The sequence below is a fragment of the Rhododendron vialii genome, chromosome 4a, assembly GCF_030253575.1.
Source record: "Rhododendron vialii isolate Sample 1 chromosome 4a, ASM3025357v1".
In the NCBI taxonomy this organism is placed as follows: domain Eukaryota; kingdom Viridiplantae; phylum Streptophyta; class Magnoliopsida; order Ericales; family Ericaceae; genus Rhododendron; species Rhododendron vialii.
The window spans coordinates 11,882,323-11,954,411 of record NC_080560.1 but is presented as its reverse complement, the minus strand read 5'-3'; the positions used below and the strand labels follow the sequence as shown (position 1 = coordinate 11,954,411).

The 72,089-nt window shown below is 40.0% G+C and overlaps 3 protein-coding genes, 1 long non-coding RNA gene and 1 pseudogene across 8 annotated transcripts in view; 2 read left to right on the top strand and 3 right to left on the bottom strand.

The window, feature by feature from the left end:
- Positions 1-8,950, bottom strand: part of LOC131321774 (wall-associated receptor kinase 2-like) — an 18,503-nt gene extending 9,553 nt beyond the window's left edge. The window contains exons 1-2 of the mRNA XM_058352721.1: positions 8,234-8,950; positions 6,437-6,728 (exon numbers count right to left, since the gene is read on the bottom strand). Coding sequence (XP_058208704.1) covers positions 6,437-6,728; positions 8,234-8,887 — 946 coding nt within the window. The 5' untranslated portion in view covers positions 8,888-8,950. The remainder of the gene's footprint in view (positions 1-6,436; positions 6,729-8,233) is intronic.
- Positions 8,951-28,619: 19,669 nt separating this feature from the next.
- On the bottom strand, positions 28,620-46,353 carry LOC131323677 (wall-associated receptor kinase 1-like; annotated as a pseudogene).
- Positions 46,084-52,798, bottom strand: LOC131321777 (wall-associated receptor kinase 2-like). Its single transcript, XM_058352725.1, has 2 exons — positions 52,111-52,798; positions 46,084-46,362 (listed from the first exon to the last, which is right to left on the bottom strand). The coding sequence occupies exons 1-2, from the start codon at positions 52,756-52,758 to the stop codon at positions 46,357-46,359; spliced, it is 654 nt and encodes a 217-aa protein (XP_058208708.1). The 5' UTR covers positions 52,759-52,798; the 3' UTR covers positions 46,084-46,356.
- LOC131321778 (uncharacterized) lies at positions 46,698-50,343 on the top strand. 5 transcript variants are annotated; one of them, XR_009198625.1, is made up of 5 exons: positions 46,698-47,342; positions 47,495-47,627; positions 48,497-48,600; positions 49,210-49,946; positions 50,093-50,343. It is a non-coding gene; the product is annotated as an uncharacterized LOC131321778 (long non-coding RNA). The 5 variants fall into 5 exon arrangements; XR_009198627.1 differs by lacking the exons at positions 46,698-47,342; positions 47,495-47,627 and adding an exon at positions 47,844-48,324; XR_009198628.1 differs by lacking the exons at positions 46,698-47,342; positions 47,495-47,627 and having other exon boundaries at positions 48,402-48,600; positions 49,210-49,315; positions 49,732-49,946.
- Positions 52,799-61,614: 8,816 nt separating the features above from the next.
- Positions 61,615-64,864, top strand: LOC131323676 (uncharacterized). The gene is made up of 5 exons (XM_058355524.1): positions 61,615-61,728; positions 61,774-62,791; positions 62,876-63,437; positions 63,546-64,774; positions 64,860-64,864. Exons 1-5 carry the CDS (start codon positions 61,615-61,617, stop codon positions 64,862-64,864), a joined length of 2,928 nt encoding a protein of 975 aa, XP_058211507.1.
- Positions 64,865-72,089: the final 7,225 nt, after the last annotated feature.

Below are 72,089 nucleotides of genomic sequence, written 5' to 3'. Positions count from 1 at the left end.
ATTTGGCTCGCAACAGTTTTTTTCCAGATTCGTAGGGTCTGATTGCAGGGCTCTTTCGACCCAGTAAACATTGGAATCAGAAAATCTGTTCTTCACAAAAGTCGTAGATAATTGAATTTCGAATCCAACCCAATTTGAATCACTTCAATTGAAGGTCAGATGAAGAAGATATGGCCAAAACACTGAAGGCTGTGCAGTTTACGCGGGAATATGTTAAATCCGAAATTTCTTGCCTAAGCACGGTTGGATTTTGTTTTTCTTGATTAATTCAAACTATCTAAGTCTTCTACACAAGTATAGCCGAAGGATTTCAAGTTTGGAAGGATTCCTTATTGTTTAAGGATTTCAAGTTTGGAAGGATTCCTTGTTGCTCAAGGATTGTATCTTTGACCATAATAGTTGGGATGCATATTTTATTATGTTTCCTAAATTATGTTTATGCATGTTTCTATGATTGTTTGCATATGTGATAGTTTACCATATTGGGACAACATGGTAATATATGGCTTTTGACCTAGATCACGTTTTTTGCAAACTTAAAATTTTTTGATAGCCCTCACAAATTTTTTTTTAAATAACTAAGTGGGAGAGGGAGTTTATTTTTATAAATCCCACGGTCTCCATTACTAGTATGTAGATGATGTAATTAATTTTGTGTGATGGTTTTAGAACCTTCCCCCCCATCGGGCAAAATTAATTATGGCCTCATCGGTACAGACTTCCTTAAAGGATAGATCTATGATGATTGTTGTGTGAATTACTACACCATCTGAGGTAATTGATAACGGAACAATGGGTCATGGGGCTAGGTAATGGTATATACTTAGCTGTAAATAATAGTATCCTCACCATCTGAGTCACTATTATTATTTATAGGACCGAAGTTATATTGGCTATTTAATTTTGCTTGGCACGGTATAGTGTCTAGATAGTAAAATTAAAAGGTTGTGCCTATCTACACGAATGATAAAGAGTAGAGACTTCCCATCGAGGTATGCTCTTCACGGTGTGTAGGGTTGCCAATGTTTTTCTTTTAACATGTGATAGAGGGAACCAATATTAAAATGAAATTCAAAATTTTTATTGCCCTTCATAATTGATTGTTATGTTATTTGATTCTCAGATTCAAAAATGGGCTCTTTCAATCCACTTGTCATTATTCTCAAAGAAAATAAACTTACTGGACCAAACTATGTTGATTGGAAAAGAAACTTGAATATTGTGTTAACTGCTGAGGGCCATAAATATGTGCTATCTACGGCGAGCCCTCCTATACCTGAAGAAAATGCCACAGAACAGGAAGCAAAGCCTTATAAAGATTGGGTTAAGGCTGATGAGATGGCGCGGTGTTATATTTTGGCTTCTATGTCGAATATATTGCAACATCAGCATCAAGCTATGGAAACTGCTTCTGATATGATGCTGAACCTCAAAGAAATGTTTGGGGATCAGAATCGGGCAGTAAGGCTAGTTGCTATGAAAGAATTGGTGAGCATCACCCATGTTGAAGGGACCCCGATTAGGGATCATGTTCTAAAGATGATAGCTCTTCTTAATGAACTAGAGATCTTTGGAGCTGAAATTGATGGGGAAACCCAGATCGATTTCATTCTTAACTCACTGCAGTCTGAGAGTTTTAAGCAGTTTCGCCTGACTTATTCTATGAACAAAATGCATTTATCTTTGGCGGAACTTCTTAAGGAACTCCAAGCAGCTGAGGGTCTTTGGTTGCGAAGAAACCACCATCAGTGCTAGTGGCAGAGAAGGCTTCTACTTCTAAGCCGAAAGGCAAGAAGAAGCAGAATAAGTTTCAGAAAAAGGTTGTGGAGGCAGTTCATGTGCCTCAAGGTGGAGTGAAAAAGCCTACGGGCAAGTGTTTTCACTGCAAGCAGAAAGGACACTGGAAGAAGGAATGTCCAGTTTTTCTCAATAAAGTGAACAAACAAGGTAAATCTTTTTCACTAGTTGTTGAATCATGTTTAGCGGTGTTATCTACCAGTACCTGATGTGTAAATACACGAGCCACTAATCATGTTTGCAATTCATTGCAGGGGTTCCAGGAAACCAGAAGACTCAGTGATGGGGAGATTTATCTACATATGGGAAATGCTACGAGAGTGGCAGCAGTTGCAGTAGAAAATGTTTTTTTTTAAATTTTAGTAGTAATAGGAGTTTAATTTTGAGAGATTGTCTTTATGTTCCTACTGTTAGAAGAAACTTGGTTTCGGTTTCTAAGTTAATAAAGGATGGATATTTGGTATATTTTAGTGACTATGTAGTTATTAAGTTAAATAAACGTTTTATCTGTTCTGGTTCATTGGTGGATGATCTCTACATTATAAATCCTATATTTTCTATAGTGCAACTGCATGAATTGAATAACACTAATAATTTACCATGTAAGAGAAAAGAGCCTTCGTGAACCAAACGTATTTTTGGCACTTACGTTTTGGTCATATTAATCTGAATAGGATTTCTAGACTGGTTAGAGATGGACCTTTAGGTTCATTAGAAGTTAAGGAACTTTCAATCTGTGAATCCTGTTTGGAAGGTAAGATGACCAAAAGGCCTTTTTCAGCAAAATGATATAGAGCCAAAGAGCCGTTGGAATTGGTTCACTCTGATTTGTGTGGGCCTATGAATGTCCAAGCTAGAGGTGATTTTGAGTACTTTGTCACTTTTATTGACAATTACTCAAGGTATGAATACATTTATTTGATGCGCCGTAAGTCCGAATGCTTTGAGAAATTCAGGGAGTATAGGGCGGAAACGGAAAAGCGTTTGGGTAAATGTCTCAAGACACTACGATCTGATCGTGGTGGTGAATACCTCTTGGGAGAGTTTAGGGACTACTTGTCAGCTGAAGGGATTACATCCCAGTTGTCAGCTCCAGGTATGCCACAACAAAATGGTGTAGCAGAGAGAAGGAATAGGACTCTTATGGATATGGTAAGATCAATGATGAGTTATTCAGATTTACCAATTTCTTTTTGGGGACATGCACTAGAAACAGCAGCGTATATTCTTAACTTGGTACCATCTAAGTCAGTACCATCTACACCCACAGAACTATGGACTGGGTGCAAACCTAGTCTCCAGCATGTTCGGGTTTGGGGTAGTCCAGCACATGTGCTGAATGGGAACGCAGATAAATTGGAATCGAGGACAGAAGTTTGCTTGTTTGTGGGGTACCCTATAGGAATGAGAGGTGGACTGTTTTATAGTCCTGCGGATAAGAAGGTCATTGTTAGCACTAATGCCCGGTTCTTAGAAGAGAACTATGTGATAGACCACAAACCCAGAAGTAAAATTGTTCTAGAAGAATTGAGAGGAGAGAAACCGGCACAAACTTCTTTACCACCAATAGTGCAGGAGGAAATGCCACAAGAGATATTTGTAGAGGCACCTATTGACACATCGGTACCTCGTCGTAGTGGAAGGGTTACTGTTCCACCCAGTCAGTATACGTTGTTGGGAGAGTCTTTTGAAATGATCCCTAATGATCAACATGCTGAACCCTGTAACTACAATGAGGCACTTCAAGATAAAGATGTGGAACTTTGGCAAAAGGTTATGAAATCAGAGATGGAGTCTATGTACTCTAATCGGGTCTGGGATCTTGTAGAACCACCTGAAGGGATTAAACCCATTGGATGCAAGTAGATCTATAAGAAGAAAAGATGGGCAGACGGGAAGGTGCATACCTTCAAAGCTACGCTTGTTGCGAAAGGGTATACTCAAAAAGAAGGGATCGATTATGAGGAAACTTTTTCGCCAGTAGCCATGCTTAAGTCCATTCGGATTCTCTTATCCATTGCGACTCATCTCGATTACGAGATTTGGCAAATGGATGTAAAGACCGCGTTCTTTAATGGAAATATGGATGAGTGTATCTATATGGTGCAACCAGATGGATTCATAGCAAAAGGCCAGGAGCACATGTTGTGCAAGCTTAAGAAGTCTATTTATGGGCTTAAGCAGGCATCTAGATCTTGGAACATTCGTTTTGATCAAGCAATCAAGTCTTTTGGTTTTGATCAATGTCCGGATGAGTCATGTGTGTACAAGAAGCGCAACGGACAAGTTGCAGTGTTTCTAGTACTATATGTCGATGATATCCTGCTCATCGGAAACGATGTGGGAGTGTTATCTTCAGTGAAAAGTGTGGTTATCCGGCCAATTCGAAATGAAGGACTTGGGAGAAGCTGGTCACATCCTAGGGATTAAGCTTATACGAGATCGCAAGAATAGGATGTTGGGCTTATCACAAGCTATTTATATCAATGTCATTCTAGCCCGTTTTAGCATGCAAGATTCCAAGAAAGGGTTCCTCCCTTTTAGACATGGAATCAATCTATCCAAGGATCAGTGTCCTAAAACACCTGAAGAGATGGAGAAAATGAAGGCAGTTCCTTATGCCTTGGCAGTAGGAAGCTTTATGTATGCTATGTTGTGTACTAGACCTGATATTTGCTTTGCCGTTGGCATGGTTAACAGAATTCAGTCTAATCTAAGGCAAGAACATTGGACTGCAGTGAAACATATACTCAAGTATCTGAAAAGAACTAGAGATCATATGTTGGTGTTCCAGTCAGATAGTCTGGTACATCATGGGTACACACACTCAGACTTCATGTCAGATAGGAATTCCAGAAAGTCTACCTCAGTGGGAGGTGGAGCCATAAGTTGGAGGAGTATCAAACAATCTTGCATTGCTGATTCTACCATGGAGGCAAAGTATGTGGCAGCTTCTGAAGCAGCCAAGGAGGCTGTTTGGCTTAGAAACTTTTTGTTGGATCTGGAAGTGGTCCCTTCAGTAGAATCAGCCATTACACTCTATTGTGACAATAGCGGTGCAGTTGCTAATTCGAAGGAGCCAAGGACTCACAAGAAGGGCAAACATATTGAGCGTAAGTATCATCTGATTCGAGAGATCGTACAGAGAGGTGATGTTGCTGTGACCAAGATTGCATCAGCGAATAACCTGGCAGATCATTTTACGAAGAGCTTACCAGCTAAGACTTTTGATAGTCACGTAGAGGGAATGAGAGTGACATGCACGGCAGTATGGTTTTAAGTCTTAGTGGGAGTTTGTTAGGAGATTATGTAAAAGTTATGTTTTTATATGATGGATTAATATTTAATTATTAATCAGTTTTATCCATTTTTGATGAGAATCTTTTATGGGCAATATTTGCATGATTTTTTTATATGTTGTGCATGTGTGTCTTTTATTCTACATAGTAGATAATCCAGTGTGTAGAGTACGGCTTACACACAGAAGATTGGATCATCGGTTCTTGTGGAATATAAGTTATGGTTCACAGTCTTAGATGGAATTTGACACACCATCGGTAGGACTGTAGCATAATATTTTAGTAGGTTTTTCTTGACTACAGGGAATGGTATTAATTCCAACTCATTGTGCTAGTATACTTTGTGTATATTGAACGGGACCGTATTGAGGTAATTGTCTTTATACTAACTTTATAAGACAATTGGAATCTCATGGTTATTATGAATGCTTATGCTCTTAATCCAAAGATAATTATTAGAAGTATATATTTAATGTTGTTGACTTTGATTCATTAAAGAGTGAGATCTTTATACGGTCAATAGTCTTGGTGAGTTGGGTAGCAATATTATGTATTTGATAACTATTAATTATTAATGGAATCCACGTCCCGATAGGGATTGATGATACCCCTTGAGTAAACTTATAAGTTTCGATTATGTCAAATCCTGCAGGTGGATATTTGTATCCGACATATCGAATAAGTTAAGCGGATAGTCTCAAGTTAAGATGTTGATTAAGTGGGAGATTGTTAGTAATTTATTTTAATCAACAGGTATCTGTAATCTTAACATGGGGAGATTAATAAGTATTTAATATCATAGAGCTCGTAATATAATTGAGATAAGGACGGGAGTGCAATTATAATTCTGTAGTGGGGTGAATTATAATTAGTGAAATAAGAAATAGAATCCTGGTGGGATTAAGTTTTCTTATTTACACTGGGAGCCCAGACTTATTACTCCTTAGGTCCCTATTGTAGCCCTATATATACACGTTATGCTCTCTAGGTCAGAATCAATGTTTTTTTCTGAAATTCAGTAAATAGAGGCAGGCTTAGAGAGAGCAAACAGATCACGAAAGAGTCCACACTAGGTTCGTGTTCTAGACATGCAGGGAATACGATAGAAGATCATAAGGTACGATCGAGCAGTATTCGTGGTTTATAGCAAGACGTGCTATAACAAGTTCAACCAGCGTTCGTGTCGCAGAGAGTTGAGGTAGAACCCTAATTCCGCTTTATAGGGTTTTACAATTTTTGTTGTCTAATCTGTACGTATCATTATTGAATTTTGGGGATTCGGTTTCCTAACAATAGCATTATCAGTTGGAAAAACAAAAATAGTATAGCCAACAACAAACCTGTGCATCCAGAAGTGAGATAAGGATTGCCCTGATAACCATCTTTGCAACGGCAACGATATCCTCTAGAGCCACTATCCGTATTATCAGTACACGTAGTATTACCTAGCTGCTGGCACAAAGATGCGTTTGAGTTTTGGGCTTCAACACAACTCTGGTTCCCAATCGCAAAATCAACTACTGTGGGTACTCGGTTCGCGAAAGTGGGATCCGAAAAAATTGATAGATTGCGGAAATGAAAGCTATCCCGCGCTCCCACAAACGCATAGCCACATTTGTCGTATGACCAAACCTGTAATAAGCATAAGAACTGAGTTTACACATAAAAGTCTTTCTATCTTTCTTTCAGTAAAATTAGCTATCTATCTAATCCAACAATACGTATACTTCCATTTATCATCTCGTGAATCTTACATGTTCTCTCTAGTTTCATTTGTAATCTCATCGCTTTAAATTCAATCCAAGACTAATTTGAAAATCTAACATGATTGTTACGTTTTGGTCAGTAATTATTTAGTGGTCCTTTGATATGGGGCACTGCCATGATACTCTCCGCATTTATACACAAGTTTGTAGTGTTGCGGAAACAAACGATCGAACCAGAATACAACCACACACACAAACACAGAGACAAAGGATTTACGTGATTCCCTATGAATTAAGTATGTCCACGGGGGGTAGCCGGATTATATTAGGAGGAGGAGGATTACAAATTACTCTACTCACACTCTCACAAACTGATACAAACAGAAAACAAAACCAGATACGTCTCTGATTTCCCACTCTGATACTAATGTTATGGCAGGAGCTCAATTTATAGACAAAACCTTCTCCTGTTCACAAACCATGCCAGAGCTCTAAATCCAAGCCTGGGATTTTCCAAATCTTGTCAATCTTGACTTCAATTACCCACATGGGAGAATCAATTGCATTCAATGCAACCCACGCCAAATCTTCCGAGTAAATGCAAATCGGCATGTGTACAGGATGGAGCCAAAACATGGCGTCAAAAGTCAACATGTAGTTGTACGCAGTGGTGGAGGTAGTATGGGACAAGCGGGGGCAAGGGCACATTGAATTTCTTTCTTTCTTTTTTTTTAAAAATAAAATTCAAAACTTAAAAATGAATATTTTGTATTTTGTCTTGTTAATTGTAGTTCAATAATATACTTTTAATCACTCTAACACATCTTGAATATCATTTAATTCTCAATTTTTCATTTCACATATTAGAACAATGTCATTACACAGGCGAAATGAGATATCTAATGTGAAAATAAGCCGCCACTTACTATTTGGAACTCTATAATATTGCATAATGCCCAAAATTAAAAAATATTGTCTAAACCATGAGCTATGCGTTTTATACGTCAGGAATTATTAACAATGGGAGCAAGGTTGCTAAATATTACGCAGTAAATTGCTCTTAGACTTGATCTGCTAAGACAATTCAAGCAATTCGTTTGTTTTTATATTCTACCTAAGTTACTTTCTTAATAAATATGTTAGTTTTTTAAATTCTTACCACGAACGTTTTTTATAATTCTAACGTTGCTTAGTATGAATTCTTTTGGTTGAAATGTGTTTAAATATATGGTGCCCTCATTTATATAGATTTCAGGCTACCCTCTGGTTGTACGTGGATGAAATTGGAGTAGTGCGTGGCGGTTGGAGTACCCAATAACTTGTGGTAATTACGCCATTTTTTTTTAATGATTTCCTTAATTATTTTTCACGTGTCGGCTGTCAAAAAAAAAGAAAGAAAGAAAGAAAAAGGAAAGAGAGAAAAAAGGATACCTGGGTATGATTCCGAAAGCTAGTAAGGGAAACGTTGTACGTCTTCAGCCCCTTTTGAACATCGGATTGGCAGCAACCAATACCGGGACAATTTCGATCAGTCATGTCCGTATTGTTGGAGCATACGGAGCCACACCCAGCAAAGGAGATCCCTGCAACTTGATCATACCCCCCGATTTGGCCAAAGTCATCGCAGCCGATGACCGTGAACTTATTCGCCGTGTCCGAAAACGTGTATGGCGAAGCCAGCGGCAAATTGGCCCAGGACCCATTAGCCCTGGTCACTTTCCCGGCCTGGTCGTAGCACTTATAAGCGACAAAAGTTCGGACCCAAACTTGGGTTGGGGAGATGGATAGGACCTTGAGGCCGTCCAAGAAGGGCTCTGAATCAGTGCTGCAGTTGATTTTGAAGTTCGAATCCAAGGAGCAGTCAACCCCTATGCCGAACGGGTAAGGGACCCTTATGTTTCCGCATTCGAGTGGGCAACCGGGCTGCTTGGTGACGAAGAAGCTATTGTAGGTTACGTTGGCGATGTTGGCGGTTATGTTTTTTGCTAGTACTACTACTTTGGGTTGTGCTAATAGGAGGAGGAGGAGCAATGAAAAAAACAAGAGGAGTACTACATGGAGACGCATGTTTAAGGATGGACACATATATTAATAGTGTCGGAACTTAGGATGTTAATATGCACTTCCACAATGAAATGCGTTACAAGTGGAAAGCGAGAGAAGGAAATTAAGCTAATATATATAAGAAAAGCCATAATAGGAGGGCGTGGAATACAGCCATTTCGAATTTTCTAAACAAGTATTCAACTTGCAGAAATGGTATATTCAGTACTTACGACATCCCTTTACAACATGGTGACAACACGCTCACGTGGTCAGATCAAAAAAAATAAAAAAATAACGTGGCTTTTTCCCTCCGTCTGTTCGTTTGATAAATTCCGACCTCATACTGGTAAACTTAATTATTTTTTCCGTTTTGTGTGTTTGTTCATTTTTTCTGAATTTTTGTTAGATTCGAGTGATATTTTTTGAATTAATTATCCATTTTGACGAGAGTAGCCTAAAAAGTGCAAAATTATGAAAGCAAAAAAAAGTTCATTGAACGAAAAAAATATCAAACAGTAGTTTTACTTGTCTAAAGTGCCATTTTAATTGAATTTTTTTCAACATTGATCTATGTTTTTATACTTTTCCGATTTATCTCATCGAGATCAATGATTAACACCAAAAATTATGACGAAAAGCTAAACAAAAAATCACAAATAGTAGTAAAAATTACTGAAATAAGTTTCAGACTCATAAGTTTAAAAAAGGGGAAATTATGTTAAACCCCCTTGAACTATCACCCGGTAGCACTTTGCCTCCCTTAACTTTAAATTTCAACACTTAACCTCCTTAAACTATTAATAATTGGAATCTCCTTAACTCTGTTAACAAATTGAATGAAGTTACGGTATTACCTTACCATCTTCCTTCCATTTGCACTAGATTAGAGAGAGAGAGTGTGTGTGTCTGTGTGTACCAGTTCTTCTAATTCCTTTTTTCCATTATCGTTCTTCTATCTCTCTCACTCTCCTTCTCTGTCCTAGTTCATAATCGTCACGTTATCGGCGATGAAGTACAACTTTCATATGCTCCAAATTGAGCCATACTTCACAGATGAAACAAATCCCCCCAGCGATTATACAAGCCACGAAATTCAAATCGCAAAACAAACAAAACACGACGAAAGAAAGAACGATCGAGACGCACCTACATAACAGAAACCACTCCTGGGTTTGCTATTGTAATTGATGACCTCTAACTGAGTCATCGACCTCGAGTGCTGCACTATAGCCTTCCCAATTGAGTTGACCCAGACCTCGAACATGGTGAATCGATCGGAGGAGATCTCAAATGCCAAGGGCTTGTTGATGACGTCCTCGGCGCCCTTGACGGCCAGGCAGTCGCTGACGGGGATGACGTGGCATGGGATGAAGGCGGCGCGGGAGGCAGCGGCGGAAGGGTCATTGAATCAGAAGAGCTTGCCCTGTTTGAGGACACATTTGCGGCGGCACCGGTCTTGATGTAGTCGCCTTGCTTGGTGAGCCAGTCGGAGCGTGCCGAGTTGGACTGGTACTCAACTCCGTTGTAGTCCTCCTGGTTTGGGTGGTAACGCCGGAAGTGCCTGTGGTATTTGCAGAGGGTATGGGTTGTGTATGAAAGGGCTTTTTTCACAAAAGAAAAGAAGAGGGCAATATTGTACTTTGGTTTCCAATTTGACGGCATGTTAAAAGTTTCCATCCCAAGCCCTAACGGATGGCAAACGGAAGGTCTAGATCGAAGTCAAATAATAGTTTAAGGAGGTTAAGTGTTGAAATTTAAAGTTGAGGGGGGCAAAGTGCCACCGGGTGGTAGTTCAAGGGGGTTTATTATAATTTCCCCTTTAAAAAAACGCAAACTCCAAGCCAAAGAGAGTGAGGGGCAACCCACCCAGCCACCATTTCCACCATTGCTGTAACGCCCCGAGCAGACCACTGGCTCAGTACCCTGATTTTGATCCACAGGCCACACCACATGGCCCAAAAGCTTAAGCACACGATTGTAATATTTGGGGTATGAGATTGATTTTGGGTAAAATAGTGGTACCGGATGGTAATTTTATAAATTGTGTTACATTCTATCTAATTCTAATTAACTAATTAGCTATAATTTAGGAGAGAACGTGGGTTTTGGTTAGTTTTTCATACATACCCGTACATAGAAATATAAGCTAGGGTTCTGGGTCTTGGAGGAACGGTAGAGAGAGAGAGAGAGAGAGAGAGAGAGAGAGAGAGAGAGAGAGAGAGAGAGAGAGAGAGAGAGAGAGAGAGAGAGACGCAATCAAGGATTTGGTTCATTGGTGATCAATCGGGTAAGCGATTCTTGTTCCCTTTATTCCTGTTTCTCTTTCCATTCGTTACATGGGTTGGAGTAAAGTTAGACTTTTATTTGGTGATATATAAAAGTGGAGTTACTGAGAGGTTAAATGGGTCCCATTCTTTTGGCACCGATTATTTTCTTTTAATGCCATTGATGTATGGAGGAGTGGAGGTGATTTGTGTGATGTGGGTGTGGGATCAAGTGTCAAGATTTGTGCACGGTGGTGTGCGTGTGTGAGTTTGGTGCCACGAGGTGTATAACTGTGATTTTCCTTGAGGTGTGAGCAAGGGTTGCATATCCTTTGGCAATTGTATTTAATGATTAGTATTGGAAGTTTGGAGGGACGTTGTGCTTTTGGATAGTTTGGGTATGGTTTTACTCAATTGGGAACATGGTTCTCGGAGGAAATTTTGTTGGCTACTGATGAGTTGGTAAATTAGGCTAGCATTGGGTATTTTAATAGTAAATGTTATTTCCTAGTTTACTTAGTTTATATCTGAACTAGTTAGTTATTTTGCATGTTGTATTTTGGTACAGGCTAGTCTCTTTTGTGCGATCGATTGCATTATCCTTGGATTCAGGTGAGTAGTTAAGTATGTTACGTATTTTTGAAAGTTCTCTGTGTCCCTTAAAAGTATTTCCTTCAGAAATTTATATGAATGTTATTTGGAGACTCGAAACTGTTTATAAGATGTTTTATAAATTGGCATGCGATTAGTTTTCTAAGATCAATTGTTAATATTCTTTTTGGTGAGAACTTGGTGGATATTAATGGGAACATTTATTTCGGAAGTCCAGGGAACTTATTCCTTCTCGTGTTGGTGACCCTGGCCATTGGGGAAAAGACCGTGTTAGGCCGGTGACCCTAATGCTCAACGGCTTTCTTTCGCCGGATCGTCTTAGGGAAAAGTACCACGGGCTGCCAACCCTGGTGACTCTAAGTTCGATATTGGATCCAATTTTGATGAGATTTATTTTGGCCATGGTACTGTTTGATTGTGGTTCCCCATTGTTGATGGAGTTATTGATGTGATCACCACTAAGAATGTTCATTGGTTAAAGGCTTTATTGATTAATTTATTATTCTGCTGGACACCTCATATGCCAAATTATGATTTAATGGTAAATTATTTTAATCCCCGCTTTCAACTTTATTTATTATACATACTTGCTATTCACTGAGCTCGTCAGCTGACGGATTTATTCCAACTTCTCTTTCAGGCAAGTTGGGGAGTTAGGCAAGGACTCTGGCGGCACTTCGGGGATTCTTTTGTTTGACCTCCTTAGGGTGTCTCATCTTAGTTTTATTTTTATAAATCGCTTCCGCATTCGAAACAATTGTCCGATAATGAATTCTTTTTATTATTGTTGGATCACTGGATATTATTTGGTTCATGGGATGGTTGTACCCCATGTTTATGATTGAGACATATTTGGCTTTGGATTTGATTAATAACGAAAAGTGATCATTTGATTTTCGGTTACTTAAATTTATTTAGGCTGCGTGTTCCATGGGTTAGCCTCATGGTTCACGGCCGGTCACTTCTCATTTTTGGGGTGTGACAATTGTGGTATCAGAGCCATCCATGTGCACGACCATGTGGGCCTTGGAGTTTGGTTTGATTTGGTTGTTGGTTTGATTTGTATTGGTGATTATAGTGCTCAACCCTTTGCGAGGGCGCGAGGCTATAAAGTTGGGGAGATTGTAACACCCCGTCCCACATCGGAAGTCTACATGGATGATCTTGGGCATATAACAAACCTTGTGGGCTACTACTAGTACCTTGTGCTTAAGCTTTTGGGCCATGTGGTGTAGCCTGTGGATCAAAATCAGGGTACTGAGCCAGTGGTCTGCTCGGGGCGTTACAATTGCTGACCACCACCACTGCCTTTCCCACTCCTGGGCCTCTGGCGACCACCACCACCACCGCACCGACACCTACAATGAGCTTGAACTTCAACCAAGGTCTCTCTCTCTCTAGCTCTCTGCGCCCTAGCTTCTCCATCTAAGGATCCTAAAATTTGGGGACCCGGCCCCAAAAATTAGGGTTTGTGATCCATTACGAAATTGGGAATTTTTTGTGGTCAGTTTGATTGACTAAATAAATTAGATGAGTTGATTGTGTAGTCCAGTGGTCTGTTTGTTTTTACTGGTTTTCTGTTTGGAAGACTTGCGAGAATGCAGGACCAACTTTAGTTTTGTGCCCTTGCTGGCACTTCTGGTAATCAACTAGCTATAACTCCGATTCATACCAGTACTTTTTACTTTCTGGTACCCTCTTTGTTTAATTTATCGTCGTGCATGAAAATATATTCGCGTGTGGAGAAAACTGTTTCCGCATTTCAAACCGGTGATCATCATCTTTTCAGCAGAATCCTTTGTTTGTCTTTATTTGTATCTGCAATTTTGAAGCTCAAAAGTGAACATGATTTTGAAGGACTCAAACTTGTTCTAGTGTATGGTAGTAGGTGGATATCCATGGGATTGGGTCTCCTGAGTTTTAAGAAATTGTAGACTCTTTCAGCCTCTCTACGTTGTTTGCCCTATTTTGTGGTAGTAGATGGCTTTTCCTTGGACAGCGCAAGACGAAAGTGATGTAGTAAATATTACTCCACAATCGGACAAATAGTCATGCAGTTGGTTAGAAGGTTTTTTTCCACAGATAGAGAGATGAATCTTGTAACTTGCACTAAGATGATGTAATTACATCAGTCCTTCAATAAAAAATCAGTTTAAATGAATTTTGTTGTGTTATTTTCTTCTACTAGTTTGTGCATGTCCTTCAAGTTATATCTTTTTTTTTTTTTTTTTTTTTTTAAGGACTTGGTGTTGTCGACACCATTATCAAGTCGTGAGGAGTTTATGATTCCGCAACTATTTTCTTTTCTACGAAAAATTTCAGAAACAAAGTGTCATTAAAGGCATAAGCACATAACTTATGATTGCAGATCCACTAATAATTGGGTTAGTGCAAAGATGTTTAAGTAATATGCTGATTGAATGAGTCTAGCATAACCCATAATAGTTGTACTTACGGACTGCAATATGATGATAATGTTATTCGACACTTTGAGAGATCTCAATTACGTGTTTCTGATAATTTCCTGTAACGAACAGTGTACGTGCATGTATGTGGATGATTAATGATTACATGAATAGTCTTTGACAAAAGACATTATCATTGGACCTTATGAAAACGTTTCTCACTTAAAGACTATGTTAAAGAGTTTACTAGTGTTGTGGTACATGGAAGGGACTATATCATTGTAATGTAGAACCGCCATGACTCGCATTAAGGGGTTGTTTAATAATAGTATTATGATTGCGACCAAATTAAGAAGGAATTGATATGGACTTATGGCGCGCTTTATGTTTACCTTGTTAAACTCTACTTAAGTTAGCATATGAGCCAAGTGGGAGAATGTAAAACTAAATTTTAATTTAGTCATTGTGGTGGCCCACATATTTTGTATGGCATATATTGATTGATGTGTTTAATATGATTCTCCATATCTTTATTTTATTCTATAGGTCAAATAGAGAAGTTATTTCCTAAATACGCTATATTTTGATGGGAAGTTAGTATCAATGTATAAGGAAACCGGTCTTCTCTCTGTCTATAAAAGAGCGTCTAGGGTTCTATCAATATAACGTAATATACTAAATAGCTAGAAAGAGGCAAGGAAGAGAAACCGTCTCCCACCTAGGGCGGCTTAATGCTCTAGTAAAATTATGGTCGCTACAGTCACTAACTGGAGTGCTCAAATTCTGCATAAATGGATCCGGGTACGCCATTCTTGATTCCTTAAGTTCTGCTTAATGTTTGTATTGTGATAATCGTGATAGTTCAAGACCCTAGCATAGTGTAGGTTGTTAATTATTTAACGCCATTAGGAATTAAACTTACATATATTACTCCATAATCGGACGAATAGTCATGTAGTTGGTTAGAAGGTTTTTTTCCACATGTAGAGTAGAGAGATGAATCTTGTAACTTGCACTCAAATGATGTAATTACATCAGTTCTTCAATAAAAAAATCAGTTTAAATGGATTTGACTTATCTACTTATTTGGTTCTTATAAAATTGGTTCGGTTTCAATTTCGTCCTTATTAAATTTTTCGATTCAATTTTACCCTTACAGATTTTATCTGATTTCAATATTACCCTTCCCGTTAAATTTGGATGGAAAATGCCCGTGTGGCAAACGGTTTTGGTGCCTGGGGGACTTATTTTACACATCACCTCCACGTCATCAGCAGCCAAAAAAAAAAGAACCCATTTGCACCTCCCATCTCTCCCCAAATCTGACGCCCCAAACTCCATTGACAACCACCATTGACGCCGGCGACCACCACCGACGCCACCCCTGTCACCGGACCACCCTTCTTTCTCTGCATCTCTCTCTCTCTCTAAAATTGAATCTTCTTGTAGGTTCCACCTAAATCAAAATCCCCACAAAAATGAAATCAGAATCATTCCAGGAAAGCACTCTAATCATCGAATCCCTCTCTCACTGATTTTGGGAAAAATTATTGGGTAGTCCCGGACTACCAGCTCACCCAACCCATGTGAAACTCCCCAACAATCAGATGTTGCCATCCCAACTTAATGACAGCGAGCTGTACATCATCCATGGCCGAACTTCGAAGCTGTAAACTGCTTTTGTCAAAGGCATGGAAGGAGAAGATTTACAAAGCAACGAAGTTATTGTTTCTAGGTTACAAAGATCTGCATCATCCCGTTGTGTATGCTGGCTCTGAATCAAAAGAGCACAAAGAGTAAATGTTGACCTAATTGCATCTATAAATGCAAAATTACGAAACAAGCAACCTGAAATTATGTGTTCTTCATAGATTCTTAAATCATTCAAATGACCCATACAGGCACATTACAAAGAAGGGCTGAAGCCCTAATTTCCACTAGTTCAGAATTTTTTTGGGAAAAAAATAACAGAGAAACCCTCGTTTTTTTGTAAGTCCAAGAAACCCTTGTTTGAGTAGAGTCATCTCCTTCAACCACACCTGGTTGCCTGTGCCTCATTCGCCGGAAAATTATTCGCCTAGGGTTGTAGCTGTTTCTTTGACAGAAACGACCCATATTCTGGCGCTCGTCGATCGGCGACGGAGTCACCTCCTTCGAACAAATCTGGTCGTCATCATCCACCCGTATCAATGTAGTTGATGACGCCATGACGGTGGCAACTTCGTGAATCGTGAGAGAGAATGAGGAGACGAGAGGGGAGGAGAGGAGACTCGGTGGTTGTCAATGGTGTTTTGGGCGTCCAATTTGGGGGAGAGAGAAATGGGTGTTGTAGAGGGGGAGAGATGGGAGGTGCAAATGGGGTTTTTCTTGGCTCCTACTGACGTGGAGGATGATGTGTAAAATAAGCCCCCAAGCACCAAAATCTTTTGCCACACAAGCATTTTCCATCCAAATTTAACGGGAAGGGTAACATTGAAATTGGGTAGAATCTGTAAGGGTAAAATTGAAACGAAAAATTTAACAAGGACGAAATTGAAACTGAGCAAATTTTGTAAGAACCAAATAAGTAGATAAGCCAATGAATTTTGTTGTGTTATTTTCTTCTACATGTCCTTCAAGTTATATATATATATATATATATATATATATTAGGTGGGAACAAAGGAATAAAATGGTCATGTTGCTTTCTCTGCAACTTCCAGGAATTAAAAATGGTGTCTTTGGTTTTTGAGAGAGCTTAGTTTTCTGTTTTTGACCAAATTTTGAAAGGACCAAATAAGTAGATAAGCCAATAGATTTTGTTGTGTTATTTTCTTCTACATGTCCTTCAAGTTATATATATATATATTTTAGGTGGGAACAAAGGAATAAAATGGTCATGTTGCTTTCTCTGCAACTTCCAGGAATTAAAAATGGTGTCTTTGGTTTTTGAGAGAGCTTAGTTTTCTGTTTTTGACCAAATTTTGAAAGGACCAAATAAGTAGATAAGCCAATGGATTTTGTTGTGTTATTTTCTTCTACATGTCCTTCAAGTTATATATATATATATATTAGGTGGGAACAAAGGAATAAAATGGTCATGTTGCTTTCTCTGCAACTTCCAGGAATTAAAAATGGTGTCTTTGGTTTTTGAGAGAGCTTAGTTTTCTCCTAAGAATCAACTTAACTTAATAAAATAAGGACCTCCATTTCCCGATCGAATTTCAATGATCCGAGCCGCTCAATGTGTTCAGAGCGTGATTTTAAGGGTACACACGAGAAATCAGCAAAAAAAAAGAACGGGAAGGACTTCATCCGAGCAGTTTTTGTTTATTTTTTGTCAAACCGTTCAAATTAAAACTGCTCGGATGAAGACCTTCCCGGTCTTTTTTTTGCCCATTCCTCGCGGATACCCTTAAAATCATGTTCTGAACACATTGAGCGGCTTGGATCATCAAAATTCAAATGGAAAATGGGAGAAATGGAGAGGTCCTTATTTTAACTAAAATAAGGACCACCTTATTTGAAAATGACTGTTTATATATATATAAGGTGGGAACAAAGGAATAAAATGGTCATGTTGCTTTCTCTGCAACTTCCAGGAATTAAAAATGGTGTCTTTGGTTTTTGAGAGAGCTTAGTTTTCTGTTTTTGACTTATGCTTATGCACAAAAAGTAACATTGGGCATGGACACATATTCGGACATGGTGGCATAAAAAGTTAGATGATTAGATCAAATACTTATAGGCATCGGATCGAGCTGATTTTTTGCAGAAATTCTCTAAAAAATATTTTAAACATAATGAACGTCTCGAATCATTTGTATGAAACACCTAATGAGCCCCACATCGCAATATGTACACGATATGTGCATAAATTTACTGTGTCCACAGACTTTCCCAACAAAATGGGAAAAACACTACTGTTTCCTCCCCCCCTCTCAATCTCTTGACAACTTTGGACAGCACAACCCCTTTCCTTATATATGATGAAGTCTTGCAATCTTTTTTATCACGTAAATTGAGAGGCTAGCTGCCACTAAATGGCCCCATCAATTGGAAAGTTAATTTGTTTGTCGCCCAGCAAATTGGCAAGTTTTTTTTTTCAATCGGAAGGAGAGATCATTACATCAAGTATAAAGACTAAAGTACAAATTACAAGCTACTGCATCCATTGTATGAGAGTTCACGCGATAACTAAGCCAAACCAAGCCAACAACTGAACCAACGTAACAAATAACCTCATCAAAGGGATCACAATCACTAAAAGTCCAATTCAACTATAAGCCCCATAAAGGGGAGAAATAACCCTAACAAATACAAAGGAAAGAACACCGACACGCATGTGGAAAGACTTGATTCCTGACCTCCTAGTGAGATGTAAGAGTTCTTGCTAACTGAGCTAGCCCCAGTTGGTTAGTACTTCGTTCGTCCAATGTAATGGAATAATACCCTAAGCGTAGGGCTTAATACGTCGGTTGAAGCATGATAATTCGGAAGACCGGGATCGTACCCAAGGGAAAAGTTATTACGGCTTGATCGGATTTGTAGAAGTAAGCAAGGCTTTCGACTTTTAGGCAGCCAACTGTGTTTTACTTTAAGAGGTGGAAATTAAAAACAGCTAAATTAAAAGCGAATTAACTAGGTAAAAAGCAGGTTAGGTCTAGGGATTACTAACACCTACGGCTCGAGCTAAATCGCATTTTTCACCCAATTACGCGGTTAGGATACTCAATTAAGGTTCCCAAACCAGAAGATAAAATGATTTAATTATCAAGCTAGCTTTAGAATTTATTTGGCAAATGCCTCGAGCGACAGAGCTCTAAGCATCATGTGTGGTAGGTAGTCGAAGTTCCTACCTACACATGATCAAAGAGATTAACACCTAAGCGATTTGCCAACTAAATCCAAACGTGCTACACATTAATTTTCAAATCAAAGATTAAAAATTTATTGGTGAAAAATGCAATTTTTACTCAAGTCACGGGGTGCTAATCACCCCAAGACCCAACCCTTGAAAACTACTCACACATATCTAGAGAGATAAGAGCAAGCAAAAATCTAGCTAACATATTGAAATAACAAGACTTGAAATAAACTAGAGATAATGATAGATCGGAAGAAAAACTACAACTTTAATAAAGACAACAATAACAAAACTAAACTAATTAAGGCAGGAAATTAAAAGATAAGTGCCGAAAATAAAGAACAATTCAAAAAGCAAGTAAATCCTATTCTAGATCTAAAAATGGGTATATTTCTGTCCAAATCATGCAATAATGACATAACGGGATATTTATATCCCCCAAAGTTTGTGCACGGAATATCCCAAAAGATGCTCAAAAGATTCGGTCCTTGGGCTCTCGGTACCGATAGAAAACATGGTACACTGTTGCTAAGGGGCTCGGTACCGATAGACTTAAAAAGATGATATCAATACCGAACCAATTAATGGATGTTGCATGAGATGCTCGGTACCGATGCATAGTAGATATTCCTACCTACGCCGAGGTTAATTAGTGGCTGGCTTGCGTGGCACCCTTTGAACACTTCGGTACTGATGGAAATTTTTGGCTGGTACCGATGCCGACATTATTAATAAACAGTAATTCTACACGCACAGCAAATGTGCACAGATTTTGTACACAGATTTTTTGTGGGACTCACTACGGGTCCCACACAAATAATCCGAGCCGTTCATTAAATGTAAAACATTTTTTCAAGGGCCCCCACAAAAAATCAGCTCAATCCGATATCTATAAGTGTTTGATTCAATCATTTAACTTTTCATTATCCTGAGATTCGAATGAAAAGTTAAATGATTGAATCAAGCATCTATGAGTATCGGATTGATCAGATTTTGCGGGGGCCCTTGAAAAAATGTTTTACATTTAATGAACGGCTCGGATTATTTGTGTGGGACCCGTAATGGGCCCCACAAAAAATCTGTGCACAAAATCTGTGCACATTTGCTGTGCGTGTAGCATTACTTATTAATAAAACCTTGGCTGCCTGCGTTGAATCATTTCGGTACCGATGGGAATCTTAAACAAATGCCGATACCGATTGCTTCACTGCTTGTACAAACTACGTGGTACCGATAGAGGAATTATCGAGTGAATTAAGTCCAGCCCTTGGTCTTGATCCTTGGCTTGCCCTTCTCGAGCTGACAGGTCACTTTCGGGTCCTTGAATCTTTGTGCTCGGATTCCAATGACTCTGTTCTTGGTCATCTTGAACTTTGAATATCTTGGGCCAGCCTTGAGCTTAAAAACTCCTGCTTTGAACAAGTTTCTACAAAAACCAAACCAAACTACCTTACGAGCAAAAGCAATTAAGAAGCAAATAATTAAGCGATGAAATTAACTAAAACTAGATACTAGCGCACCCTATATTGCATTATCGGGTGCTTATCACACCGCCCAACTTGAGGTTTGTTAGTCCCTAGCAAATAAAACGCTGAAAATTCGAAAAACTAGCAACTTTGCAATTCTTCCGATATCACAACTTAAAACATGCTCAACATTGTAAATTAACAAGAGTTCAAAAATTCAGCTTTTAATTTCATTTCTACAACTCACAATTTCAGCATCCAACTAAATAGTCTAAGTATCAAGCAAGTCTAAGAGCAAGCTAAAAATGTTTGTGTCTTCGAACAAGGGGAGGATACGGGACACAAACCCTGCGAATTCAAACTAAACCATATCCACCGGAAAAGTGCTTGACAAACAGGCAACAATGAACAAGAAATACTATGCCTCAACAACGAAAGCACTTTATTCAACAGAGTTGAAAACTAGCAGATGATATTTGGATAACGAAGGGAAAACAGGCTATGCAACTTATCATGCCAATATTAGATAGTCAATCACGAGGGCATCCATGCGCGCAAAGGATCAACTAAGGACTTTTTCAGCTTGTAATGACCTTGGTTACAACGAGAAGGGACTACAAAATAGTGTAGTGGCCATATGCTAGCATGGTTTATCTACCATTGGCCACTACCGACCCTAAACTACCCAAGACATGACCACACGCCGGCTAAGCACCAAATAAAGTTACGAAGAAGAAATAAAGAAAAACTACTAGAAAAGGCATACTAAAAACTACTACCACCGACTCTATCACACCTAGTCGCCATCCTCATCCGGCTTCTCACGGTATTGAGCCTCAAGCTCCCCCTTTCTATCGGATTTTTTCTCATCTGGAATGTATGCTAGCCCATAAGTCAAACCAATTCTCTTATCAAAGTATTCAACCCTCTTTCGAATCCGCTTTTGCTCTTTCATAGCACTTCTTTGATCTATTTTCTTTGAAGAATAGGGTCATTTGAGATGAGATTAGTAGTGAGAGAGATTGAAGAGCCAATTTTTGGGGTTTTTTGGAGAGGGAGATAAAAATTTAGGGTTTTAACTTTTGTAGTGAGAGAGGAAAGATATGGAATCATGTATCAATTTTTCGTCTTTTCGCATTCCAACCACTTCTATCACATTCACACCACCCCCAAATCTCCTTGAATCATTGAAAACCATTTTCACGCAACCCTCCAAACATCCGGCCACCTAGGTTAAAGCAAAGAACGAGAAACAGACCAGGATGCAAAATAGGACTAGATGACACATATGTGGTATGATCATGCAAAGAATGCCTTGTATCCTTTCCTAAGTGCACTTTGGATTCCAAAATGATTGAAAATCGACATTTAAACACAATTAGAGATGGACATGCGATTATTCATTTAACTACAAGCATTTTTATTAAAAGATGGGGATATGGGCCAAAACTTGCTCAAAACTTAACCCATTCAATTTTAGCTAAGCATGCAAATTGAGAAGCACAAATTCCTAAGGATTGCCACGAAATCTTGCTAACTAACAACTATTGAGCATGCAATAAGTCTTGAACAAAAACTAAAATCTATGATAAAAGGAAAGGATTGCAAGTAAAAAGCTTTTATTGCTTTAAAATTTTTTTTTTCAATTTTCTCATTTTTTTGGATTTTCAATTTCTATTGTTTTTGGATTTTTCAAATTTTAAACAAATAGCACATAAGCTAACCCCTCCTCCCAACTTAAAGCGATGCTATGCACTCATGGCATTAGGAACAAGTGCGAATAGAGGAAGAGTGCGCGAATGTACCGTCCAAGGGGAATGTCAATCCCTAAATACCTCGACCAAGTTGGAGGATTTTATGTCAATGTCTTGCTCCAGCCAAATGAGATGCTTCCAGGGTTTACTCCTTCGGTTCTGCCAACTCGAAACCACAGCTAGTCACACTGGGCCATATCCAAAGCTTTATCGGACTAACAACCGTGGCTCGTAGCCACACCCATGCTTAGGGCTCCTGCACGCCTCATTCACTACGGCTTTAGACCCAAACTACCAAGGCTAGTGTGGTAGCACATAAACCCTGCAAGACTTAGAGAACGACTTGCCACAAAACAATTGACATTAGAAACACCGGCATGTGTTATCCGGTTCCAAACTAAACCAAAAATTAAAAGACAGAAAATAAAGAGAAACACACAGAACAATTAAAAGCATGCAAAACAGAATGAAATGCACCACCCGATCATCACGCGATCACACGAGTCATACTTTTCTTCCCATTTCTTACCGGAGGGATAAGAAATGGGTGGCTATACTAGACCGTTGAAAATTTGTTATGCTAGCACCCGTAATAAAATTTATCGCTCAACCTTGCCAAACAATCAAGTTCAGCGTCCCCTGTGATCAAAACGAAGTAAGATACGATAAAACCTAGCGTGCACTCTCAGGAATATCAAACCTTACCCACAGACCTAAGCTGCCACCTATAGTGTCAATCTCGGAGAGCATGGATCATTAACGATAGACTATTACCAAGAAGAACTAATGAAAACCCTTTTTACACTAACACATTGGTGAAATCTTTTTCATGTGAGGGGTCTCCAAGACTTTATTAAAAGCAAGAGAAACATAACTAAACAAAGCATGCAAAACTAAACAAAACAAGATGAAGCAAGAAAGAAAAACAAATATGCCATTAAGAGAGAGAGAGAGAGAGAGAGAGAGAGAGAGAGAGAGAATATGTTCATCCACACGATGGTTTTGAAAAGATATCATGCCATTAAGAACTATTAGAAGAAGTAGAGCACTCCATGCTACACTCTTTGCCAAAAATTGAATTCGACCATGCCACAAGATAAGGTACTTTGAGTAAAGCAATTGTCGAATTCGTTTTAAAAACTTAAGTTCCACAAGTGCAAAGCCCAAATAAAATCAATTTTCAATTTGTTGACAAATTTACTAAAAGAGGATTGTAAGCCAAATCAACATTATTAACACCAAGAAAATCAATTAGTTTTATGATTGGTAACTTCTCAACATCTTGTTTTTCTAACAAAGAGTGTAAGGAATCTACCTCAGCATCCATTTCCTTAGCAGTGAGAAGATCAAGGCATGGGGAACTCGAAGGGACAATTGTAGCTTCCATGGGCTTCAACTCTTCAAAGATTGGTTCATAAGCATTTTGTTTAGCCAATGACGAATACAAGTAAGCCACTTCGGCCTCCACTTCCTTAGCGGTGAGAGGTTTTTCCAACGGATCTTCATAGTAGACGCCCAGTGTTTCAAGCATGTCTATCTTGTGAACAAGGAGTGATTCCTCCGGGGAAGAATCAAGATATGAGAGATCAGAAGAGACAACTTCAGCGGTGAGGCATTTCTCCCCCGGATCATCACGAAGAGGGGAATCCACAAGAGGAGAACTTTGGACCTCAGTTTCATCAATAGGCTCGTCACTCCATGTAGACTCTGAGGAGCTGTCACAATCTAAACTAACAGTTTCAACCAAGATATGTGGCTTAATTTCCTCTTCCATGGCATCCAAGTTGGAATCCTCAAAATTTTTGTTAAAAGCCCAAGTTTGTAAAGTTTCAGCCAAACGATCAAAGAAATCCAAGGCTTGAGCGGGTTCTTTATCAAAAAGTTTTCCATTGCACATCGTGTCTATGAAATCATGACGCTTCTGAGAAAGTTCGTTATAAAAATAGTTAGCAATTTGAAAGTTTTCATAGCCATGATGCGGGATTGCATTGAGCAAGTTCTTGAATCTTCCTCAACATGCATAAAATGACTCATTCTCTTTTCCGGCAAAAGTTTGAATTTGTTGCTTGAGAGCCCATGTATAATATATGGGAAAGAACCTTTTGAGGAATTCTTTTTGCAAATCAATCCAAATCCGCACGGATTGAGGGTTTAAAGAATCAAGCCAAACTTTGGCACTATCCCTTAAAGAGAGCGCAAAATAATTCATTCGTACGGACTCAAATTTCACAAGGGTACCAACTTTTTCCTCGAAAGCCCTAATATGAGAAGAAGAATTTTCGTGATCCATTCCATGGAAGTGGGGAAGCCAATTGGAAAAAAGCATTTGACCTCTGAGAACATTGACATCATGAGTGGCTATGCAAGGGGGTGTGAACATGTGTGCAAGATAACGTAACTCCTGCATAGTCCTCGAAAGTATTTCCTTAGGTGCTGCTGCCATTCTTTTCTAACGATAAAAACATAAAATAAATAGGCATACACAAAACAATAACTACTAACTAATTACCAACAAACTACCAGACTAGAGGGGCTATGTCGCCACCTCATCTCAGCAAACAGAATATGCAAGGGGTTATGCCACCAGCTCGACTAAGCATTGCAATCAAATGAAACTAACTAAATTAACAAAAAATAAACTCAATATTTAGCCGGGCTTCGTCACACCTCAAGTTTGGTAAAATCAGGTTAGAGGTATCCACCAACTAAATACGAGCTACTAACACATAAACTACTAAACTACCACTATTAGACGAAGGCGGGATACTTAAAGTGGTTTGTCGAACCTCCAAGAAAGCCATAATAAGAAATCCCCTGCAACGGCGCAAAAAATGCTTCTTTTGTCCAATCTAATGGAATAATACCCCAAGCGTAGGGCTTAATACGTCGGTTGAAGCATGATAATTCGGAAGACCGGGATCGTACCCAAGGGAAAAGTTATTACGGCTTGATCGGATTTGTAGAAGTAAGCAAGGCTTTCGCCTTTTAGGCAGCCAACTGTGTTTTACTTTAAGAGGTGGAAATTAAAAACGGCTAAATTAAAAGCGAATTAACTAGGTAAAAAACAGGTTAGGTCTAGGGATTACTAACACCCACGGCTCGAGCTAAATCGCATTTTCCATCCAATTACGCGGTTAGGATACTCAATTAAGGTTCCCAAATCGAAAGATAAAATGATTTAAATATCAAGCTAGCTTTAGAATTTATTTAGCAAATGCCTCAAGCGACAGAGCTCTAAGAATCATGTGTGGTAGGTAGTCGATACTCCTACCTATACATAATCAAAGATATTAACACCTAAGCGATTTGCCAACTACATCCAAATGTACTACACATCAATTTTCAAATCAAAGATTAAAACTTTATTGGTGAAAAATGTAATTTTTACTCAAGTCTAAGGGGTGCTAATCACCCCAAGACCCAACCCTTGAAAACTACTCACACATATCTAGAGAGACAAGAGCAAGCAATAATCTAGCTAACATATTGAAATAACAAGACTTGAAATAAACTAGAGATTACGATAGATCGCAAGAAAAGCTACAACTTTATTAAAGACAACAATAACAAAACTAAACTAACTAAGGTAGAAAATTAAAAGATAAGTGCCGAAAATGAAGAACAATTCAAAAAGCAAGTAAATCCTATTCTAGAACTAAAAATGGGTACATTTCTGTCCAAATCGTGCAATAATGACATAACGGGGTATTTATATCCCCCAAAGTTTGTGCACAGAATATTTCAAAAGATGCTCCAAAGATCCGGTCCTTAGGCTCTCGGTACCGATAGAGAACATGGTACACTGCTGCTAAGGGGCTCGGTACCGATAGACTTAAAAAAGTGGTATCAATACCGAACCAATTAATGAATGTCGCATGAGATGCTTGGTACCGATGCATCGTAGATATTCCTACCGATGCCGAGGTTATTTAGTGGCTGGCTTGCGTGGCACCCTTTGAACACTTCGGTACTGATGGAAATTTTTGGTTGGTACCGATGCCGACATTATTAATAAAACCTTGGCTGCCTGCGTTGAATCATTTCGGTGCTGATGGGAATCTTAAACAAATGCCGATACCGATTGCTTCACTGCTTGTACAAACTACTCGGTACCGATAGAGGAATTATCGAGTGAATTAAGTCCAGCCCTTGGTCTTGATCCTTGGCTTGCCCTTCTCGAGCCGACAGGTCACTTTCGGGTCCTTGAATCTTTGTGCTTGGATTCCAATGACTCCGTTCTTGGTCATCTTGAACTTTGAATATCTTGGGCCAGCTTTGAGCTTAAAAACTCTTGCTTTGAACAAGTTTCTACAAAAACCAAACCAAACTACCTTACGAGCAAAAGCAATTAAGAAGCAAATAATTAAGCGATGAAATTAACTAAAACTAGATACTAGCGCACCCTATATTGCATTATCGGGTGCTTATCAGTTAGCAAGTTGGAAAGTTAATCATTTTCTATTTTATCTGGCTGATACGCTTACTCTCAATTACATAACAAAATTTCTTCTACTCTAATCTTATACAGACTCGCTAGCTTGAAATTAAAAAATATTAACTCAATAAAAATGTAGGATACAAACAAAAGTGTACTTTGTAAATGAAATTACCAACCAGCTTTTTGGGACTTAACAGATTTGAAGTCTTTCTATATAAATTTTCCCCTAAAAAGTTATCCTAAGTGCATGCCCTTTCTTGGAGGCTAGTCCAAAAACATTTTCTTTGAACTGTATAGCTCAATGTATTATTCAGGCTAAACAAACTTAGCAAATTACTACTCCCTCCGTCCCTTTTTAAATGTTCGTAACTTCAATTTATTAAAAAAACATCATCATTATACCTTTCATATAAACTTTTTCCTCCACTTTCCCTACTTATCCATTATCATTACACTTTTTACTCACTAACTTTTCAAAATGGAATCTACTTTTAGGAACAAAATAGACAATGTACCAATTTTTACCCACTAATTTTACCAAATGGACACTTATTAAGGGACAGCCCAAAATGAAATACTGGACTATTATAAGGGGACGGAGGGAGTATATTTTTTGGATTACGTTCTATTTAAATTTTTTGGAGCAGAAATTTGAGTTCGGGATCCAAGGAGGTGGTTCTAGAGTTAAATCAAAATAATAACTTTTTACAGAAGTTAGGTGAATCTTAAATTGTCCACTATTAGGGTCCCATAATATATAATTTGTATGTCTCATGTATAGGAAGGGTCTTGGTATTCCCTTCTAGTTCGTTTTCAATTTTTCGAACACACTTTGAAGATCGGCTTCGTTCATTTTGTAGTGCTCGACGAGAAAATTAATTTCAAAAAAATCATGTTCATCGGACTTTAGTAGATACATGATCAACACACGTAAAAATTGAAGAAAAACAAAAATTGGATAAAAAACACACTGAATCGGAACCCAAATTTTATTTTCTTGCATTTTCACATGTGTGCCGATCGTGTATTTACTAAAGTCCTATGATCATATTTTTGACAAGATTAATGTTCTCGCCGAACTCTAAATAATGAACGAAGCCGATCATCAAAATATGCTCGGAAAGTGGCTGAAAAATTGAAACGGAGCGGAGGGGATACAAAGACCCCTCCTATACCTGGGATATATAAAAGTTTCAAGAAGATGAAGAAGGCGGCGGCAGCCCAACCACGCACCGTTGGATCGGGAGCTCCATACCACCACGACAAGCCGCCATTTTTTCCGCCAACTTGATCTTCTGCGGCTTAATCTTTGGTGGATTTGCTCTTCCGCCATGGTTATTGGACCATAGAACACAAGTTATGGAGTTCGAGCAAAAAACAGTCAAGGACCAGGTCCGATCTAGCGGCCATAAACTCATACATTTCGGCCATGTACTATAACATTGCGGTCGCACTCACAAACATTGCCATTTGCACAGCCTTAACGTAATTATTCCAACATGAAGTCCCACAATTAATTGAGATTGGCAGGTAACCATGACTATTTTTACATGATTAACTTACTTAAAAAAAAAATTTGATAATTTATAATTGTATCCCTCGTTTAAAATCCCCTGTACATATCGGTGATTTGAGCATTATTATGTCTTATAGATTCGTCCATTAAAGATAAATATTTTTGAAACATAAAATCTATGACTGCTCATTCACTTGGTCTATCTGTTACATATAAAATCAAAATACGATCCCAATTTAAAATCGTGGGTGGTTGGTTGTTTTTGGTCCATTTCCGGATTTTTGAAGAGACATTTGGGATTGGCTTAGGATCGAGTTCACTGCTTCGATTTCTCTACTACTACATGGTTGCGCGACTTGAAAAATATTATGCCATGAGACAGACCCACATCATAATGAATTCACAAATCACAACATGAACACACAAGATCTTCACCTTATTACAAACGATTCAGACCCAAACGATTCACAATCGACTACTGCAAAGCGCTTTTGTCTGTAGGACCCCACAATGCTATTAGAAAGCCCGACACATTACCTTCGTATACCTATTGTGCAAGATGTCACCAAAACTAGATGAACAACTTACTAAGCGGAAATGTCGTGCTGCTACCGAAACTATGTTGCTCAGATATGTCACCAGAAGATGAACCAATTGACAAAGCGTAAAGGTCTGTTGGTGCTTCATCACTCAACAAGCTTTCACTCTCTTCATGACTTTGTTGATTAACCTATGGATCCTTTCTATACTTCCTTAAACTTTCTAATTCCATAGCCACTTCTTTTATTGTAGGCCTCTCTTCACTTTTCGCATAAAGACCTCTTCACAAGCTCCGCAATTGCTTGGAGTTGCTCCAAGGTCCCTTCCTTCACCACCCGAGGCTCTAAAATTTGGCACAACCGATTTTCTTTCATTGACACAAGGAAGTAGGTAGCCAAATTCCTTTCCTCTTGAGACCTCTCAAGACAAATAGGCTTTTTTCCGGTCAATAATTCTGCTAGAACCACTCCGAAACTATAAACATCACTCTTCTCGTTTAACTGGCCAGTTTGGAAGTATTCAGGATCCAAATAACCTAAAGTCCCTTGTACTAATGTAGTCACCTGAGCTTGGTCCAAGGGGACTAATCTCGAAGCACCAAAATCTGCCATTTTTGCCACGTAATTAGCGTCTAGCAATATATTGGTAGACTTAACATCTCTATGAATGATCAGAATGGATGCGGCAGAGTGAAGATAGGAAAGTTCAGCAGCTGCTTCTGTGGCTATTCTCAATCGATGCTCCAATGTTAACCTAGATAATGGCTTATGAATATGTTGGAATAGCGTGCCATTTGGTATATACTCATAAACAAGCTCGGGAACCTCTGATTCGAAACAACACCCCAAGAGCTTCACAACATTCCTATGATTAACTTGTGTTACTATCAACAACTCATTGATAAACTGCTCTACTTGGTTTGCATCCATTACTTTGGACTTCTTGATGGCGATTGCGTGTTGGTCTAGTAAAATTCCCTTGTAAACCACACCGTATCCACCATGCCCAATTATTTGGTTCTCAGCATAGTTGTTAGTGGCTTTCTTTTTTCTTTTTTTTTGGGTAATTAAAGTTTTATTCACAACAAACAGGAAACAAAATCAAAGGGGCATTCCCCAGTGAACCAAGCCAAAAAATTGCTCAGAAGAACACTCTACAGCAGAAAAGACAACTAACCCAAAAACAACAACTATACAAGCTACACGCTAAAACCTAGAGTAAAAAAATACGAGTAGAGAAGCGCCAACGAGAGCAGAGAGCCAGATTAACTCCTATTCTCTTCACTCCTCTCCAAGAACTGATACAAGCTCTAACCTCTATACAAATCTGAGCTTCTAAACCCCACACATCCAAGCCTCTATGCTGTTGGAAAATACGTCTGTTACGCTCCCCCCAAACATGATAAATCATAGCAGCAAAAACCACTTTAGCCACCAGATTCAAGAAAAGAGTGCCAGCATGGTGTTGAACCATCCAATCTACCACCTGAGAAAGAACAGAAAGGCTGCAAAAGGAACTAAACTTCATTTGCAACAAGCTCCACAACTGAGATGAAAAAGGGCACTGAAAAAATAGATGCTCATGAAATTCCACAGCATTTGAACACAACACACATTGGTTTTCCACCAAGACACCCCACTGCTGCAACCTGTCCTTTGTGGAAAGTCTACACAGGATGGCCAACCATTGCACAATAGCCCACCTAGGAACTGCATGCTTGTACCACACTACTTTAGCCCAAGGGACCAGAGGTTTGGGCCTTCTGAATGCATTCCAAGCAGACTGAACAGAGAATCTACCGTTGGCATTTAAGTTCCAAATAATAGAGTCTTCCCGGGCAGTATTAGGAAGAAGAGAAACCGGTGTATGCTCAATAATCTCTCTAGTGACTGTATTCCTCCCCCTGGGCCAATGCCAATGATTATAAACAATAATAGAAGCCACTTTAGCCTGTAGATTCCTACCCAGATTATAAGTCACTCGGGCACCAAATCTAGCAAGCAGTGGACCCAATGGGTGCCAATTATCTAACCACAAGAAAGTGTGATTTCCGTTACCCACCTGGTGAGTAATCCAAGGCTGCACAAAAGACCTTAGATTGAAAATTTTCCTGATTGTCCAAGATACAGAGTTAGGGATAGTCATATTCCACATGCATTTATCCTTTATAATGTAAGTATGAACCCATTTAATCCATAAAGTATCAGTTTTCAAAGCAAGGGCCCATAAAAGCTTCGTCATGGAAGCTCTATTCCAATCTTTTAACACTCGAAAACCCAAACCACCCTCTTCTTTTGGGACACAAACATCAGCCCAAGCCACTTTAGCACCCACACATTTCAACTCCGTACCTGACCAAAAGAAAGATCGCACCATCTTCTCCACCCCTTTAAGAACTTTTTGAGGCAAAATGAAGATTGAACTCCAATAAATTTGAGTACTAAACAAAACTGAATTGATGAGCTGTGCCCTGCCTCCATAGGAAAGCAGTTTATTAGCCCAAGATTGAATGCAACCCATAATTTTATCTAAAAGCACTTGACAGTCAATGGCATGCAGCCTAGTGGTAATAAGAGGAACCCCCAAATATCGAACAGGCAATACTCCTTCAGGCACAGCTAGAATTTGAGAAAGGATCTGCTTTGTGACATCATTAACCCCAGCAAGAAACACACTGCTCTTTTGGAGGTTTGGTTTTAAGCCAGATACTGAATAAAAGTCTAGTAACAAATCACTAACAAGCTGAAAAGATTGGGAATCAGCCCCACTCAAGATGAAAAGATCATCAGCAAAGATAATATTGTAACTCCCTACATCTAGGGTGGAAAGAGAAGCCCTTAGCATCAATCCGTTGTTGCAACATAGGGGAAAAACCCTCCATAACAAGAAGGAACAAATAGGGGGAGAGAGGATCACCTTGCCATAAACCCCTTTTTCCCGAGAAATAACCCACCAATTCCCCATTAATAACAATGGAAAACATAGCAGTAGAAACACATTGCTTAACCCAGGAAATGAACTGACAAGGGAAAGCCATTACCTCCATTACTTCAAAAAGGAAGTCCCAAGCCACTGAATCATAGGCTTTCATAAGATCGAGCTTCAAAGCACAACGAGGGGCACCTTGATCCTTGTGGTAGTCCTTCACCAGTTCTTGCATAAGAAGAATATTGTCAACAATAGATCTGCCTTTAATGAATGCAGATTGGACAGGGCTAATCAGAGAAGGAAGCAAAGGTTGGAGCCTAGCCACCAAAATCTTGGAGATGCACTTGTACATTACGTTACAGCAAAAGATAGGCCGATAGTCCTTAATGGTAACAGGAGCACTCTTCTTGGGAGCCAAGGAAATGGCTGCGGAATTTCATTCCCTCAACATAAAACCAGTGTCAAAAAATTGCTTAACGGCACGAACAACGTCATCTCCAACTATATCCCAGTTCTTGTGAAAAAAACTAGCTAGCACTAAACCCATCAGGGCCGGAGCCTTGTCCCCATTTATAGAATCCATAGCCTTCTTAATTTCCAACTCAGTCACTGGCTGAATTAAAGCAGAAGCCATATCCAACGGAACTCGAGCTTGGATAGCCTGTCTAACTTCAGAAACAGGTCGAGTTTGAGTAAACCTAGTGCCAAGCAACCCTTGAAAGTAACCAAGAATTTCCTTTTTTATCTCAGTCCGATCTTCTAAATGAACGCCAGACTCATTGACCAAACTCAAAATCTTGCTTCTAAACTCAAACTCATTGGCTTTCTTTAGTTGTTCAGCTGTAAAGAACTTCGACGAATCTGCACTTGTTCCGTCGATTGAAGAATTTTTTTGTTTCATTAATAAGCCACCGTTTTGTTCGAAGAATTGCTCTCTTAGTTTGATTAGCTTCCTTCTATTAATATAGGAGTTTATCGAAGTTACACCAATCAGTAATGACAGGAAGCCAAAACTCAATCCTACACAAAACAAAGGTATATATAGATTCAGTCTCGAGGTAATCTTCTTTACTAAAAAGAAATAAAAGCTATTTCACTGTATGTTGTATTGAACTTTGCCTAAACTTTGTGTTTCTCGGGAGGAAACCGGTTATGATTCCAATGGATTAGTGGCACTACATGCCCGTATGATTTTTTTTTTTTCCCCCCCTTGAAAAAGGATGAAACTTCCTCTCCATTTAAAGTGGAAGAATTCTAAGAAATTTTATTGACGTACTGTGCTTGTACTATATATGTCAATGGTGAAATTGAATATAAACCGTAATAATGTACAACCACGTAATCAATATAGAATGATGGAGAAAGATATGATGGAGCGCTCGTTCTGTGGCGAATTGGGGGAAACTTTTCTCCCTCGACTCTCTGCTGATTCTTCTTCGATCTTGCTCCTTTCTTGATACAGGTTAGTTTCCTCGTAGTAGTATCCTCTAAATCCCTTGCTAGTTAACTTCTCTTATGGATTTTGCTAGTCAATTTCCTGCATTGTGGCCTTCGATCGTTCTTCGTAACCCTAGTTCCCTTGGTGGGTCGAGTGTGAGTCGTGTAAGTGTGCTTAATAAGGGATCTGGTTTGCGTCTGGGCATTAGTGTTTCTGGTAAATCTGAGAGTATTATTGATCGACTGGGAAAACCTACTGTATCTTCTACGGATCATTTGATCATAGATGATACGGATGGGCCTGCTGCTCGTCAGATTAAGGCCCTAACTACTGAGATTCTCTACCTTCGTACTCAATTAGACACGAAATCTTCTGGAGATAGACCTCTGGGTTCTTCTGATGATAATATTAAGGAAGCTACTGGTGGTCCTGCGCTTCAAATCCTCCTTTATGGTCTGCAATGGTTGCACAAAACTCTAGTAGCTCTCGTATGAAACTCTCTTATCATCCTCCCCAGGTTAAGGAGGTGTTTACACCCGTTTTTGGCACCAAATCTTGGGCTAATGCTGGAGGGCCATTTAATTAATTATTAATTAAATTGGGCCGATATATATGAGTTTCTCGGGCTAAAAAATTAATAGGTCACGTTAATTTTGTAATTTGAACCAAGGCCCAATTAATTGATCTAGCGGAGCGGCATACACCAAATAATTTTTGTCCTTGTTTCATGAAAGAGGTGGTGGCCGTGAGGTGTCTCCTGGAAAATTGGGAATGATTGAATCCAGTAACCAATTTTTAGTTGTGGAAGAATTATCTAGTGGCCATTTGACTAGGTCCATGGCCCCATTATCCCCTGTTTCCACCATTTAAGGCCACGTTGTAGACTTCAACTGCTATTAACCGCCATGTGCAAGAGTGGAAGTGCAACATGCGACACTTGGCAGCATGGGAAAGAGGCAGGAAATTCCATTCAGAGCCAGAGCACTATATTTTTCGCCTATAAATATAAGTTTGCAAGACAGAAAAAGGGTCCACACACCAATCAAGCTCAACGCTTAAATCAAAGCCTTCCCAGCGAAGCAATTATCTCATTTCTCTCCCATTTCTATCTCTCTTGTATCCCAACTTTATTATTACTACATAATAAAGTTATTCATATCTCTTTTGTATCCCCAACTTTATTGTTACGATATAATAAAGTTATTCTACGATGTTCTCTACTTTTTCTCACACGGTTGGGAAATTATAAGTCCACTATCGTTGTGGCAAAATCACGAACCTCATTGTGGCCTCACCCTTTGGGTCACACGCAGTCGCATTACATACGAAGTCAGATCGAGGCGCACTCACGCCTTCCATATGTTGGACGACGATAAGTCCTGGCACGCCCGCACTCACACCGCATACGCCATTGGATTTTCCGCTCACGCCTACCTGGCGGAAAAGTGGGAAACATCTTTTGGCACGCCCGGTGGGACCCCAATCGTTTCAAAGGGTATCATGCCGATTCACTGACATGTCAATTCAATACGTTGAATTGGATGTTGAAATTCGGCGTCTTAATGAAGAGATTCATTGGCGCGATGATAAGGTCGACGAGCTTGAAGATGAAATCTACCGTCTCGACATAGAGAGGCTCCAACACCATCATATAGAGGATGGGTATATTGACACACTAAACTCCTACAAGGATGCAATTCAAGGGCTTGAAGATAAAGTTGATAGGCTTGAAGATGAGGATCGCCAATTACGTCATGAGGTAAACCGTTTTGTTAATGCCAAGTTACAAGGCTATTCACATATCATGTCTTCAGACCTGTCCGAACAGCATGAATTTCAAAATGGTGGGCTTGATAATCCTTCTGCTCAGACCTTTGGGGGTCAAGTTGGCACTCAGTCCTGTACCATTGCATCCAATGAAGAACTGTCACAGGAGTTCATAGATCCCTTGCATGCATCTTTGCGTGAGATTAAAGAATTGGTAATCAGCTCCAATAAGGCCATTGAGGACTCCAAGAAAGCCCTCGAGGACTCCAACAAGGACATTGAAAAATTAAGGGCTAATCTCCAAGATAAGGAGTCAACTCCTATTCCACCACGGATATCACAATTTAGCACTTTAGGCCAAACTTCAGGCCTAAATGTGTTTAAACAAGCTTCTAGCAAGCACTTCAGGCCTCCAAGTTTCTCTCAGTCCTTAACTGCTGAAAGCCCTATACTAGGGGGGCAAAGAGGCCAAGGAATTGAACTCGGGGGGCAAAAGTCTCAACAAGCTTTCAGCAAGCACACCAGGTCTCCATGCTTCTTTCAATCCTTAACTTCCGAAGGACTTGAACTCGGGGGCCAAAGTTCTCAACTCAGTCCTTTGAAGATTCCCGAACAGCGGCAAGGTCTGGATGATAAACATCAAAATGATCAAGGCAACAGTCTCAGATCTGAGCGCAACAGACAACATTCAGGAGTTTTCCAAAAACTTTTGGATGGTAAGCTCTTTCCATGCCTAAAGGAGCAAAGAGATAGGTCTGCTTCAACACAAGGGGAACATGATCTCAGACCTGGGAGGAGCGAGCACATGCAAAGTCCTATTATGAGGCAAGATCAACCCATTCTCTTCTCTCAAGAACTTTCTCAAGTGTCTGAAGAGTTACCACGTCCAGATTCAGTCATGAGCAGTGAGCAGATAACAGATACAAATCATGAACGATCCAGACCTGCCATCAGCCCTATGGGCAGGACTGAATTGCAAGTTGCACCCGTTTTAGATCAAGAAGAATTGAATGAAGAGGAGGAAAGTGGTAACATTTCAGGGCTTGATCATGATTCATTTGTAATCGGAGATCCCCCTCCTCCCCCGGTTCATGAAGGCCTTTTTGGCATTGTCCAAACTGCCAAAATGTATTATAAGCATAGGCCAATTTTAGGCCTTAAATGTGCAGAATTGCGCCCATGTTGGATTTGTGGGGCACATTAAAAGCGAGTGTTGTTCACTTGGCTTACACAAAAACGCCAAAGTGGTGTCAAGAAGGGCTGAGAACAAAGAAAAGTCCTTCATGGGCCGAAGTAGCACCTCTAAAATGTTCGGCCATGGCCTATCAATCCTTGAATAGGCCCTATTAGAGTTTTTCTTGGCCTTTTCTTCAAAGGTGGAGGCTTTTTATTTTTATTTTTATTTCATTAAGCATGCCTAAAAGTTCAAAGCAGAGGTTCAGACCTTCAAATATATTATAAGTCCTTCCCAGGCCTTTTCATCGTTCTATGGTTTCTCTACAACCAGGCCTGGACGCAGGACTCTATTGGTGTAAACAGGCTTTTGCTATAGGTTTGAAGGCCCTTTGAGCCCTATGTCTAGGCCTGAACCACTATTATAAGCATTCCATGCAAGAGTTCAGGCCTTTCAACATACTTCGAGCCCTTTTTAGGCCTTTCATGGGTTTATGGTTTCTCTGCAACAATGCTTGGACACAAGCCCTATCTACCGGTACAAGACTCTTTAAGCTATTTGTATAGGCTCGAGCCAATATTATAAGCAATTCAAACAGAAGTTCAGACCTTTCCCGTAGGACTGAATCACTATTATGAGCACTCAAAGTGGACGTTCAGTCCTTCCAATATGAGGTTTAGTCCTTACCAGGCCTTTTTCATGGTTCAATCGTTTTTTTTACGATTAAACCTGAACATAGGCCTTTGTTGGTGGAAATAGGCCTGATAAAAGGTGCGAGCATCATCAAATCACTCTAAGAAGTTCTGAAGGATGCAAAATGAGGCATTTATCTCTAAGAGAGGCTTTTGAAAGGCCTGTCCAAACAAAAAGACAGTTGGTAGATTCCTTTCAAGGTCTGAATTCGGAGAATTTTGTCAAAGGTCTGAAGAGAACATGAAAAATGCCTAATGCCTATCAAGTCCATAGGCAAGGCAAACAAAAGAAAATATGTTACAGCAGAGGACTGTTTGGATGCCAAAAACAGTTTTCTTTTTATATACATGCCTTGATCCTAAAAGTCAAGAATCAAGGCATGGGGGGCATTGTTTGCACCCGTTTTTGGCACCAAATCTTGGGCTAGTGCTGGAGGGCCATTTAATTAATTATTAATTAAATTGGGCCTATATATATGAGTTTCTCGGGCTAAAAAATTAATGGGTCACGTTAATTTTGTAATTTGAACCAAGGCCCAATTAATTGATCTAGCAGAGCGGCATACACCAAATAATTTTTATCCTTGTTTCATGAAAGAGGTGGTGGCCGTGAGGTGTCTCCTGGAAAATTGGGAATGATTGAATCCAATAACCAATTTTTAGTTGTGGAAGAATTATCTAGTGGCCATTTGACTAGGTCCATGGCCCCATTATCCCCTGTTTCCACCATTTAAGGCCACGTTGTAGACTTCAACTGCTATTAACCGCCATGTGCAAGAGTGGAAGTGCAACATGCGACACTTGGCAGCATGGGAAAGAGGCGGGAAATTCCATTCAGAGCCAGAGCACTATATTTTTCGCCTATAAATATAAGTTTGCAAGACAGAAAAAGGGTCCACACACCAATCAAGCTTAACACTTAAATCAAAGCCTTCCCAGCGAAGCAATTATCTCATTTCTCTCCCATTTCTATCTCTCTTGTATCCCAACTTTATTATTACTACATAATAAAGTTATTCATATCTCTTTTGTATCCCCAACTTTATTGTTACGATATAATAAAGTTATTCTACGATGTTCTCTACTTTTTCTCACACGGTTGGGAAATTATAAGTCCACTATCGTTGTGGCAAAATCACGAACCTCTTTGTGGCCTCACCCTTTGGGTCACACACAGTCGCATTACATACGAAGTCAGATCGAGGCGCACTCACGCCTTCCATACGTTGGACGACGATAAGTCCTGGCACGCCCGCACTCACACTGCATACGCCATTGGATTTTCCGCTCACGCCTACCTGGCAGAAAAGTGGGAAACAAGAGGCTAAAGTGTTTGTTTGCCCACCTGCTGAGGTTATTGCAGAGGGTGTGGCGCAATGGTTGAACTGTTTGGTGGGGTATTTTCTAGATAAGAAACTGCCCTTTATTGGCATTCAAAACATTGCGACTCAAATATGGAAGAAGTTTGGGATCCAGAAGGTGATGTCCAATGAGCAGGGGTTTTGTTTCTTTTAATTCACTCAAGCTGATGCTGCTAGGAGAGTAATTGAAGCTGGGCCTTGGCATTTTGGGAGTAAGCTTCTTATTCTTAAATAATGGTATCCTCAAATGAAATTAGTGAAGGAACAAATGGCTCATGTCCCTATTTGGGCATAGTTCTATAATGTTCCTCTTGTTCTTTGGAATGATGGGGGACTAAGTCATCTAGCTAGTGCTATTAGGGTCCCATTGCATGCTGATGATCTTACTGAGAATCGTCGACGTCTAAGCTATGCTAAAATTTGTGTTGAAGTGGAGGTAGGCTCTGCACTTCCTGATAGTGTGGACGTGGAATGTATGGGTGAATTGGTTACTGTTGGTGTCAAGTACCCTTGGAAATCTGTGAAGTGTTTGGAATGTCATTTATTTGGCCATAATGCCGATAATTGCAGTTTTAAATTTCAGGGGGCTAAACCACAAAAAGTCTGGGTGGTCAAGTCTACTGAGGCTGTTTTGGTTGCGGATTCTAAAGGTTTAATCCCTGTGGAAAATAGGTCTTCTTTAGCTGCTGTTCCTGGGGTTGTTGCACCTGCTGCTGATGTTTCTGTTAGTAAGGAGGTGGTATTTATGGATGATCTTGTTTCCACTTTTGTGGCTAGCCCTAGGGCTCCTCCAGTTGGGGTTGGGCAGTCCCCTGTGCTCAGAGGTAGTAACTCCTTTTCTGCTCTTGCTTTGCTTAACCAAGAGAACTTAAGGACTGAGGAGGGGGTAGATGAAATGCTTGATCTGTTTGATCATCCTACTAGTGTTTTGGATCCTGAGTTGGATGTTCCTTTTGTCCCTGCTGCTAAGAAAACTAGAGGTAGAGGGAATGCAAAAGCTGTTCTCCCTGGTGGTAAGAAGGGAAACAATGAGGGTGGTGGTAGTCTAAAGGCTTAACATTCACAGAAAAAATTAGTTTAGGTGCTTGGAATATTAGGGGTCTTAATGATCTCCTAAAGCAAAAAGAGGTATTCTCTATGGTTAGGGCTCATAAATTGAGTTTGATAGGGTTTGTGGAGGCTAAACTTCGTTTGGAAAACGTTGATCAAGCTGTTAAACGTAGTTTCCCTGTTCATTGGTTAGTTCTTCATAATGCTGTGCAAGGTAGTGTGGCTAGAATGGTGCTGGCTTGGGATCCGCAGACTTTCCAAGTGGATCTTATTTTTTCTTCTCCTCAGATTATTGTAGTTAAGCTTTCGACAGTGGACCAGCGTTTGTTTTATGTTTCTTGTATATATGGGCACAATTCTGGGGTGGATAGAAGAAGACTTTGGGAAGATATGAGGACTTTGGCTCCAATTTGGTGACTTTAATGTAGTTAGAAGATTATCTAAACGGTTGGAAGGGTTCGATAGTGTTGCTTCTCTGGAATTCAATTCCTGTTTGGATGACATTAATATGGATGACATGCCTTTCACGGGTCTATGGTTCACCTGGTTAAATAAAAGGGGTGGTCAGGGTAATGTGAAAAGTAAATTGGATAGGGCTTTAATCAATGGTTCCTGGCTTGACATCTTTCCCGAGTCTGAGACTGTTTTTCTAGCACCCGGTATCTCTGATCACTGTTTTATTTTGGTTAATGTGCTGCCTGATACTCCTCGAAGGAGCCCGTTTAAGTTCTTTAACTTCTGGATGTGGCATGATCAATTTAAAGAGGAGCTGAAGAAGTCTTGGTTTTTACCTGTGACAGGTTCGACTAAGTTCAAACTATATGAGAAACTATCGAGACTGAAACCTGTCCTTAGGGAGTTCAATAAAAAGTTCTTCTCTCAAATTAGTGAACGGGTGGAGAAGGCTAGGGAAGAGTTGTTTCTTGTTGAAGAGCAGAGCTTTCAAAATCCATATGATGCAGCTTTGGTGAACCTTGAAAAGGACCTGCATTTGAAGTTCATTGATCTTAGTCTGGTGGAAGAATCTTTTAAGAAACAAAAATCTCGAGTGCAGTAGCTAGCTCTGGGAGATCAAAATACCAAGTTTTTTCACTTAAAAGTTAAGTCCCATTGTCTTCGAAATAAAATTTTAAGTCTTACTAATGCTGAAAGAATTAGGCTAACTGATCCTAAGGCAGTGCAAGATGAGATTCTCGGTTACTATACTGGCTTATTGGGATCTCCTTTTCTTCATAGTAGGGAGGCGTATTCTGTGCTTAGACTTGCTATTCCACAAAGACTCCTAGGTTCTCAAAAATTTACCCTCTCTAGTAGGGTTTCTGTGAATGAAATTAAACAAGCTATGTGGTTCATAAAGGGGGATAAAAGCCCTGGTCCTGATGGCTATAGTTCTGCTTTCTTTCAATCTAATTGGGATGTTGTTAGGAGTGATGTTATTCAAGCTATCCAGTTATTTTTTGAGACTGGTTTTCTGCCTAGACAATGGAATTGCACAGCCTTAACCTTGGTTCCTAAAGTTCCTTCTCCAAACTCTATTAAGGACTATAGACCAATTGCATGTTGTAATGTGGTGTATAAGTGTGTCACTAAGGTGCTTGCTAATCGGTTACAACAGTTTCTTCCCTCTATTGTCAGTTCTTGTCAGTCAGCATTCATTAAAGGTCGCTCTATTTTGGATAATATCTTACTTATGCAAGAGATTGTTAAGAACTATCACAAGGATGGGGGCAAACCTAGATGTGCCATTAAAATGGATTTAATGAAAGCATATGATTCTGTGCATTGGGGTTTTATTCTGGATATGATAAGGGTTCTTGATTTTCCTGCTCAGTTTATTAGTTGGGTACAGGCTTGTATTACTTCTCCAATGTTCTCTGTGGTCATAAATGGAGAATTGAAGGGGTTTTTTCCAGGACAAAGGGGGTTGATGCAAGGGGATCCATTGTCCCCTTACCTCTTTCTTCTTGTAATGGAAGGTTTTACAACGTTGCTACAGTACAAGATTGGTTAATCTTTTGGTTTTCTTTATCATCCGAAGTGTAAACCTCTTAACATCACACATCTTATCTTTGTGGATGATCTTTTTGTGCTTTGTGGAGCTGGTGAGATCTCTTTCCAAGTGATTGCTGATACTCTATCTGAGTTTTATCATTTCTCTGGTCTCCAACCTAACATGCAGAAAAGCTCCATTTTCTTTGCTGATACTAGTATTGAATCTAAGGAGGGTTTGACAGCTATCCTTCCTATTCCTGAGGGCTCTCTTCCAGTCAGATATTTGGGAGTGCCCTTATTATCTACGAGATTACGAGCTGTGGACTGTGCCCAACTGAAGGACAAAATTCTTGGTAGAATCCAGTCATGGTCCAACAAAACTCTTACTTATGGTGGCAGGTTACAACTTATTAATTCTGTCCTTTTTAGCATTCAAATTTACTGGTCTTCTATTTTTATTCTTCCCCAAAGAGTATTGCATGATATTGAATGTTTGCTTAGATCGTTTTTGTGGATTGGTTCTGAGCTTCGTCATTCAGGGGCTAAAGTTGCCTGGCACTCCATTTGTGTTCCTAAAAATGAAGGAGGTTTGGGTCTTAGAATGCTTAAAGATTGGAACAAAGCATCCATGATAAGGCATTTATGGTCAATCTATCTTAAAACGGATACCCTTTGGATTAAATGGGTGCATACTTGTATCTTAAAAGGTCATAGTTTCAGGAGGGTTAAGGTTCCTAATGATGCTTCCTGGACCATTAGGAAACTTCTTAATCTGAGAGACACTGTTCGGCCTTGGATTAAGTATATTTTAGGGGATGGTTTGTCTACCTATCTATGGGCTGACAATTGGCATACTTTGGGGCCTCTTTACCAGAATTTTGAGGAGTATGTGGGTTATAATATCGGTAGAGCTCAAAATGCCAATGTAGCTTCTATCATTCAAAATGGAGTCTGGGTTTGGCCTAACCCAAGATGTGCTAAAACTAGACAGATTGTTGCTAGTACTGAACTTTCTCTAATGCCCAACCCTCTTGTTCTTGATTCTGTGAGATCGTTACTTCATAAATCTGGGGTGTATACGACTAAGTCAGCTGGGAATGCTCTACGTGCTAAATTTCCAGTGGTTCCTTGGTCTAAGTGTGTTTGGTTTCCAAGTCATGTTCCTCGTTGGTCTTTTATTGAGTGGCTTGCTATTCTGGGAAGGTTGTCTACTAAGGATAGACTTAGCAGTTGGGGATTACCAGTTGATGGGATGTGCCTGCTCTGTCAAGACGTGGAGGAGTCTCATGAACATTTGTTTTTTGAGTGCTCATATTCACAGAGGGTTTGGCAGATGTTGCTTCACAAGAACAACATTCAATGCCCTTGTTTTGGTTTGGCTGGTGAACTGAACTGGATGTGCACTCATAGATCTTCTAATTCCTGTTCACATCGTGTCTATAAACTCTCCATTGCTGCCTCAATTTATTGGATTTGGAGGGAACGCAATCGACGGCAATTTCAAGGGGTTAGTGTGCCTGCTCAAACTTTGGGGTCCCAAATTATCGAGGAAGTCCGAGGCCGCTTGTGCTCGTGGAAGAATGTTCAGCATAGCAATGCAAATCAGTTTCTTGTTACATCCTGGAACCTTAGTTCTAGGATATTCGGTCCTATGTAATTGCTCTTTTCATGTTTTTTACTTCTCCTAGCTTGTTAGGTTTGCTCTGATTGTACTGAGGTTTTGACCTCTAATAGGTTTTGGTTGGTTTGCTTTATAAAAGTTTCAACTTACCCAAAAAAAAAAATAAAATAGAATGATGTGACAAATTTGAAATTTTTTATTAAGTCTTCTCAGCTTTAGCTAAAGCGCCCGTCAACGTGGCGTACTGCTTTGAAATGTTGTTGTTACCTCATATTTATATGTGGCTCTTCAATCACTATATTTTGACACTATAAATTTTCATGTGTGTGTGAGATTCTTCTTACTTTTTGAAACCTGAAATTACCGCGTTGACATAACCAATCGTTCTTGATTGGTACCATATGTAGTACTACATCACATCGCATAATATTCAATCCAAACACTGAATTTCAACTAGGCAAAAAGTAGAAGTAATTATCAAAAGGCCGCCTGCACGCAGGCCCCGTAAAATTGCAAAAAGAAGGCATGAGAATGTTTGAGTTTTCTGCATTTTTTGGGTGTTCAATTAATTAGTAAGAAAGTCATTAGACTTGTATCTCTAACTTTTCCACTACAAATTAGATTTTTCTCAAAATCCGTCCTACAAAAAACACAAGATTTTGTAGGAATTTTTTTAATAGTTTCCAATACAATTAAACTACTCCGTATTACTTTTAAAACACATTTATTATATTCCAAAATGTTAGGGTTATTTTTCTATCGTGATACTATATAATTGTTGGCACATATTAAGATATATACACATACTTATCCGTGTGATATAATTTTAAGGGGAGTGGGCCTATATGAGTTTTGTTAATCAGCGTTGCCAGGGACGGATTCAAAAATGTCGTTACCTTATTAATCATAGTGGCAAAAATTTGTTTTTCTAGTTAACCACAATAAGATCATACACAATTAAGACATGTATTACAAACTACAAAAATATATAACATATACTTTCACTTAAATTACGTGAAAATAAGCACAAAATCTCAGACAAAATTTGAGAGTATATTTTACATGAACATCGACAAGTTTTAAAATGATCGATATAGTTTTATTAATGATAATATATTTTAAAATATTGCTCTTTGATGGTTAAAAATAAGTACAATTAAGAAAGAATTGATCTAAATAGACACATAGTTTAGAAATCAAAAAGTATAAATGCGCCATATGACGAAATTGAAACATAAAACTAGTTTTATATGTATATTTTCAAGATATATGCACGTGTTTATGTGTAATAGTACACTTAATTTCATAATTATGCAGAATATACGAATGTATAACAAAATTATTTTAGTTTCGAGCGGGGCACGTGCCCCCCTTTCCCTCCTTCCCTGAACGTTGCTATGGTACCGATGGGGCCAATGGCAACGTGGGGCCACTATGGGTCCCCGCAAGGAAAATTCGATTCGTTCAATAATTTTAAAACAAAAAATCGAGTGAGCATTGTGGATAATCAGCTTAATCCGATATGTGTAGGTACTCGATCTAATCTCTCAAATTTTCATCCAATCTATCCATATTTGCCAATTTTTAAAAATGAGAAGATTGGATTGAGCACCTACATGGATTGGACACCTACATGGATTGAGCACCTACACATATCGAACTGAGATGATTTTCAGCGACCCGCACTCATTTTTAAAAAAAAATTATACTCCATTGAACAACTCAAATTTTTCGTGTGGGACCCATAGTGGGCCCCACGTGGCCATTGGTATGGGGACCGTCAGTCCCTTTATCTTTTTTGTTTATTAAAGAATTAAATGCTTGTTTCAAGGAGGCAAATAATAAATTGCTACTTTGTTTGACATGTTTAGTATATCCAACTCATTTTTAGCTTTGCAAAATAGAAGTTGAACAATCAATTGCAGAACCGGATGAATGATTAGTGGCTTCGCCACTGGGTGCCCCCGCTGAAGGAAATTCTTGGTTCTGCCACTGCATGTGGGGTCTTTGCATTTGTTAATTAAAACCTCAAGGGAGGTTAATGAAATTTACCCCCCCAAAAAAATTAAGAATAACACATATTTTGTCTAGATTAATTGTGAAACCCAGGTCATCAAAGGAAAACAACACCATTTCCACTACTTGTTAATTAAGATCGAGAAATAGCAATCGTAGCCAAACCAAACCTAACCAAATCGAACTTTAAATTCCAATCGTGACCAATAAACCAAAAAATCCAGTAATATCTTAACTAGAGGTGTCAAATGTGCCGGGCCGGGCCGGACCCATTTACTTAATCGTGCCACACCGTGCCGTGCCGTTATTTAAGCGTGCCGTGCTGGCCGGTTTACTTTATCGATTGTGTCGTGTCGTGCCGTGCCATATCGGCTTGTTTACTTAATCGCGTCGTGCCTGTGTCGGCACATATCGCCAACCAATTTTTATCAGAAAAAAATCTTCGCCGAAAGCCCATTCTCGTGCCATGCCCAGCCGTGCCATTTTTTAAAATTATACTTTTTAAAAAAATACAATATATTATTTATATGATAGTGTAAAAAAATTTAAATTAGATGGGGGTTAATTAGAATGTGGTCAATTAATTAAAGTAGGCCAATATTTTTTGATCAGATGTAATTACTACTACAAAGTAACCCTACAAACTCTCAAAGTGAGAAAAAGAAGTGTTTGTAGCTGGTAAGACAACGATTGTCTTGTCATCATTTTTTGATGTCTTTTGATCATTCTATTTCCGTTGTACGAATGTTTTCTGGAATCTTCTCCGGATCGCAGGTGCAAAAATTTTAATAAAATTAACATTATTTTTTTTTATCTCAATTAATGACATTATAAGTCATAACATAGCGACTTCTTAACCGTACGTAGGGCGATAGATGAAGATGTTGGAATTTCAATACCTATGTTTACCTGTTACTAGCAACCATATTGTGCATGACTTTACCAACAGAGAATTGGATCTGAAGCACGTTTTACCAACAGAGAATTACGTACGTACCTAAAGATTTTAAATAAAATAAAATAAAAGTACGTATGTACCTAGAGATAACTTGATCACTGAGATTTGTGAGGCTTGACGAGTGCACCCATGTCTGTCGCTTCTTCCATCGCCAAAGTAATGATCATTAAAAGAGCAACTAAAACTTCCTGGAGTATTCGTGCAACTTGCATTTTCATCACTAAGGTCGGGATCTTCGCATTCGTCAATATCTGCCAATCAATCATTAAGAAATATATAAATTGGTATGCGAATCTCTGGGTCTTCTTCTTTTTTTTTTTTTTACTTAGAGTTTACCACATAGCATTATGAGTTGGAAAAACAAAAACAGAATAGCCAACAACAAACCTGTGCATCCAGGACTCAAATAAGGATTGCCCTGGTAACCATTTTTGCAACTGCAAAGATATCCTCCTAAGCCACTCTCCGTATTATCAGTACACAAAGTATTATTGGGGTTGCACAAATATGCAATTGAATTATTGGCTACAGCACAACTCTAATTTCCAATCGCATAATCAAGTACTATGGGTACTCGGTTCCCGAAATTGGGGTCCGAAATATCTGATGGACTGCTGAAATTAAATCTATCCTGCTCTCCCACAAACGCATAGCTATAGTTGTCGTATGATCAAACCTGTAACAAGCATAAGAATAAGACAGAAGATAATGAGTTTTCAGGTGGTGTTGATCTTAAGAACAAGTTTGGAAAAAGGAGAAAACGGTGCAACTTCTCTTCAAAGGGGTGGAACCTCCAATTTTACCCAATTTTCGGGCGGGGACAATTCGTTGATTTATTAATGTTGTTTAATATATTAAATTAATATTAATACGTAAATTATGTGTTTTTATAAGATTTTTCACTTAAAAAATATTCATAAAAGTTGTTCTAACTTTCCTCTCCTCCTAAATAAGAAACACTTTCGCTCGCCACTTTTTCGGTGGACGATTTTGCCCTTTGTGGTTTTGGCTTTTTGTTGGGCGAAATCGTAATTTCACTTCTTGGATTTACTGGGCTACATGTTTGTTTGTTGGGTCTAAGCATGGAGTACGTGGCTTCATTGTGTCCAGCCAGGTATAGCCCTTCAACTTTACTTTCCCATTCTCTCTCTCTGAACCGAATCACACCACCACGCCGTTGCTGCCCTCCCTCTCTCTTTCTCTCTCTCCCTGGAACGAAATCCTCATCGCCATCACGCCAGTACTAAGTGAATCGGAGAAGATAAAGGACGTTGAGTTTGAGAGATTTCGGGAATGGAAACATCAGATCGCGATGAGAAGGTTGCACGGCTCGTCCCTTGGACTTGTATTTCAACGCGGAATTTGAATTGCATGTAGGTGGGTTTCAAATTGCATTGATTTTTGGTAAATGTGCTTATGCTGCATGTAGGGGTTTTCTACCTGAACCATTGCTGCCCTCCCTCTCTCTCTCTCTCTCTCTCTCTCTCCCTGGAACAAAATCCTCATTGCCATCACGCCAGTACTCTGTGAATCGGAGAAGATAAGGGACGTTGAGTTTGAGAGATTTCAAGAATGGAAACATCAGATCACGATGAGAAGGTTGCACGACTCTTCCCTTGGACTTGTATTTCAACGCGGAATTTGAATTGCATGTAGGTGGGTTTCAAATTGCATTGATTTTTGGTGAATGTGCTTATGCTGCATGTAGGGGTTTTCTACCTGAAAATCTTGCTTGGGAGATTTTTTAGTGCTAGCGTCTTAATTGGTTGAAAATTTTGCATTGACCGACGGGATGTTTTTATGTGCAGGTCGCGATACATGCTTTGATGGACTCGTGATTTTGTTGATGAATTTACCATAGGATGCCAACGGAGCTACCATGGTTTCTAGGGTTAATCGCACAAACTTGTTATGGGAGGAGTTGGTTGCTCAGAACCAGTGGTGAGTTTAGTTTATGGTTTGGTCCCCCATTTATTACTAGAGTATACATCTTTGATTTTTGCTACTTTATTGCACTATAAGTGATTTGTTGTTTTATTTTTCCTATCTTTCTCAGCAATTTAGCAGATTTGTAAGTCCTGAAATTGTTAGTAAGTTTCCAAAAGAATTTCGTATTTGCGTGAATGTTTTCTTTTAGCAAGATTGGGTTTTAGGTTAATCTGTTGTTAGTGTTCATTGTTAGGTTAATTTTCAACTTGTTATCGGCGATGCATGTTGGTTCATCATTTTCTTTTCCAGATTTTTTGGTCAATTTTCTGTGTCGTCTTAAAATAGTTTGTTGACAGGCTTAGAAATCTGACCGTCGCCTTGGTACTAAACAACTACATTGTATATGATTGATTATCTGGTTAGAAGCAGCATCTTGAATTTTGCGACCCTTGCAAAGAATTTTTGGAAGTTATTTTCTTTGATAATTCTTGGTAATTGGGAAAACCAATTGAATTCTTGCCGTTTTCTTTTCATTGTTTCCTTTTGATTTTTTGTAGAGCTTTGTTTGTTTGGAGAAAAAACCAAAGCATGAGCTTTTGTAATCAATAAAGTTTGTAGTTATTGGAGCCTATGCTTCCTAGCTAGATTTTGACACTATCTATGCTAGATTTTAAGTACCTGCACCGGGCACAATGGACTTGAATAACATGTGAGTATATTTCTGACATGGGTGATAGAACATATTCACAATATAAACTAAATTGAGCCTATGTAGTGTTTCTTTGATAGTTCTATGGAAGAGTCATTTTGAGTTTCTAAGATGATTTTGAATATTTCTTTGAAATGGACGATATTGAAATGGGCATTGGAATTTATTTCAGTTTTGTACGCGATTTAGCCAAAGGATGTGTATGGATGGAAGAATGTTTTGTTTACATTACGCCTCCGTGCACTCATGAGTCTCACGCTTATTCTCGCCCCCATGGTATATTTGCCCCTTTCTCGTTTTCATTGTTGTACAAATATTAAAAAAAGCTGACTCAATGAAAAAAGAAAATCCCAAATCATATGCAACGCATGCCCCATCGTAATGTTTTTTATTGACTAATGTTTGGTGGGAAAGGGTGAGGGAGGGGGGAAAGGGAACTTTTTAATTCATCCGGTATTGTTTTACAACGGAAATGGTGGGAATTGGTGAGAAACAAACTTGTTGGTCTCTAAGAAACATCGAGATTGCTCAGTAAATTCAAATGTCAAAAAAGAAAGGTCATTTCCATTCTTATCTCTGATGCTTTCCTTTCAAACTCATCAAATATGATCATGTGAAAACCCAATCCTTTCTTTTAAACTGACTAAAATGGTGGAGAGAAGGTTTTCTGTGTGTGATAGTTCTGTTTTAAACTGAAATGGACTGAGAGTCCAGGGTAAAACATCCTGTATAAGCAAAGACAATTTTTTTTGCTTTGTTTTTTTAATCTGAAAGAAACACAAACTAATAATGCCTATATACTCTATTTGATTTTGTTGTCAGAATATGGAGAATGCAATGGTAGTGTTGAAATCTAATGTTGTTGATCTTGCCATGGGAATGCAGGTCCATATGCATGGGTTAAATATGTGTCTAGTGAGCCCATACTTCCCAACCAACCCAATGAAGGAATGAGAAAACCCGAATGAGACAAAAGAGGGCATTTATATTGGTAAGAGTCCTTTCACTCATTTGTAGGTATTTTTTGTCCACTTTTCAGCCCAAAGCTCTTACTTTATTTATTTTCCATTTTTATGCTTCTAGAATCCTATAAAAGATCAGATGAGAAAAGGAAAATGATGAGTTCAGTGTTTTATATATCCCTTACGGTTATGGGATGTCCTAGAATCGTTGTTCGAAATGTCCATGTTTACTTTGTTTTCATTTATTGTCATAACTGCGAAGGGCAAACAGCAAAGAGCTCACATTAAACTTTAGACTTTCTTCTTCTCAAAGTAATGCCATTTTTATCGACATTGGTGTTTGATCTGTTGCGCTTGCGTTTCTGAGCTTTAATAAGATACTGGCATTGGAAAAATAGCTATCCGCAATCTTGTACTCATAAGTTATTTTCGTGTTGTTGTTTAGAGCTAAACTGCCGCATTGGGTGTCTTTTTTGAGCTCTTTCGACTGCCTCAACAACCTGATTTCATTGTGAGCACTGCTATGTGTACCAGGGCAATTTTTTGGTACCTTGGGCTGAAAAGAATGGAGTGACTGCCAATTTCAGAACCCTTTGTGAGAATACCAAGGCAAAAACATTCATTCTTGAAGACCTTACTAAGACTGGAAAAGAAAAGAAGGTTCCTTTCGCTCTCTTAACATGTTAAGTGGTTGTACACATAACAATTATACTTTGTATTGAAAGTTGAGAATAAAAGGTTGCAGGGTGAAATCAAATACCTATATGAAATTTTTGTGTCCCTAACTCATATTGCTCTCTTTGCAGCTAAAAGGTTTTGAGTTGATAAAAGGTGTAAACCTTGACCCAATACCATTTGACATGGACTGAGATCTTCTCAACCCGGCCCAACTTCCAAGAAGAAGAGGGACAAGTTTCTCAAATACTATCAGGTAAGCTCCTGTAATCTATGCACTTAGATTGGTCAAAGACTGAGACAAGTGGAGAAGTACCATGTGTAACAATGTTTGGTCATTTGATAACTAATTTACGTGTTTTGTAGCAGCCTATGTTTCAAAGAGTGCTTCTGGTTTCTGACTTTATTATTTGTATACTTGTCTAGAAGATCAACATTGTGTGGGGGCACATCATTGTGTTCTGAACCCCATAACCTAATGAAGTGGGTTGGAGTATTGTTGGCTATGAGAATGTCCATGATGAAATCCAAGCTAACTGAGTGAAATGCCTTCATAAGATCAACCTTTATGGCGCTGGGGAACCTTGAAGCCTATCATTCAAACATTCCAGATTTTTTGTTGTCTCTATATTTTTTGATAGTTGATTTCACTTACATTTACTAGACTCAAATACTTGTACAATTCCACAAACATTCAACATCGCTGTCCTCAACGGGCATGAATGTACAACTGAGACACCAAGAGCTTTTGCTTTGTCTGACTAGAATAAACTCAACCTTTTGCTATGTCTAATCCTCTGGCAATTGTATTAAAAACCCTATTGCCAAAGTCATGCATGTAGCTGAATAACTTGAAACCTTTTTTTCAGTGCAAAAATTTATTTAGGCCATAACTTCTACAACTACCAACTTTTGATCATACACTTGATCAAGCTTATCCATATAACCTTTGCTATGATCAACAACAGCCATAACTTAAACGAAATACAAAACGCATCTATACAACGGGCATGAATGACGTGCTGTGCACGTCGGCATGCACCTAGTCTTTCAATAAGATTGGCTAGTTGTCTAATCCAACAATACATATACTAGCTCCCATTTATCATCTCGTGAACCTTACATGTTCTCTCTAGTTTCATTCCATTGAGCATATTAGAGTAATTAAACACGGAACACCAAGCCTAAATTAAGGATAGATATTTGTGTGCTCTCTCTCTCTCTAACCCCTAATGAAGCATTGCCCCCATCTCCCTCCTTCACCTGCCCCAAGGGTACGTTTTACGGCCTAATGGGTGACGGGAGGGGAGGGATTTCTCCCCCTAGTGGGGATTTTCCACCTCCCGATCCCAGATCTCAGAGGTTTTCTCACCTTCTCCTTGCACCTTCATCCTCCTCTTCACCAAACCACGATCTGCTGCTCCTCCTCCGCCTTTCCTGCTGTGTTATCCGACGGCTTTTGGAGGTAGTGTCTTGGAAATCGTGGTTGCGAGAAGTGTCCTCCCCCACCGAGTGGGAGATCTAGGTTGGTGGATGAAGTTTGCTCCAGGATGGCGGACTGTCCCGTTACTGGTTTTTCTCTTCTTCTTCTTCTTCTTTTTTTTGTTTTTTCTGATTCTCTTCTTTGGTGTCCCATGTCCACATTTGTGGGGCTTCTATTACCCATGTTTGGGTGTTTTGCTCTGTTTGTTTAGAGTAGTCGGTTTAGTTTGAGTTTGGTGTAGACGTTGGACTGAGTCTCCCCCCTGATTGGTTTCTTGATCTCTTGTTGAAGGATGTAGTTTTCTCTTGATGTACTGTTTCTTATATCTATAATATCGCTTGTTGTCGTTTGGGCAAAAAAAAATAAAAAAATTCAATCCAAAACTAATTTGAAAATCTAACATGAGTGTTACATTTTGGTGAGTAATTGTGCAGTGCTCCTGTCGTATGGGGCACTGCCATGATACTCTTCGCATTCATACACAAGTTTATAGTTCTAACTTGTATGTGGATGAAATTGGAGTACTATGTGGTGGTAGGAGTACCCAATAACTTGTGGTAATTAAGTGATTTTTTTTTTAATGATTTTCTTAATTATTTTTCTAGTGTCGGGTGTACAAAGAAGAAAAAAGAAAAAAAGAAGAAGAAAGAATACAAAAGTCCAAACCTGGCTACGTTTTTCAAAGCTTTTAAAGGAAACGTTGTACGACTTCAGCCCCTTCGGAATATTAATTTGGCAGCTACGAATACCGGGACAATTTAAATCAGACATGTCCACACTGTTGGAGCATAGAGACCCGCATTCTCTAGCGAGGTACCCAGCTTGAGTACTAGAGCCCAAGAGTTGGCCAAAATCATCGCAGCTGAAGACCATAAACTTATTCGCCGTGTCTGAAATCGTGTACGGCCAAGCCGACAACAATCGGACCCAGGCCAAAAAATCACTGATCACATTTCCGGTCTCGTTGTAGCACCTAGAAGCGACAAAGTTTCGGGTCCGGACTTGGGTTGGGGAAATGGATAGGACTTTGAGGCGTTCCAAGAAGGGCTCTGAATCAGAGGTGCAGTTGATTTCGAAGTACGAATCCAAGGAGCAGTCAACCCCTATGCCGAACGGGTAACGGACCCTTATGTTTCCGCATTCGAGTGGGCAACCGGGCTGCTTGGTGACGAAGAAGCTTTCGTAGGTTACTTTGGCGATGTTGTCGGTTATGTTTTTGGCTACTACTACTGTGGGTTGTGGTAATAGGAGGAGGAGCCATGAAAGAAACAAGAGTAGTACTGCATGAAGATACATGATTAAGGATGGACACATATATTAATAGTGTCGGAACTTAGGATGTTAATATGCACTTCCACAATGAAATGCGTTACAAGTGGAAAGCGAGAGAAGGAAATTAAGCTAATATATATAAGAAAAGTCATAATAGGAGGGCGTGGAATACAGCCATTTTCGAATTTCCTAAACAAGTATTCAACTTGCAGAAATGGTATATTCAGTACTTACGACATCCCTTTACAACATGGTGACAACACGCTCACGTGGTCAGATAAAAAAATAAAAATAAAAACGTGGCTTTTTTCCTCCGTCTGTTCGTTTGATAAATTCCGACCTCATACTTGTAAACTTAATTATTTTTTCCGTTTTGTGTGTTCGTTCATTTTTTCTGAATTTTTGTTAGATTCGAGCGATATTTTTTAGATTAATTATCCATTTCGACGAGAGTAGCCTAAAAAGTGCAAACTTATGAAAGCAAAAAAAAATTCACTGGATGAAAAAAATATCAAACAGTTGTTTTATTTGTCTAAAGTGCCATTTTATTTGAATTTATTTCAACATTGATCTTTGTTTTTATATTTTTCCGATTTATCTCGTCGAGATCAATGATTAACACCAAAAATTACGACGAAAAGCTAAACAAAAAATTTACAAATAGTAAAAAATACGGAAATAAGTTTCAGACTTAGAAGTTTAAAAAACGCAGCCTCCAAGCCAAAGAGAGAGTGAGGGGCGACCCACCCAGCCACCACCACTGCCTTCTCCACTCTTGGGCCTCTGGCGACCACCACCACCGCACCGACACCTACAACGAGCTCGAACTTCAACCAAGGTCTCTCTCTCTGCGCCATAGATTCTCCATCTAAGGATCCTAAAATTTTGGGAACCAAAAATTACGGTTTGTGATGCATTACGAAATTGGGACTTTTTCGTGGTCAGTTTGATTGACTAACTAAATTAGATGAGTTGATTGTGTAGTCTAGTGGTCTGTTTGTTTTTGCTGGTTTTCTGTTTGGAAGACTTGCGAGAATGCAAGACCAACTTTAATTTTGTGCCCTTGTTGGCACTTCTGGTAATCAACTAGCTATATATAACTCTGATCCGTACCAATACTTTTTACTTTCTAGTACCCTCTTTGTTTACTTTGTCGTCGTGCATGAGAATATATTCGCGTGTGGAGAAAACTGATTCAGCATTTCAAACCGGTGATCATCGCCTTTTTCAGCGGAATCCTTTGTTTGTCTTTATTTGTATCTGTAACTTTGAAGCTCAAAAGTGAACATGATTTTGAAGGACTCAAACTCGTTCTAGTGTATGGTAGTAGGTGGATATCCATGGGATTGGGTCTCCTGAGTTTTCAGAAATTGTGGACTCTTTCTGCCTCTCTACGGTGTTTGCCCTATTTTGTGGTAATAGATGGCTTTTCCTTGGACAGCGCAAGACGAAAGTGATGTAGTATATATTACTCCACAATCGGACGAATAGTCATGTAGTTGGTTAGAAGGTTTTTTTCCACAGGTAGAGAGATGAATCTTGTAACTTGCACTTAGATGATGTAATTACATCAGTCCTTCAATAAAAAAATCAATTTAAATGAATTTTGTTGTGTTATTTTCTTCTACTAGTTTGTACATGTCCTTCAAGTTATATCTATTTTTTTTTAGGATTTGGGGTTGTCGACACCATTACCAAGTCGCTAGGATTTTATGATTCCGCAACTATTTTCTTTTCTAAGAAAAATTTCAGAAACAAAGTGTCACTAAAGGCATAAACACATAGCTTATGATTGCAGATCCACTAATAAATGGGTTAGTGCAAAGACGTTTAAGAAATATGCCGATTGAATGAGTCTGGCATGGCCCACAATAGTTGTACTTATGAACTGCAATATGATGATAATGTTATTCGACACTTTGAGAGATCTTAATTACATGTTTCTCTGATAATTTCCTGTAATGAATAATGTACATACAAGTATGTGGATGATTAATGTTACAAGAATAGTCTTTGACAAAAGACATTATCATTGAACCTTATGAAAACGCTTCTCACTTAAAGACTATGTTAAACAATTTACTAGTGTTGTGGTACATGGAAGGGACTATGTCATTATGATGTAGAACCGCCATGACTTGCATTAAGGGGTTGTTTAATAAGGATGATGCTATGGTGTCCCCGGTCATTTTGGGGACACCGTAATTTTTGGCATAACTTTACCATTATGAGTATAACCAAAACCCATTACAAGCATAACAGAACCCAAACAAGACATAACTAAGGAATATCCAAAAAACCAACTAAGGTATAACCAAACCCAACTAATTAAGGCATAACAAACAAGTTATGCCTTACTGTGGTTTTGGTTATGCTTTGTTATGATTCTGTTATACTTGTAATACTCATAATGGTTTTGTTATGCCAAAAGTTACGGTGTCCCCAAAATGACCGGGGACACCGAAGTCATTCCCGTTTAATAATAGTATTATGATTGTGACAAAATCAAGAAGGAATTGATATGGACTTATGGCGCGCTTTATGTTTACCTTGTTAAACTCTACTTAAGTTATCATATGAGTCAAATGTAAAACTAAATTTTAATTTAGTCATTGTGGTGGCCCACATTTTTTATTTGGCACATATTGATTGATGAGTTTAATAGGATTCTCCATATCTTTATTTTATTCTATATATAGGTCAAATAGAAAAGTTGTTTCTTAAATATGCTATACTTTGATGGAAAATTAATATCAATGTTTAATAAGAAAATCGGTCCTCTCTCTACCTATAAAAGAGCGTCTAGGGTTCCATCAATTTAACGTCATATACTAAACAGCTAGAAAGTGAGGCAAGGGAGAGAAACCATCTTCCACCTAGGGCTTAATGCTCTAGTAAAATTATAGTTTTTACAGTCACTTACCGGATTGCTCAAGTTTTGCATAAATAGATCCGGATATGTCCTTCTTGATTCCTTAAGTTCCGCTTAATGTTTGTATTGTGATAATCGTGATAGTTCTAGACCCTGGCATAATGTAGGTCGTTAATTATTTAACGCCATTAAGAATTGAACTTACATAGATTACTCCATAATCGGACGAATAGTCATGTAGTTGGTTAGAAGGTTTTTTTTTCCACAGGTAGAGAGATGAATCTTGTAACTTGTACTCAGATGATGTCATTACATCAGTCCTTCGATAAAAATTTCAGTTTAAATGGATTTTGTTATGTTATTTTCTTCTACTAGTTTGTACATGTCCTTCAAGTTATATCTTTTTTTTGTTTTTGTTTTTGAAGTGGGAACAAAGGAATAAAATGGTCATGTTGCTTTCTCATGCAACTTCCAGAAATTAAAAATGGTGTCTTTGGTTTTTGAGAGAGCTTAGTTTTCTGTTTTTGACTTAGTGTATATGCTTGTGCACAAAAAGTAACATTGGGCATGGACACACATTCGGACATGGCATAAAAGTTAAACGATTAGATCAAGTATTTATAGGTATCGAATTGAGCTAATTTTTTCGGGAGTCCTCTAAAAAATGTTTTAAACATAATGAACGTCTCGAATCATTTGTGTGAAACTCCTAATGAGCCCCACATCGCAATATGTACACGATCTGTGCACAAATTTGCTGTGTCCACGAACTTTCCCAACAAAATGGGAAAAACACTACTGTTTTTTTTCATTTTCCTTCTCAATCTCTTGACAACTTTGGACGGCACAACCCCTTTCCTTATATATGAAGTCTTGCAATCTTTTTTATCGCGTAAATTGAGAGGCTAGCTGCCACTAAATGGCCCGATCAATTGGAAAGTTAATTTGTTAGTCGCCCAGCAAATTGGAAAGTTTTTTTTTTTTTTTTTTTTCTTTTCTTTGTCAATCGGAAGGAGAGATCATTACATTATGTATAAAGAACAAAGTAAAAATCACAAGCTACTGCATCCATTGTATGAGAGTTCATGAGATAACTAAGCCAACAACTGAACTAACATGACAAATAAGCCCATCAATGGAATCACAATCACTACAAGTTCAATTCAACTATAAGCCCCATTAAGGGGAGAGATAACCCCAACAAATACAAAAGAAAGAACACCGACACGCATGTGGAAAAACTCGATTCCTGACCTCTTAGTAAGATGCAAGAGTTCTGACTAACTGAGTTAGCCCCAGTTGGTTAGCAAATTGCAAAGTTAATCATTTTCTATTTTATCCGGCAGATACGCTTACTCTCAATTACACAACAAGATTCTTTCTACTCTAATCTTATACAGACTCGCTAGGTTAAAATTAAAAAATACTGACTCGATAAAAATAGGATACAAACAAAAGTGTATTTTGTAAATGAAATTACCAGCCAAATAGGACGCAGCTTTTTGGGACCTAACAGATTTGAAGTCTTTCTATATAATTTTTCCCCTAAAAAGGTACCGTAAGTGCATGCCCTTTCTAGGAGGCCAGTCCAAAAACATTTTCTTTGAGCTGTATATCTCAATATATAATTCAGGCTAAACAAACTTAGCAAATTACTATATTTTTTGGATTACGTTCTATTTAAATTTTTTGGAGCAGAAATTTGAGTTCGGGATCCAAGGAGGTGGTTCTAGAGTTAAATCAAAATAATACTTTTACTTTTTACAGACAATAAGTGAATCTTAAATTGTCCACGATTAGGGTCCCATTTCTATTATAAAACAAAAAGATGTGGAGACAAGTTGTTGGAACGGTTTACATTCATTTGATCCAAAGGCTGTAGTGCATCTTCCCACTCTCCGGTTAAGTGCCCATGGTTTTCACCTAAATCACACAACTGTCATCCCTTTCCAACAGAGATGCGTAGTGCCATAGGCACAGGCTCGCACTAGTAATATATAATTTGTATGTCTCAGGTATACGAAGGGTCTTGGTATCTTCAGCTTCGTTTTCAATTTTTCAGCAATTTTGTTAGCACACTTTGATGATCAGCTTCGTTCATTTTGTAGAGGTCGGCGAGAAAATTAATTTCAAACAAATCATGTTCATCGGATTTTAGTTGATACATAATCAACACACGTAAAAATTGAAGAAAAACAAAAATTGGATCCAAAAACACACTGAATCGGAACCCAATTTTTGTTTTCTTGCATTTTTCACATGTGCCAACCATGTATTTACTAAAGTCCTATGATCATATTTTTGACGAGATCATCAAAATATGCTCGGAAAATGACCGAAAAATTGAAACGGAGCGGAGGGGATACGAAGCCCCCTCCTATACTTGGGTTATATAAAAGTTTCAAGAAGATGAAGAAGAAGAAGGAAGCAGCCCAACCACGCACCATTGGATCGTGAGGTCCATGCCAACACGACAAACTGCCATTTTTTCCCGCCAACTTGATCTTCCGCGGCTTAATCTTTGGTGGATTTGCTCTGCCGGCATTGTTATTGGACCATAGAACACAAGTTATGGAGTTGTTTATATCCGTTTTTGGCACTACGGATTGGGCTAGCCGTGTTTGGCCATTTAATCAATTCGTTGATTAAATTGGGCCGAGAGCTAAGTAAATTGATTGGGTAATTCTTGGGCCATGGGTATTTTTCCATTTGGGCCCAAGAAACAGGCAGCCCACGAGAATTATGGCCCAAGATCTATTAGAGGTGCAGCCCACGAGTTGGCACATGAAGAAAGATGCTAGTTTGATCCGTGTAGTAAAGCCCACGGTTTTAGGCTCGTAAGGAGGTGCTGAATTGGTTTGGGGAACAAGGTCCACTATTGTAGGGAGGTGGTTATTCTCTGGCAGTTGGATTTCTTTCAATTCAAATGTGTCACGCAGGAGCATAAAAGGGGAAGTGGGATGATATTTTATCAAAACATGGGACACATGTCAACGAATGAGAGGCCCACTACCCATGATCTAATTCAACTGCCGTTAACCTCAGAAAACTGTCCATGATCAAGCATGCATGAAAAGTGGAGCAGCCATGGGACACATGTCAGCCAATGGAGCAATGCAGAATTCGGATACAGGCCTGAATCAGCATGTTGCAGCGCCTATAAATACTAGTTTCAAAGAAGAAAAACGGGTCCAACACCAATCAAAGCTCAACGCTTAAACCAAAGTCTTCCCAGCGAAGCACACTTTCCTACTTTCAGCAAAGTAGATTATCGAATACTTAGTATTCAACCCCATTCAAACTTACTTCATCAAGTAGTTTGGATCTTTTACTTTTCTTGTACAAACTTTATTATCCCGGTGTAATAAAGTTCACGTTTTTACATTCCATTTCCTATACGACTAGGAAATTTTAAGTCCATAACCGTGTGGCAAACCACGAATCTACTTGTGATCTTTAACCTTTGGGTCACACGCAATCGCTCATACGTTAGAAGTCAGATTCACGGCAATCATCACCAAAAGTTAGGCGCTACAAATCTTGGCACGCCCGCGCCTAACGCATGCACGCCCCTTGCCAAAAACGTGAGTTTTCATTGGCACGCCCGGTGGGACCCTAGTCGTTGAAAGGTTTCAATCATGCCAACAAAGAAGGCAACTATACCGCCGCCGGATCCACCACAGCCGAATCCATCGTTGCCCGATCCTCCAGGCAGCCCTGAAGGAGTAGCTGTTGACGTACCATTGCTCGAGGAAGCCGTTCCTCAAATCAGTGCACAAGATCTCAATGACGCCACGGATAGCGTCAAGAATTACATGTTTTTTGCAGGACAGGAGATTTCTTACACCGTGTCACAAACGATGTCTCAGTCCATAGAGCCTTTGACTCTAGCAATCAAAGATATGATTGCCACGATGACAGAGAGGCTGCCACTCGTTCCTCAGCAACAAGTTCCACCACAGTTCGGAGTTTATGGCAACGGCCAAGAACAGACGGGTCTGAAGGACTTATTGTCGCCACCACAGGTTTTTTATCAAGCTTCTTCGTCAAACAGTCCTGCACCGGCAGGAGAAAAGGCCAAAGGAGTTGTTATTGGGAAAGAACCGACGCCTCCATCAAACAAGGAACAAAGGGCCGTTTTGGTGGAGAACCCAAATAGGCCTGAAAAGACTGACAAAAGGCCTCCTCATGGAGGACAAGGTGCTGCTAAAGACAAGAATGTTTCCCACGCTCATTCAGTTCCAGAGACTCAGGGGGCAAGCCTAGGCGTGAATCTGCAGGCACGGGAGGCAGGCCCACGGTCGCCTCCGACGCCAAACATGATTGGAAAAGATCAAGTCCTGGATTTGCTTCAAGAACAGTTAGGGCCTGGATTTAGGCCTGTGGGCAAACCCATGTACAGGAAGCCTCACACAGAGGAGGTTGACGGAGAGGCTTTTCCCAAGGGATATCGAGTCCCTGAGTTTCAGACCTTCACAGGGGAGAATATGCAGTCCACGGTGGAACATGTTGCCTGATTTCAGGTGCAGTGTGGGGAAGCTGGAACGAATGACAAACTTAAGTTAAGGCTTTTTCTGAATTCCTTGACTGCATCAGCGTTCACTTGGTACATTAACTTGCCGCCCAATTCTGTTCAGACCTGGGCCCAAATCGAAGAGATGTTCCACCAACAGTTTTATAGGGTTGAAATAGAGATAACGATGGCGGATTTGTCACGCTATCGTCAACTTCCACAAGAAGGCGTAGAGTCTTACCTCTCTCGGTTCAAGACAGCACGTTTTAAGTGCAAGATTCCTCTGCCTGAGGCCAAGTATGTGCATCTAGTACTGAACGGCCTGGACTTTGAGTTCAAGAAGAAGTATCATGGTACAGAATTTAGAAACCTGTTTGAACTGTCTGCAAAGGCCTCGCGTTATGAAAAGCTTCTGGAAGAGGAGAAGGATAGAAGGGCAGCTTTTAAAGGGACGTATTATCAAGACCCTAATTATGATGTTGCTGCCGTTGAGACTGAGGCTAATCTTGATGTTGATGTGGCTGAAATCATCAATAGAAAGCCTTATGTCTGTAAGGCCTTTGTGAGGATGGAACCTACGAAGCAAGCGGTTCAAGAAATGTCCAATAGACCCACCAGGGCCTACACTTTTGACACCACAAAGGCAGAGGCTATTTTTGATCAGCTCTTGGCGGACAAGTTACTAAAGTTGCCCTTTGGCCACAAAATCCCAGAATTGGACGAGCTAAAAGGCAAGGAGTATTGTAAGTGCCATAATTCGTGGAGTCATTCAACCAACAATTGTTTTGTGTTTAGGAATGACATTCAAGACAAGATTGATCGGGGAGAATTCAAGTTTCCCGAGAAGGACAAGCAAGCCATGGGAGTGGATGGCAACCCATTTCCTTCAGGCCTAAGTGCAAACATGGTGTCGGTGAATACGAGATCCATGCCTAGAACCGCACCAAGGCCTAAAGTGAGCTTGGGGGCACCGTCAAGAGCAGCATTCAGGCCTGAATCAGACAGGCCTTGGGATCAGTATTACGAAGAAGGCTTCACCCCCGAAAGGGTGATGAGGCTTGAAAGGAAGAAATCCTAGTGGTTAAGGCCTGAAGGAGTCAGAAAACCAGAGAGACCAAGTTGTTCTTTGGTTTGCACTGAGTGTGGGCATCATGCAATTCCATCCAAACTTGTATTGAAAAGCATAATTGTGGGCGGAACTGAGATCAGGCCTGAGGAGATACGCAGGCCTAAAGAGAAACAAATTTGGCGGGAATCGGTCTTCAGCAGAATCCAGCCAGATGTGATGGTGATTGAAGACGAGCTCAACAATCTTAGGATTTCGGCCCCATTTGGAAGGCGGCCTAGGACTGTTAAGCCTCCTGTCACTTCTCCCAATGAGTGGCATAGGGTCGAGCATCCTAAGTTTCCTTCTCCGCAGCCACCTTTATCTTGATCTCAGAAAAGACGCCGCCAATAGTTCAGGCAGGCGGATAGAAGGGCTCGAGAAGGGCTAAATTCTCCTGGAGACGTGATGGACGTAGACGACCCCAATGAGAAGAAGCCAATGGAGTCAGTTACAGAAAAGTTGGATGAATTAGCCAAGCCTAAGCGTGAACACAAGCCTTTGGAGAGAACTTACAGGGAGGTCGTTGTTGGCTCATCTTCTGAGTAAGTCCCTCGATTGGAGAAGAAGGCTTTATTGGAAAAAACCCTGGAGGAGGCTAGGATTGAGCCTCCTCCAAGGCAGGTTACTTTATTGAAGAAGGGAATTCCTAAGCCAAAGAAGCAGGACTCGGGGGGCAAGCCGCGCTTGAATCCACTGGCCAAAGAATTCAGGCCTGGACAAGCTTCAATGATACAGTGTAACATGGTCGTTTTTCTTCCATCCGAGCTAGAAGTGAAAAACAATAATCTTACTGCTATGGAAGGAGACATGGTGGAAATGGGTGAAATTGCTGAGATACTGAAAGAGTCCCTCAACTCAGGCCTAAATGGAGGTGGACCTTCAGTGGTAATCTTGAAGGACGAAGATGGGAATGGTACGGAGAATCGCGCTGCAAGCGTGATATTTGAGAAGCTAACCTCTAAGATGACGAAGCATATCAAGCCTTTGTATATCTCAGGGTGTGTGGATGGAATGCCAATTACCCGACTCCTTGTCGATAATGGTTCAGCAGCTAATCTCATGCCTAGGTCTACCATGATCAAGCTAGGCAAAACAGATCAAGACCTGGTCTCATCAACGGCTACTTTGACTGATTTCACTGGGCAGGAAACGTCTTGTCAAGGGATTTTGATCATGAATCTAACGATTGGATCAAAGACTCTTACAACTCCTTTCTTTGTGGTAAATTCACGGTCCTCATTCAACATTTTGTTGGGAAGGGATTGGATTCACGCCTGTTTAGCTGTGCCGTCAACCTTGCACCAATGTTTGATTTTTTGGAATCAAGAAGATGTGGAGGTAGTTTGGGCAGATCGTAGACCTTTTCACGCCTCGACCAATCATGCTGAGGCTAGATTATACGATGAGGATGTCGGCCTAATGAAAGTGGCAGGCTTGGATAGGTTTGGCCGTCACAAGATTGTACCTGTTTCTGCTCACAAATCGGTGGAAGAGGTGAAGGCATTTTACCAAGAGTTAATCGGCCCAATGATCACGGAGTCAAGTAGGCCGATTACAGCTTCAACCAAACGATCATTTAAATGTCAGTAAGGCCTTCAGAAAAGGAGAAGGATGCGGCTTTATTGGCCACGATGACGAAGTTTGAGGCTTATTTGCTTGAGAGAAGGCTTAAACAAGAACGATGACGAAGTGATCAATGAAGACCTAGACTTGGTTGAAGATTTGGACGAAATTCGTTTAGAAGACCTTGAGGCAGCCCCGGCCAAGTTGGATGACCTGAAAGCTGATGTCCAAGACCCTTTGGAAGAGGTTAACCTAGGAGATTCAGAAAATCCTTGGCCTGTGTACATCAGCCAGCTTCTGCCAGAGGACGTGAAGAGAAAACTCATTCAGCTCCTAATGGAATTCAAGTCTTGCTTTGCCTGGAACTATGACGAACTTCCAGGCTTGTCCAGAGATTTGGTGGAACACAAGTTACCTATCCAAGCGGGGTTCAGGCCTTTTAAACAGCCACCAAGAAGGATGTCCAATGAGGTCTACTTGCAAGTGAAAGAGGAGATAGAACGCCTTTTTAATGCAGGGTTTATACGAACGGCTAGGTATGTCACTTGGCTTTCTAATGTTGTGCCAGTCCTTAAGAAGAATGGTAAGATTAGAGTATGCGTGGACTTCAGAAATCTGAATTTGGCTTCTCCAAAGGATGAGTATCCAACGCCGGTTGCAGACTTGTTAGTTGACGGGGCTTCCGGTCACAAGGTTTTGTTTTTTATGGATGGTCATTTCGGTTATAATTAGATCTTCATTGATGAGGCCGATACGGCTAAGACCGCTTTTAGGTGTCCCGGTGCTTTGGGAACTTTTGAGTGGGTTGTAATGCCTTTCGGCCTAAAGAATGTGGGAGCCTCATTTCAGCGAGCAATGAATGCTTATTTTCACTATTTCATTGGCCGATTCATGGAGATCTACGTCGATGACATAGTGGTCAAGTCTCAATCCTATGATGAACACTTGGAACACTTGAGAAGCTCGTTTTTGAGAATGCAACAATTTGATTTAAAGGTAAACCCCTTGAAATGTGCCTTCGGAGTCTCCGCAGGCAAGTTCCTAGGGTTTTTGGTTCATAACAGAGGGATTGAAGTTGACAAGAATAAGGCTAAGGCAGTCATGGAAGCGAAGCCTCCTACTACCAAGAAAGAGTTGCAGAAGCTCTTGGGATCATTCAACTTTTTGAGAAGGTTTATTTCAAACATGGCAGGAAAGGTTCAGGTCTTTTCTCAACTCTTGAAGCTAAAAGATCAAGATACTTTTGTTTGGGAGGCAAGCCATCAGAAGGCCTTTGATGAGATCAAAGGCTACCTAGCAAAAGCTCCAGTACTCATGCCTCCCATCAAGAACAAGCCTTTGAAGCTCTACATTTCTGCTGCAGAAAACTCTATTGGATGCCTTTTAGCACAAGACAATGAGCAAGGGAAAGAGCAAGCTGTGTATTATTTAAGTAGGCTGTTAACTTCTTGTGAAAGGAGATATACTCCTATTGAAAAGTTTTGTCTTGCTTTGTACTTTGCAACAATAAAATTAAGGCACTACATGCTTCCTGTTGTGGTTTACATTATGAGTCAAACAGACCTTATTAAGTACTTGCTTTCTCGGCCAATCATGCGAGGGCGAATAGGCAAATGGTCTTTGGCCTTAATGGAATTTAATTTTCGATATATCCCTCAAAAGGCTGTAATGGGCCAGGCCTTAGCGGATTTTCTTGCCGATCATCCTTGCGTGGACATCGGTGAAGAATCCGATATAGGACTGAGCGCCTTGGAAGTCTCATTCACTCCCTGGACTCTCCTATTTGATGGATCAAAAACTCAAATGGTCTCAGGCTGTGGAGTTATCATTATTTCTCCTCAAGGCCTGAGAACAGAGTTATCTTTTCAATTCGACTTTCCATGTACAAACAATCAAGCCGAATATGAAGCGGTCATAATAGGCCTTGAGATTCTTAGAGATCTCGAGGCCAAAGAAGTAAGGGTTATCGGGGATTCAAACCTAGTAATCAACCATTTGGCAGGTACGTTTAAATGCTATAGTGAGGAGTTAGCTCCTTATATAAATAAATGCCGTTAATTATGTCGTGACTGTATTTCTTTTTTCAGTTTAGTTTTAAATGGAATCGAGCCAATTGTAGGGAGGTATTCCTGAACAGGTACAAAACGAGCCCGAGCACGGTCCAAGAAAAGGTCAACACGCTATGGACCAGTGACACGAGAAGTCAATGGTCCAGAGAGGTTGCACGATTCTCGGTGCAATAACACGAGATGTTATTGGATCAATTTAATGGCATGAGATGCCACTGTTCAAGAGACTTGTTCGGCAAGAGAGAGCCGAACAGGAGGAGAGCTCCTTAAGAAGGATATGGTCCACATTGTTTCCTTAGGACCAGTTACATGTGAAGTAACTGGTCCAGGCCGTCTGTTCGGCCATGAGATGACCGAACAAAGAGAGAAGTCCTATTAGAGGGAACATTCTAGAAGGGTCCAGAATCATTGGTATTCCGTTAAAGGATGAGATCCCAAGAATATAGGATCTAAGAAAGATACCCAACGAGTATGGGATGTTCGGCTTGTTATGGAAAGAGTCCTACAAGGATTAAGGAAATAAACTGATAAAGGAAACGAGAATCCTTGATATCCTGGGTTTCCTATACGAGTTAGGAATCCTAGGGCAACACGGATGCTTGGCCAGCAAGCATATGCAAATCTATAAATATGAGGTAAACCTAGAGGCAAAAGGTACGCAATACACTGCATTCTTATTGCTTTCCTACTGATAATTAGGGTTTGATTGTTAGTACGTGATACTAACAAAGGCATCGGAGGGCCTTTGCCACGAGAGGCAAAGGTGCACTCACTCCTTGTCTGTTTTGCAGGACAAGGGTTTCATTGACAAATTAGGGTTACGTTCAAGAGGCACGTGAAGCCGCTGCATTCCAGTGCTGTTCAAAGCACTACTTGAATTTGTCCACCTACAATTGGCGCCGTCTGTGGGAAACGAAAGAGTTCCCTTTGAAATACGACCATGGTGGAAGTAGATCCAGCAACGCCACACGACCCAAAGGATGTGTTAGTTGGAGGAGGGGATAAGTCTCCACCCGGGGCTCCGAGAAAGCCCGAAGGAGGACACAAGAGGACCACGAGTAAGGGCCACCCCCTTACTATCCACGGCAACTCCAAAAATAGAGATGGAGAGACGGCATCGAAGTCCACGAGAAGGACTAAATCCCATCGAAGGGATGAATCGATTGCACACTCCAGAAGTGTATACCGTAGCGAAGACGTTCTTGATAAGAAGAGACAAGAGATTGAGGAGTATGCTCGTTTGATCAAAAAACGAGAACATGAAATCAGAGAACTAGAGAGAATCAGAGAACATCCGGAGGACTCCAGACTATCTTTAAGAAATTCTAGAGGCAGTGAATATGCTTTGGTACAGTACCAAAAGGCTCCTTCACGAGGAAGGAGGAGCAGAAGCAGAAGTCTGACCCCAAGGCGACATAAAGCTTCTCCACGAAAAGGAAGGAGCAAGATTCGAACACCCGAGCGAAGGAGGGTATCTCCGAGAAAGAGGAGAAGCAGAGGTCGAAGCTCTACCCCCGAGGAGGAAGGGAGTAGGAAACATCATAGGGACAGGTACGAGAGACCTGACTCCGATTGGGAAAGAATTAGATCCAAGAAAAGACCAGAGGATGAAGCCATGACTGCATGGGAAGCAGCAAGGAAAGCACTTCAGAATATAGCATCCTCCCCTTTTGCAAAAAAGTTACAGGAGGCTAGATTGCTGACCAGGGTAAAGCACAGAACATTCATCCTCTACGAGACAGATGCTGATCCCGTGGCCCATATACAGCATTACCAGCAAGCAATGTTTATGCATGAAGGAGATGATGCAATCATGTGCAAGATGTTCCCGTCGAGTTTAGAGAAGGTTGCTTTGTCCTGGTTCCACAAATTGGGCTCACGCTCCATCCGAACATGGGTGCAGTTGGCCGAGGAATTCACTGCACGGTTCTTGACGAGCAAGAAAGCTCCCAAAACCTTTGAGAGTCTTTCTTTTATGAAGCAAGGAGAGGACGAGCCGATCAGGACTTATGCAAAGAAATACTGGGAAACCTTCAACGAGAGTGAAGGATGTAGTGAAGAATACGCAATAGCCACGTTCAAAACAGGCTTACCTGTTCGGGGGGAACTGCGTAAGTCTCTAAACATGAGTCCCGTGCAGACATTGGCAAAATTGATGGAGAGAATTGAGCAGCACGCTAGGAACGAGGATGACATCCTACGAGAGGATGGTAAGTTGGCCGCCGAGCAAGTAAAGGGGCCTATAAAGAAAGCTGACAAGCCAGAGCCCAAAACTTACCGTGAAAGAAAAGATTATGGGCAGGCGAAGAAAGAGCAGTACAAGGATAAACAAGCCCCGGATCCCAAGTCATTCTTTTCCATAAACACGGTTTGGAAAGAGCCCATTTACAGGATTCTTTATCGAATAAAGAATCAACCTTATTTCAAATGGCCCCCAACTCTTGGTGGGAATAAAGATGCAAAACGTGCTACGAATCAGCACTGCAGTTACCATAAGGATTGGGGTCACATGACTGAGGACTGTGAGATGTTTAAACGGCATCTTGATGATTTGGTCTCACGAGGTTATCTCAAAGAATTTATCCAAGAAGATTCCAAGGATAAAGACAAGGCAATGGAGTTGGATTACGAACAGAATCCAAAATGGGTAATCCATATGATACATGGATTAGCCGAACCTTATACGAAAAATGAGGTGAGATTGCTTCAGAGACAAGTGAAACATGACCAACATGTAATGCAGTTGGGGAAGAAAATAGGGCGCAATGAAGGGGCAGGCAACGAGGGCATAGTTTTTACAGATGAAGATCTGGGAGGAGTCCAGATACCTCACAATGATGCTTTGGTCATAACCCTACGAGTTGGGGAATATGATATGGAAAGAATCCTGGTGGATTCAGGGAGTTGCACCGAAGTGCTATACTATGATGCATTCAAGAAACTGGGGCTCACACAAGAAGATTTAGTACAATCACTAACTCCTTTGGTCGGATTTGGAGCAGGAGCAGTTTGGCCGTTAGGCAAAGTAACTCTGCCTGTTCGGGCTGGGACAGTGGTGCTACGAACCGACTTCTTAGTGGTGGATGTACCGTCTTCCTATAACGTGATTATAGGGAGAACATGGTTGCACAAGATGAGTGCAGTCTCTTCAACTTTCCATCAGATGGTAAAGTTCCCAGGGTCTAATGGGATTGAGCACATCAAAGGTAACCAAAAGATAGCTCAATAATGTTTGGTATCCATCATAAAAAGAGTCCATAATGCCCACCATGTTAATACTGTGGAAATTCCGGATCTACCGACCATTGAGGATATTGGAAAAGATCCAACTGAGAGGGTAGTTGAGGATTTGAAGAAAACACTGATCAACGAGACTGATCCAGATAGGTATTTTCTAATTGGGGAATCACTGCCGGAAGAGGAAGAGAATGAACTGATAAGTTTCTTGAAAACTTATGTCGATGTATTTGCTTGGACACCAGAGGAGATGCTTGGGGTAAATGCAGATGTTATCTGCCATCATTTGAATATAGATCCACAGCATAAACCGGTCATTCAAAAGAAACGAAGGGCAGCCGTACAACACGTTGACGCTATAATTGAAGAAGTGGATCATTTGTTGGAAGCCAAGGCAATAAGGGAAGTTTATTATCCAGAATGGCTATCAAATACTGTTGTCGTCAAGAAAAAGTACGGAAAATGGCGTGTGTGTGTTGACTTCACAGATTTAAACAAGGCGTGCCCAAAGGATAGTTTTCCTCTTCCAAGGATTGACCAGTTGGTTGATGCAACAGCGGGATATGGACGGATGAGTTTTCTCGATGCATATCGAGGATACCATCAAATTGCAATGTTCGGGCCAGATCAGGAGAAGACGTCTTTTATTACACCACGAGGGTTGTACTGTTATAATGTCATGCCTTTTGGATTGAAGAATGCAGGGGCAACGTATCAGAGACTGGCAACCATCATGTTCAGAAAATTGCTCGGCAAAACTATGGAGGTTTACATAGATGACATGGTGGTGAAAAGTAAAGCTGGGCAAGGCCATATTGCAGATTTGAGATAAGCTTTTGAGATTTTGAGGAAATACAAGTTGAAACTCAACGCCTCGAAGTGTGCGTTTGGAGTCGGTTCTGGAAAGTTTTTGGGCCATCTTGTAACTCTAAGGGGAATAGAGGCGAATCCCGACCAAATAAAGGCCTTACAAAATCTGGAAAGTCCTCGGACAACGAAAGAAGTCCAACGATTAACTGGGATGGCAGCAGCTCTTAATCGATTTATTAGCCGATCAAGTGACAAGTGCAGACCTTTCTTTCAGCTGTTAAAGAAAAGGGAAGGGTTCAAATGGGGAGCAGAATGTGATTAAGCCTTCCAGGATCTGAAGGGATATTTGGCCTCTCCTCCCCTTCTTTCGACTCCAGAGCCAGGTGAGTCCCTAGTTTTATACTTAGCTGTTTCTGAGCATGCTGTAAGTGCAGTCCTCTTGAGACACAAGGGATCCGAGCAAATCCCTGTTTATTATGTGAGCAAAACATTGTTAGATGCGAAAATGAGATATCTGCCCCTCGAGAAATTAGTCCTGGCATTAAGGACAGCAACCAGAAAATTGCCACATTATTTCCAGAGTCATAAAGTTGTGGTTTACACTGAGTTCCCGTTAAAATCACTGCTACAAAAGGCAGACTTCTCGGGGAGGATCTCAACTTGGTCCGTAGAGTTGAGCCAATACGACATTGATTATCAGCCACGCACAGCAATCAAAGGTCAAGTGTTGGCTGATTTTGTGGCAGAATTCTCACCCACAGTAGCACCTTTGCCTCCTACGAGAAAGGAGCATGAGGCAACGCCACCTGTAACGAAGAAACATGAATCAGCCGAACAAGATCCCTTAGAATGGAAGCTGTTTGTTGATGGGTCAGCTTGCAACACTGGTTCAGGAATTGGAGTTGTGCTTTTACCCCCTGAAGGGTCAATGTTGGAATTATCTGTTCGGCTAGGTTTCAGTGCATCAAATAACGTGGCAGAGTACGAGGCACTCTTAGCTGGTTTGAGAAGTGCAAAAACCCTAAAAGCTGAACGTGTTAGGGTGTATTCCGATTCACAACTCGTAGTCCATCAACTGTCCGGGCAATATGAAACCCGGAGCGAGAAGATGGCGGCATATGTACAGGTGACCAGAGATCTGCTCGATACCTTCGAGAGGGTGTATATTGAGCAGATAAGTTCTGGAAAGAATGCTCATGCAGATTCATTGGCATGGTTAGCCGCAGCTGTACCATCTGAGTTTAAAAGAAAAATAGCCGTGGAGTATCTGACTGAGCCGAGCATTGGGAGAAGTGTGGAGATGGTCTTAGACGTAAACCAAGGACCAAGTTGGATGGACCCAATAGTGGAGTTTTTCCGAGATGAAACACTCCCTTTGGACAAAAAGGAGGCTCATAAAATTAGGACCAAATCTGCTCGGTTTTGGTTATCCCCAGAGGGAAAACTATATAGGAAGTCTTTTACAGGACCCTACTTGCTTTGTGTGCATCCTGAGATGGTGCAAAAGTTCCTCCACGAAATTCACGAGGGAACTTGTGGAAGCCATGCTGGTGGTCGGTCCATAGCCCACCGAGCAATCACCCAAGGGTATTGGTGGCCGTACATGCAAGAAGATGCTAAGGTGTACGTAAAAATTTGTGAGAAGTGTCAGAAATTTTCACCTATGATTCGAACACCAGCCGAGGACCTGGTGCCGCTAACAAGTCCCTGGCCTTTTGCTCAATGGGGAATGGACATAGTAGGTCCACTACACAAAGCAACTGGGAATCGAAAATTCCTACTAGTTGCAACAGATTACTTCACTAAGTGGATTGAGGCTGAGCCATTGGCCAAGATCACTGAACCTATGATAGAAAGGTTCGTGTGGAAAAGCATCATAACTCGCTTTGGGGTACCTTATTCGTTGATTATAGACAATGGGTCACAATTTCAGAAGAAATTCAAAACTTTCTGTGCCCAGTATGGGATAAGAAATTATTACTCAACTCCAGCCTACCCTCAAAGCAACGGACAAGCAGAGGCTTCAAACAAAACAATCCTTGATGGGATTAAGAAACGTTTGGATAAGGCAAAGGGGAAATGGCTCGATGAATTGCCATTGGTTCTATGGGCATACCGAACAACGCCTAGGAGGTCTACGGGAGAGACCCCCTATTCATTAGCATATGGAACAGAGGCTGTTATTCCATTGGAAATAGGTCTGCCGACCAACAGGACCACTTTGGTTGAAAGTGGAGGAAATGACAGAGCCTTGGAGATTGAGTTAGACTTTGCCGAGGAACGACGAGAGCGGGCCCTGGTGCACTTGGCCTCATACCAAGAGCAGCTCATCAAAAGTTATAACAAGAATGTACACCCACGAGAGTTTGGTGTTGGAGACCTTGTGCTACGAAAAGTGCTCGGCAATACTAAAGTGGCTAATGAGGGAAAGCTAGGGGCAAATTGGGAAGGCCCATATCGAGTTACAGAAATCGCGGGCATTGGGGCTTATCGATTGGCAGACTTGGATGGGAACCCAGTGCCAAGACCTTGGAATGTCCATAATCTGAGAAAGTTTTTTATATGAATAAATTTTTCTTTATGCACATCGTGATTGTGTGAGAGTTACGAATAAAACTCTCTTGTGTTCTAGTTTTGTTATTTTAGCTACAAGGGGTACGAGTAACGCCCTCTTGAGTTTTACAGTTTATGAATGAAGTTACTTTTTTAGTATAAACTACTGTTTTCTTGGTATTTGTTTTAAATACGAATTACGAAATTAGTTTCCCTTATTCGTATTGGGGAGCAGGGTATAGGATATCTATTTAAGTACGTGACACTTGAACACAAGTTCGAAACACTTGTGTAAATTTCAAACATTTAAGTACATGAAACTTAAAACAAAAGTTTAAGTACGTGAAACTTAAACTCAAGTTTAAGTACGTGAAACATTAATCACTGCTTATCAACTTGTGAGATTTCGAAAACTTTTAAGTACGTGACACTTGAACGCAAGTACGAAACACTTGTGAGAACGCAAGTACGAAACACTTGTGTGATGTTCTAAGTACGTGAAACTTAAAGTGTGAGAACACTTGTTTGGAATTTAAGCCATGAAATATTCAAAGTACGAGAAACTTAAACCCTTGCGATGCATACGAATACATGCATAGAGCATACGAGAATATGCACAAACTTGGAAGCATACGAATATATGCATAA

Coding starts and splice junctions, on each gene's coding strand:
- LOC131323676 (XM_058355524.1), top strand. CDS start 61,615: ATGGACGTAGACGACCCCAATGAGAAGAAGCCAATGGAGTCAGTTACA. Junction 62,792..62,875: donor AACCAAACGATCATTTAAAT/GTCAGTAAGGCC, acceptor GCTTGAGAGAAG/GCTTAAACAAGAACGATGAC. Junction 63,438..63,545: donor CCAACGCCGGTTGCAGACTT/GTTAGTTGACGG, acceptor GACCGCTTTTAG/GTGTCCCGGTGCTTTGGGAA.
- LOC131321777 (XM_058352725.1), bottom strand. CDS start 52,758: ATGTGTCCATCCTTAATCATGTATCTTCATGCAGTACTACTCTTGTTT.